General features: G+C 42.8%; 1 protein-coding gene across 1 annotated transcript; it reads left to right on the top strand.

Annotated features, from left to right (window-relative positions):
* The first annotated feature begins 732 nt into the window (after positions 1-732).
* LOC142437211 (flavin-containing monooxygenase 1) lies at positions 733-36042 on the top strand. The gene is made up of 8 exons (XM_075540475.1): positions 733-907; positions 14259-14447; positions 16904-17066; positions 21392-21534; positions 27365-27564; positions 28989-29344; positions 30531-30603; positions 35341-36042. Exons 1-8 carry the CDS (start codon positions 776-778, stop codon positions 35681-35683), a joined length of 1599 nt encoding a protein of 532 aa, XP_075396590.1. The 5' UTR covers positions 733-775; the 3' UTR covers positions 35684-36042.
* Positions 36043-51555: the final 15513 nt, after the last annotated feature.

The following is a 51555-nucleotide window of genomic DNA, read 5'->3' on the forward strand; positions in this document are numbered from 1 at the left end:
CGAGATCCAGAGCCCGACTGACTCACTCAGACGCTGCACTGCTTCTCAGCTTCTTACCAGACCCTCCTATGAACACAGACTGCCTGCCAACGGTGGCTATGCGAGGTGCCCTGGGATGAGGCAGTCTCCCCTTGTGAAAAGAGGGCTGGTTTTCCATGGGGGGGGGGGGGTTGAACAGACAGTGCAGCGGGACTGCCGGCAGGATGTTCGCCCTAGAAATCACCTGGGGCAGCTTGGCGAGAGCACCTGGGATGGCAATGAATGTCCCGCCTTCCACTCCGCCGGTGGCTGCCGCAGAGCCATGTGCTGTGCCACATGCGGTCACCGCCCCAAAATGACCTTCATTTCTGCACGTGTTTAGGGTAGCAGTTTTAGATCAGATGATCGCTCCTAGCCGCCTGCTCGAATCAATTTTAGTCCTAGCCAAGAGAGACTGGACACAGCAGCACCGTCCAGAGCGCAAGACTCTGTCCACCCCAGCCCCGGCTCTCATTTCAGGCCCTCTGCCAGAAGCTGCAGCCTCAGCAAGTGGACAAACACTTGGCAGCAGCTCTGAGTGAGGGGTGGGAACACACCGGGTGGGAGGGTTAAACCAGTGACCTGAAGGGCTCACAGCTGACATTCACATACCAGAGACCAGCTACAGAGGATTCAAATGGAGCAAATCCTTTAATCTTCCGAATTCTTTCTGCTGGTTTGCTAGAGGAGCCAAGGATGGGGTGGGGCTTTCGCTTGTGAATAAAAGGCATTGCTTCATCCCCCTGCAGCAGAGAACATGGCCAAGCGCGTCGCAGTCGTGGGAGCCGGGGCCAGTGGCCTGGCCTCCATCAAGTGCTGCTTGGATGAAGGACTGGAGCCCACCTGTTTTGAGAGGAGCGACTACCTTGGGGGGCTGTGGAGATTCACCGTAAGTGCACCTTCGAACTGCTTTATTGTTTGCTTTTGGAAAAGTGCATGGTGAAGGCAAAAGGCTGTGTGTGTTTGTTCCACAAGAGCCAGTTACCCTGGGGAAGGGCTAGACATGTTGCCTTGAGCTGGGTGCCTGGAAGGGCCATTGAAGTTGACTAACGGAAGAAGCAGGGCAGCTGAACTTCAGTGAGCGTAGCATCTACTGCCTTAAACCCTACCCAGAGCCAAGAGGGAGAAATGTGGCCGGGGTGGACACTGCAGTGCTTGAAGGGACAAGAGTGGGAGCACAGAGGAGCAGGTTCAGCCCCTGCGTGTGCAATGCTGAGCTGCTTTTACCTGCTTCTTTTTCCAGTCCTTCTGTAGCTGCGCTAAAAGGGCTGGGGACTGAGTAGAGAATGCGTCTCACCCATAGTCCCCTAGGCCAGGCAATTCCAGCCCATGCCAAGGATTCTCCCCCTGATTTGTGTTAAAGAATGTGGATGGAGAATCTATTGTTTCCCTCTGAACAAAAGAGCAGTCATGTAACACTCTTCTATCTCAGTCTGGCCCAAAAAGGGGGCTAGAAGGATTTAGGAAAGGGACTGTAAGCCCCACCCTCGACTGGAAAGGGACCCAGGAGCATCACAGGGGCCCTTGTCAGAGACCACGGAAACTTGGAGCAAGGAGAGGAAACTGTCTGGGTGAGCTAGAGAAGCAGTGCACCCGATATCCCCATAGCTCCTGTAATCTCTCCTTCCAGGCAGAACAAGCATCAGTACATAATTCTCGTGAGCTTTAAATGTGCTAAGGAGGCCTGGAAGCGATGTGGGCTACAGATTGGCCTGATAACTGGGATTGTCTGCTCCCTTAATGATTGACAGACCTGGAAACCCTAAGACTCAGCTCTGCTCTGCACTGTGAGTCAGAATGGACTCAATGGCAGTTGGGCTTGGTTTGGCGTTTTAAACGTGCTAAAGAGAACAGTGCCAGAAATAGCGCCCACACACAAAATAGCACAAAAAGAACTAGGCTGTGCGCGCGCACACACACAGGAAGGTGTCAGATATCCCAGCCTCAAGTCCCCTGAGGAGCTGAGCAAAAGACACAACATCTTTTCCATACGTAAGAAGGGGAGGGATTGGAACTGGAATAAAGTAATTAATTTCTAATTCAGTTATGGAAAAATGCAAGGCCACTAGTTTGACCGCTGCTCCTACTTTTGACCAGCTTGCCTCACATAAAGATAAAATTTGAAATGTGACCTGGCACCTCATCAATACATCCAGATGTTCCAAAAGGGACGAGGTGAAAGAGCACATCTGCTTTCAGGATGTCCCAACATAGCAGCAGAAACCCGATGCGCCTGCTCTGACCTGCCCTCCCATGCTGATTGAAGACTTTGCTAAGCAAGTCTAATCCTCCTCCTCGGGAACTTGTAGAATTCTTCTCAACCAGGCCTTTGAGCTGGGTCAGCCCAGCTCAGTCATGGCTGAAGAAGCGACACTAGAATGGGCGTGAATTTTTTTAATGTGAGTGAACCAGGACACCACTTGAAATGAGAAAATGTATGCGTCAAAAGCCTGGTAGGAACTTAACCTCCTTAGAAAACCGGGACAGCATTCATGTTGCACAGCACCCAAAATTCTTGATTGGCTGAATCAAAACCAAAGGTGCCAAGCTCAAAGATGGCGGTCGATCGTGCTGCTCTGATTGTGTGTCAAAATCCACAGACTTGCATTAATCCAAGGTCATGTTCCGACTCCTCCAAGAGCCCACCACCCCTCTTGGGAGTCTTTCACTTCAGGGCATCAAGAGTTAATTTCTCCCATTCTGGTTAGATTCCAGAACCAAGTATTTAAATATGGTGTCTGTTCCAACTTTGTTTCTGCAACCACGGTAGAACCAGTTTGAACTGGTTTGAAGCCCCATTTTCAACAGAGCTCTCTAGGCAAACACTGTGGGGCTTAGGGGAAGGAGATGTTCTGTAAAAACAGAGAGGCAAACTACAGAAATGCAATAAAACACATGTGGAGATGGTATGCATTGCCAAATAGGGAGAAAGTCCAAAGACAATAGAGATGATAAATTACTGCACTTAACTGAACATTAACCCAGGGCATGAAGGGTTTCTCCCAGCTACTGCAGCCTTAACCAAAGAGCCAATAGACAAAGTTTATAATTAAAACGGAATGGTAGAGTACATTTGGGGGAGGGCAGTCTTTAAAAATGCAAGGTCAATGGGAGCAAAGCAAAGCCGCAAAGCCCTAACGAGCCCCCAAAATAAACTTCAGGCTAGGAGGGCCAGCTCCCAGAATTCCCCCAGGACCAGTGGGGAGATAATCATAAAGGTCAGCAGACAGACCTGGAATTATATATGCTTTTTCTTTTCAGTCTTTGGTTTGGTCTCTGTTATTGTTGGTTTGCCTACTAATATAAGATAGGCATGGGAAACGAGCTTGGGGAGAAGGCAATGGACTGATGAAGCGAGCTTGGGGAGAAGGCAATGGGGAGACTTTGGGGAGGAGGCGGGGGAAGGGCACAGTGAGCAAACAAAGCCAAACAGGGGACCAACTAGGGAATTAAAATCAACAACAAAGAAGACATGGAGATCCTGTTGCTAATGGAGCAACAGCAATGTAGCTGAGAGGAATTTACTATGATGTGGAAGTAGGGCAAGCATGAAGGTGGGGCGGGAGAAAGGTAAAAGGAAACAGAAGAATGATCTAGGAAGCAAAACTAAAAATGGAGGTATAAGCATAGGTGTGTACATGTGTTAATACATTAATTCATAAAAACAGAAGTATTTGCCTCTGTCCATATATTTATATGGCAATACATTGAGGTGGGGGGTGGACTTTGGGCCTCTGCTCATACCCTCCCTCAATACAAGGACACTTTGTTCTAACCAATCGTCAGTCTGAGATGTTCATCCTCCCGACACAATCGCTGAAGACAAAATGGATGCAAAAGCAAATGTAGTGAAGAAAGTGGGTGGTGCCTGGCTATCAAAAGATATAGCATCTGGGGTCTTAAAGGCTTGAAGTTAAACAAGTGGCTATCTAGCAGAGAAGCAACAAGCTCACATGGAAAAAGCACACCAACCTGTGAGATCATGAGCTGTCATCAGCACCAGGTAACAGCCATGAGAAGACCCATAACAAACAAACAAACAAAAACATATTGAGAATGAGAGGGGTCAGAGCACAGACCCAAAACCCAACTGTATACAATGGGACTTCCCTTCACAGAGGGGTCACCGAGAAGGGATGAGTCAGCCAGGGCGCAGTAAAGCACCAATGAAACACACAATACACTTCTGGTTCCTTGAGCACTATCATGACCCCAGTCCTGCCTTTCGCTGTGGGTTAGACAAGAGCATGTGCACAGCTACAGACAAGAGATAAGAGCTCATGACACACAGAATCCAGGAGCAGAAATGGGAATAGTGATACCAGAAGGGTAGGGGGAAGATGGGAAGAGGAGGGGAGGAAGGGGGAACCAGTCACAATGATCAACAGATAACTACACACCCCTTCTTCAGGGGGATGAACAATAGGAACCATGGGGGGGGGGGGAAAGACAGCAATGTGTGCAAGATATGAAAATAATAATTTATAACTTATCAAGGGGTCACAAGGTGGGTGGGTGGGTGGGGAGGAAGGGGGAAAAGAGGAGTGGATATCATGGGCTCAATAGAAAGTAAATGTCTAGAAAAGAATGATGGCAACATATGTACAGCTATGCTTGATACAATTGATGTATGGATTGTTACAAGAGTTGTAAGAGCCCCCAACAAAATGATGTTTTAATTGTTAAAAAGTGCACCAGTTGGTGTGAGAGCAAGACGGACGTGTGGGCTGCCTGCTATAATGAACTCTCTCGGACTCTGGAGCGCGGAGGGGAGGCTGGGACAGTGGCACTGTGAGTTGGTTGTCACAACAATCAAGTAAGACACAGGCAGGAAGATTTGAAGAATCAGTAAAAGTTAACATTACTTTTAGAGAATTTTAGTACAGAAAGGGAACTTGAGAGGGAGCCACAGAACCAACCACTGGAATGATATCAAGGTCTTTTCCTCTGTACTTTCACGGATTTTTTTTTCATTCAACAAACATCTACAAAGCATCTTTTAAGTGCTTTACAAAAAGGTCTCTGGGTGGCTCCGATGGCTTGTGCTCATTTCCTGACCTACAGGTGGGTGGTTCCGATATAAAACCTGGTGACCTGCTTTCCATAAAGTGTACAGCCAAGACAACCATATGCAGCAGTTCTGCTCTGTCAGACACGGGTCACAATAGGAGCAGTTCTCTATGCTCGGTGACACACGGGGTCCCTGGAGTTAGAACCAACTCAACAGCAACTGGTCTAGTTACGTTTGTTCTGGTTTGTTCTGTTTGATTGCTTTAATTATGTAGCCTGTGGGGCCACACAATTTCAGACTCAACGAGGGCAACGAGGGCAATGATGAAGATAAAAGTACCTCACCTTCCTTTAGAACTCGACGGTGGCAGGGCTAGCACAGCGAGATGAATGGAGCTAAACTTGCGGACGTGTGCATTTTAAAGTGTCTAAAATGGTCAGCTTTTCAATTGTATACTTTGCCACAAGAACATAAAGTTGAAATACTCGCTTTACTTTATTGAATTGCTGAGGAATGTACTCACCAGCAATGTTTTCTTTAGGCTTTAGTGTGTCTGATTCCTGCGATTTTCCTTTAAAAAGCTTCATTTCTAAAATATTCATGATCTTAGTAGCTTTCCCTTTATTCACATATTCAACCAACACAGTGGACTTTATTTAGGAATCAAGCCAATGTCATGGCAGGGAGTTCAGTTTGGTTCTGGTTATCAATTTACACCCTGTTTTAAAAGTGAGAAAAGTTGAGCTCTCACTTCACAAGACTTTCCTCCTATGGACCCTTCTCCCGTCTAACAGACAGTCACACTCACTGCCCTGGGGTCCATTCGGACGCATGAGGACCCTGTAGGACAGGGCAGAACTGCCCCTGTGGGTTTCTGAACTGTAACTCTCTACGGGACAGAAGACATCATTGTTCTCCCACAGAGCGGCAGATGGTTTAGAACTACTGATCTCATCGTCAGCAGCCCAACATGTAACCCACTACACCACCGGGGCTCCAATGACAGGAAACATTTTTTGAGCATTTACCAAGCACTGTTCTAAATACATTATATCCATCATTTCAGTTCACCTATCCATTCAGATTATATGAACTATTACAATTCTTATTTTCTACATAAGGAAACAGACACAGAGAGCTTAAGAAAGTTCCCAAGTTCATCCAGCTGAAAACTGGTCCACTTGAGTATGAGCCCAGGCAGTCTGACTCCAGGATGTGTGCTGCCAACAATTACTCTCGCCATGCATTCCCCAGTCTGCTTCACAGCTCAAGAATCAAAGGATTGAAAAACGTGGACCAGACACCAAATGCTTCAGAAAACAGACAGGAGTTCCACTGACACTAGGGGAAACGAATAGATCATCCTGAAACAAACTTTAAACCTTGAAGAGATGATTCCATGAAGTTGCCTTTAAACGACAGCTTAGCTCAAGTATTAAAGAATGAACGGTGCAGTCTTTGGAAGAATACCTTTTGGAGATTGCACTGACAGCAGTATCTCTAAACCGCACAGGAGTACGTGAGGGGGCAGACAGAGCAAAGACCGTGGGGTAAGACAAATGTGAGTAGAGGCAGAGAGAAGAGTAACCCACTGTGAAGAATGAAGAATGGCACAGAACGGTACATTTGGACGCTAGTAATAGGTACATGCTTTGGTGTGTGTATTTTCACCAAAAGAAGAAGGCGGGGGTGGGGGGTGAGCTCAGGGCTGTAGCTCAGGGAATGCCACCAAGTGTCTGAGTGGGTGATGGTGACCTCTCAGTGTGCTACAGGACCAGTGTGGCCCAAGAAGCCAGCAACCCCTTGGTTCATGCTCTGATTGTTTCCCCACTCTCCACAACCAGCCCCAACTCTTTCTTCTCTCCGCCCACTCACTTTTCCCTTTGTGAGAACAAACATATTCCTTAACTGGCCCCCATCAATTCTCAGAGGGCGTGTTCTTCCACTCTGTCAGTCTGAACTGACAGGCCCACAGTCACAATGCGCAGAGTGTCTACAGCGAGGGCCCCCGAGTGAGTCAGGGCATCTCTGGGGCAGACCACTCACTGGAGCAGAGGGCTCAGGACCTGGCAGCACCACTTAGAATTCATGTCCATACTCTCAGTTCCTACACTAAACATTCCAGACTTCTTGCTTTTCCAGAAGACACAGTGGGAGGAAAGAAAGACAAAGAACAAAGAGGTGTTCTTGGATTCCATCCTAAACACAAAGCTTCTATGTTAAACTAGCTTCTCATCCACTAACATGTGTGACATATTATTTCTCAACAGGCTTCAGTGTTCCCTGGAAGCTTCTCTCTTCATCCTGTCTTTATCATTACTGTCACAAATTGCATAAACCAGAGTTGCTGGGCTTTGTCCTCCTGTTTTGGTCTGTTGTATTTGTTTCAAGTTCTCATAGATACATGACTCACTGGCTAATTCTAATGAGGTTCCATTATTCTTAGATGTGTACACATCATTACAAAATTCTTTAAGATATTAAGAATCATTTTTATGGAACTTTTTATAAAATAAGGTATTTATATCTCTGCCTTCTTAAATGGTGTAAAGCTCAGAACGAAACCACTGAGTCAATTCTGATTCATTCTGACCCTGTATAAGTCTTCCAAGGTTATAAATCTTTACAGGAGCACAGAACCTCATCTTTCCACAATGGAAGAGCTGGTGGGTTTGAACCACCAACCTTGTAGCACCACCAGGGCTCCTTCTTAATTGGTGTATGAACTAAGTCTGTTTATGGTAGTAGTGGTGCTCTTGTTGCATGCCATCAAGTCAATTCTGACTCATAACCAACCCAATTGTCGGAGTAAAACTGCCCCCACAGTGTTTTATAGGTTATAGTCTTCATGGAAGAAAATCACTAGGTTCTTTTCCCACAGAGCCACTGGGTAAATTCAAATCACCAACCCTCCAGTTAGCATTTGAGTGCATCATGACACCAGGCTTCTTAAGGAAAATTTATCCTTTTATTAATATTAACTAGAAACTGACAGCATTCACAAAGAATCTGCTACATGATGCAAAAAAACAGCAAGGGAACTTTGGCCCTACTGATTGAAGCTGGAATGCTTTCTATAATTGATGTTTTTCTGCCTGTACTGCAGCTTCTTCCCTTGCCAGACTTTCTCACTTCTCGGTATTATACCTTGCAGCCAATCCCAGTCTTCCTCCCCCACCCCACTACCCAGAAGATACCTGACTACTGATTAAATCAAACCAACTCGAATGCCTGCATGAAGGCTAAAGATGTCCTGACACGGCGCTATCCAATAAGGCAATTATTAACCATGCCTAACTGCGAAATATTTGAAATGTAGTTGGTACAATGAAGAACCTGAATTTTTATTTAGTTTCATTTCCGTTAAATTTTAATTTTAAAACTAATAAGCAATGTGCAGTTATTAAAGTTTTTAAGTATATTTGAAACAACTTGAGTGTGTAATTTGACTTTTCCCATGAGAAATTAGCATTTCAATTAAGATGAGTAAAATACACAGCAGATTTCAAAGATTTGCTTTGAAACAAAGAGAATGGACTACGTACTTCAATCATTTATTTGTTACCTGATTTAATCGTTGTATGTTGGATACATCGAGTTAAATGAATCATGCTATTGAAACTAACTTTATTCATTTCTTTATATTTTTAATGTAACATTAGAAAAAATAATGACATATGTGGCTTGTATCACACTCCTGTTGAAGCCTGGTCTAGCTTCTGGTCTAGACCAGCAGTATTTGCATGGGAGCTTGTTAGAAACATAGACTCCTTGCAAGCCCCACCCCAGGCCTACTTAGTCAAAATCTGGGCATTAACAAGATCTCTGGTGATTCTAGTGCACATTAAAGTTTAAAAAGGACTCATCTAAAGAGCTGTGTTTCTCCAACTATGGTTAAGAACCAGTTTTGTCATTTTCAAAAATCCTCACAATTGGACCAATAGGTAACATCATAATAAATGGAGAAAATATTGAAATTGTCGAGGATTTTTTTTTTGCTTACTTGGATCCATAATCAATGCTCATGAAAGGGACAGTCAAGGGGTCAAATGACCATTGCATTGGGTAAATCTGCTGCAAAGCCCTCTTTAAAGTGTTGAAAAGCAAGGAAAGCACTTTGAGGACAAAGGTGAGCCTATCCAAGCCATGATATTTTCATCACCTCATAAGCATGTGAAAGTTAGACATTGAGTAAGACCAAAGAAGAAAAGATACACTTGAATTACAGCACTGGCAAAGAACATTAAAAGAAGTATTGACGGCCAAAAACACAAGCAAATTTTCCTTGGAAGAAGTACAGCCAGGATGGTCCTTAGAAGCAAGGATGGTGAGACTTCCTCGTGTACTTTGGGCAGATTATCAGAAGAGACCAGTCCCTGGGAAGGGATTCCATGGTAGAGGGGCCGTGAAAAAGAGGAAGACCCTCGACAAGATGGATTGACACAGTGGCTGCAACAAAGGGCTCAAATCTGACAACAATTGTGAAGATGGTCCAGGATAGGGGACTGTTTCATTCTGTCATGCAAAGGGTCGCTATGAGTCAGAACTGAGTCGACAGCACCTAGCAACAAGGCTAAATTTGTGAAGGAGCCCTGGTGGTACAGTTAGTTAGACAATGGACTGCTGACCACAAGATCAAAGGCGAAGCCCACCTACTGCCCTGTGGGAAAAAGATGAGGCTGGCTCCTCCTGTATACAGTCTCACCAACCCTAGATGGGGTCCCTATGATTAGAATACGCTCAGTAGTAATATGCAGTTTGAGCGATGTATTTGTAGGATCCCTGGTGGAACAGTGGCTAACGCAGTGAGTTGCAAACCCAATAGTTAGCAGCTCGAAGCCATGAGCTCCTCCAAGGACAAATGAAGTGGCAGTCTGCCTCCACAGAGCCTGGGTGTGCCTGTCCAAGGCCATGTCTACTCTGTCCTATAGGGTTGCTATGAGGTGGGATCTATTTAATGGCAATGGGTTTGGGGTTTTTTTGTGTTTGTTAATGTGTTTATAAAACACAATAAAAATAAGACAAAATATAAAACCCAAAACTCACTGCTATTGAGTTGGTTTTGACTCACATTGACTCTACAGGACAAAATAGAGAACTGCTCCTTTGGTTTTCTGAGACTTTTAAGTCCTTATAGGCGTAGGAAGCCTCATCGTCCTCCCTCAGAGCAGCTGGTGAGTTTGAACCACTGACCTGTGGTAAGCACCTCAATGTGTAACCCACTACACCACCGGACCCCTAAAGCAAATATAAATTCCAAATGGTATAGAGTTGAAAAAAATAACTTCAATAAATGCCAGTGAAGCAAACATAGATATAAAATAAAACAATAGTAGAAAGTAGATGTATTGATGTTTGAAAGTTGACACATGGGCAAGTACTATGAGGAGCCTTCAAAATGTTTGTGGAGCCACCTCCCTGATACGATTGCTGAAGACAGACGTTTGCATAAGCAAATGTTGTGAAGAAAGCTGATAGTGCACGGCTATCAAAATATATAGCATCTGGGGTCTTAAAGGGTTGAAGGTAAACAAGCAGCCATCTAGCTCAGAAGCAACAAAGCCCACATGGAAGAAGCACACCAGTTTGTGGGATCATAAGGTGTCAAAGGGATCAGGTATCAGGCATCATCAGAACAAAAAAAAATCATATCATTGAGAATGAGGGGGAGTACGGAGAAGAGACCCAAAGGCCATCTGTAGGCAACTGGATATCCCCTTACGGAAGGGTCGTGGGGAAGAGATGAGCCAGTCAGGGTGCAGTGCAGCAACGATGAAACATACAACTTTCCTCTAGTTCCTAAATGCTTCCTCCTCTGCCACTATCTAGATCCCAATTCCACCTTACAAATCTGGCTAGACCAGAAGATGTACGCTGGTACAGATAGGAACTGGAAACACAGGGAATCCAGGACCTGTGATCCCTTCAGGACCAGTGGTGAGAGTGGTGATACCAGAAGGGTGAGGGAGGTGTGGGATGGAAAGGAGGAACCGATTACAGGAATCTACATATAACCTCCTCCCCAGGGGATGTACAACAGAAAAGTAGATGAAGGGAGACATCAGACAGTGTAAGATATGACAAAATAATAATTTATAAATTATCAAGGGTTCATGAGGGAGTGGGGAACAGGAAAGGTGGCAGGAAAATGAAGAGCTGATGTCAGGGGCTGAAGTGGAGAGCAAATGTTTTGAGAATGATTAAGGCAATGAATGTACAAATGTGCTTTACACAATTGATGTATGTATGTGATAAAAGTTGTATGAGCCCCCAATAAAATGATTTTTTTAATGTTTGTGGAGAAAATGAAATTCTGAAGTCCCTATAGAAAAAATCACTCTTGTAACTTTTTTAATCAAACAAAACACGAGGCATAAACTCCTCATTTGCACCCTTTGAATACATGTGTACATTATTATTCATTCTTAATGTGACTATGAAGTTTGCATTTTGCTTATCAATTTGTCTAAAATAGGTTGGATTAACAACAATGCTACTCACAAGGAACAATGCATATCCAAGTGGTTTTTCAGTTTTCCTTCAATCATAGAGATGTTGAGCTCACAGAGGGATGTCAAAGAGAATGGAAGAAACAGTGTTAAAGCACCTCCAGCAAACTCAGGATACTCATGTTCAAACTGCTTTCCAAAAGGAAGCAAGCAGTGCTGGACATTTTATCTTCACTCCTTTATTGATCTCCCTCAGTGTCACGGAGTCGGTGCCAACTCATGGAGATCCTGGGGGACAAGGCAGACCTGCTCCTTTACCAACAGCTAGTTCTGATCATGTATCCCATAAAATTGCAATTACATATAAATTATAAAAATAAGTTTTGTGCATTTGGGGGTACTAGTTAGCAAGCAAAATACCACACTGTGTGTATGCATAGTCATGGTCCCCTAGGTGGAGCAAGCAGTTTGTGCTTGACCCAAAAGTTGGCATTTTATTCTGCCCAGTGGTGCCACTGAGGGAAGTCCTGGTGATCTGCTTCTATAAAAATCAGAGCCAAGGAAACCCTATGGAACAGTTCTCTCTAGCTCATGGAAGTCACCATGCATTGGAATCAATTTAATTGCAATGAATTTGTTGCTTTGTTTTTGTGTTTTTGATTGTAGTGGAGTCCTGCTGCACAAGACCTCAAATCTTGGGCAACAAACCTTTCACAAGAATTACACAAGACTCTCCTCTCTTTCATGTTCAACACAAAGGAGCCCACAACCCTCAAAATATTGCTTGTAAACATTTCCAAATGCTTACTCTCGGTGTCTGTGGTTACAGTGTCACAGACTGGTGGCACACAGTTTTTAGCAGTACTGGTCTGCAGACTCCACACCTTCTAAATAGACTAGACAGTTACTAGTTGGCCTGCTAACTGCAATGTCAGCAGTTCGGAACCACCAACCCCTTGTCACATGGGGGAAAGATGAGACTTTCTACTCTCATTAAGATGCTCAGTCTTGGAAGGCCACGGGAGCAGTTCTACTCTGCTCTATAGTTCATGTCAGTTGGAGTCAACTCAATGGCAGTGAATTGAGGTGCTGCATGAAGTAGCGGGATGTAATCCTGTTTCTCAGAAGTCAAAGCTTGCCATTTGCCTGCTTTATTCTGGATGAGTGAGACTGTCAGATGTCAGGCCACAGATGACTGGGATGTTTTGTCAGAGTCGAGTTATTTGAGGAGATCAGCAGCTGTCATTCAAACCAAGTTTACCATTTTTATTTTGTATGATAGGTATAGATTTCATGTAGACTTAGTCTCAAGTTGATATTTGTTAATTAGTTACATCAAAACTAGTGCTGCGGAATTGTTTGGTGGTATGTCATACACAGTTGTTCAACCTTTAACCACTTTCATCTCCCACATCCCATAAATTCAATTGGTCTCACAAACTGAGAGATTCTTGGTTACTGCCATGTCAAAAGTCCACCACTGTCCCTCAAGTCCAGTTGCCATTGGCTCCACTCAGTTGTTCATTAGCATAGATTTGTGTTCTTGGCTCTTGCCTAACATCCTTTCTTCCTTTCCCATTTGATTGATCTTCTTTGGGACCAGTTACCTCCCAAAATCTAATATGAATCATTTCCCATGCTTCAAACATCTGGTGAGCTAGCATAATCTTCCTATAAAAATCAAGCATCAAGGAACAAAAGAATCATATCATTGAAAATGTGGGTGAATGCAGAGTGGAAACTCAAAGCCCAATGATAGTCAACTGGACACCCCTTACTAAAGGGTAGAGGGTGGAGATGAACCAGGCAGGGTGCAGGGTAGCAACAGTGAAACATAAAACTTTCCTCTAGTTCTTAAATACTTCCTTCCCCCCACTATCATGATCCCAATTCTACCTTACAAATCTGGCTAGACCAGAGGATGTACATAGGCACAGATAGCAACTGGAAACACAGGGAATCCAGGACAGATGACTCCTCCAGGACCATGATGAGAGTGGTGATGCCTGGAGGGTGGAGAGAATGTGGGGTGGAAAGGGGGAACTGATTACAAGAATCTACGTATAGCCTCCTCCCTGGGGGAGGGACAGCAGAGAAGAAGGCGGGGAGAGATGTCAGACAGTGTAATATATAACAAAATAAACATAATTTATGAATGATGAAGGGTTTATGAGGTAGGGGGAGTGGGGAGGGAGGGGGAAAATGAGCAGCAGATATTAAGGGCTCAAATAGAAGGCAAATGTTTTGAGAATGATGATGGTAACAAATGTACATATGTTCTTGTATGGATTGTGATAAGAATTGTATGAGTCCCCAATAAAGTGATTTTTAAAAGTCCTTGCCGTTGTTCATAATATCCTTTATAATCTGAGTCTATCCCTCCAAGATCCTCTCAACATCTCTATGAAACAAAAATATTTGTCCATCATCCAAATACTACTTCCTGGTTTTTTATATATTTTTATGTTCTGCTATATTTTGAAGTCAATGGCCCACTATCTGTTATGCAATTCTGGACAAGTGAGTTGGTCTTAGTTTAGCTTGTTAATATATTATGAATAAAACTGAAATTCTGATCATGAAACTCATATGGGATCCAATGTTCATCATTTCCCAAGTAAAGTATAGCAAACCTCACTGGAAACGTGGCTGGTAGCACATATTTGGGGGTCGCTTTCAGCTTAGTGTTTCAAATTTCTAAGAATTAGCATTCACTTTGTTCTCCATGTGTTTGCACACATGCATACATGCACATATATGTGTGTGCTTTATCTGTACAGGAACATGTTGAAGAAGGCAGAGCCAGCCTCTACAAGTCTGTGGTTTCCAACAGCTGCAAGGAAATGTCTTGCTACTCAGACTTTCCATTCCCTGAAGATTATCCAAACTATGTGCCAAATTCTCTGTTGCTGAACTATCTCACTATGTATGCAGACCGGTTTAACCTTCGAAAATGCATCCAGTTCAAGGTAAGACACTAGCTGTCAATCAGCAGCCAGCAAACATTTCCTAGCGATTTTCTACTATCTCCCCAGAGATGGCCCTGGCTTTTGTATAGAAGATAACCAAGTGGTGAGATTCACAACACCGAGCTGCATCCCTGTAACCCTTGTTCTCACTCCCCGCTCCCAAGTAAAGTTGGAGGGGAAGGAAATACTTTTTTATTTTCTGAAAATGTGTGCAAATTTAGTGTTAAATTTTTTATCAGTGTTTTTAGTTTGCGATACTTGCATTCAAGTATACTAGAGGAGGTAAATATTTCAAATTACATTTGCAGTTGAGGTTGAACCCTGAACTGAATACAAGCCCCTGGAGACTCCTTTGTGAACTCTCCCTTTATAGGAATGGGTTTGTGCAATGGCCCACACACAAGAGCACCTGGTTATTTGAGGGAAACCTGTTCTAGAAGTTCTTGGAAATATGCTGTTACTCTTCTCTTACATTCTACCTTCTTTCCTTCCCATTTCAGAGGATGGATACAAGAGAAGCAGAAGGACTGGGACATATGAATACATCCTCTCTCTTTCCTTTTTTTTTTTTGCCTCCCTCTCCAAGAAACATATGAAAAGTCACATGTTTCCCTTCTCCTATCTCCTTGTCCTGTCAGAGAGGGGGATGGTGAGGCATTCAAGGGAACTGACCCAAGCATATGAACCATTGTGAGAAAGGTACAGGACTAGGCAGTGCTGGTTGTACATACGGTTGCTATGAGTCAGAAAGGACTGAATGGATCACAACAACAATAAAAAAACACAAAGAAAGTAACAAGAATGAGGAGATTGAATGAGGCAGGTAACAAATGAGGTTTGTAGACCTAGCAGCAGTCCTGATCAACTTTCCAAGGAGTGCTTTATCCCCCGTTCTCATCTTGAACTGGACACAGGAAAATAAAGCACCACCATAGTGGATGGGTAGGGCCCACAAACCGCTTTGGAATAAAAGCCTCAGAGTTCCTGAATCCAGATCATTTCCTCCACAATAGGCAGATCACCCTTTTAAAAACTAGAAGGTGCTATTAAAGTTTTAAGAAAACACACAGCCGCTATCACTGAGAGATGGTCTGTAGTTGATTTTCATCTGAGTTTTTAGTTTCTGCTTCCTCTTTATTTTCCAAATTTTCAGTAATGAAAATTTAGTACTTTTAAAATTAAAAGTATACATTATTTTAATGGCTTAAATTAGCTGAAGATATATTTAAAAAACAGATTTATATTTTTAAAGACAGCATACGTGCATCTCCTAATACGAATGTAGACACATAAGTCCTTCACCTACACCTCAGTTGTCAAGCAACATTTTGACATTTCATATTTACAAAAATAGTAAAAAAAAAAAATTAAAAACCTATCTCGCTACCTTGTACTTTACCAGTATCCATCTAGGAGTAAGGATCACTAGGTGAAAGTAATGACTGCAGTGGGTCAGGTCATGTGACACCTGGGTGGGAACACGATTCTCAGTGATTTGGCAGATATGTAATGATGTAATTTGGCATAGATAGACAGACAGACAGACAGACAGACAGACAGACAGACAGACAGACAGACAGACAGACAGACAGATAGATAGATAGATAGATAGATAGATAGATAGATAGATAGATAGAGGTAGATATTAATCTTGCATTTTGTGATCTGGTGTGGCCATCCTTCATTTTTACATAACGCCAATGTTCGCATCAACGCCTGGCCTTGGAGCCTATCCATGGCAGTACGTGAGGAGCGGTGTGTAAACCAAGCTGCCACCCTAATGAAGAAGAACTTGAAAAGCCTGTCTTGGAAAATTCTGAAGAGGAAAGACAGCAAAGCTTTTTCATCGGTAGATTGTTTATTCTTTTAAATTTGGCTTCTCTTAAATCAGGTTCAGAACTTAGTGCTTCTGGACATGCAGGTGCTCAGTGGGAACCAAACAAAAATGACAACTTCAAACTGGGGTGACTCCCAGAAAATTCAACCTGTCACATTTCAGTAAGTCCTTAGATGACGGGAAACTTTCAGCAGGAGATTCTGTAAGCCATTTCATAACATCCCTGGGACCAGATTTCTGTTTATCATTATTTATTATCCATGCTTCTTTGTGATTTAATAGAAAGCTTGATGGGAAACTGTTACAAAAAGGAGCAATGATGAAAAAAGACATCAGAGGCCCCACGTTGTAATCTTAAGTCAATCACGTGCTGCGAGGTTTTGAGCAAATCATTAAAACTTTGTGACCATCACTACTTCTCTCCCATTCCCCTTCACAATTCCAGTCTTAGAACCCTCCCATGCAGAAAATCAGTAACACAGCCCGTGTCCTCGTTAAGATTTTAGGACTATGGTATGAATTGTGTTCACTCTGTGCTCTGATACATTTAAAATGCCAACTAGGAAACCCTGGCTGGAACCATACCAACTGCTGATCACGTCTCTGATTCCTTTTCCAGACTAAGGTCTGCAGTGTTACAAAGCGCCCTGATTTCATTGTCTCCGGCCAATGGGAGGTGGTCACTCTGTGCGAAGGAAAGCAAGAGTCAGCGATCTTTGACGCTGTCATGGTCTGCACTGGCTTTCTTACTATCCCACATCTACCCCTGGACTTCTTTCCAGGTACAGTATTTTCTGCAACAGACTTTAAATGGTCTTTTGGGTGTCACGCTGATATGTGATTGGTCTGAGCACAACCCCCTGAGGCTTGCTCGGTACGTAAGTTGTGAGGTCACAGGGTTTCTTTCTAAACAGCACTTTTCTGGCCAGTGTTTGGGTTTCATTTAGAATCTCTTTCCAAACGACATATGCGTACAGAAGGGTAGAGTGAATAGCTTAATAAGCAGTTTTGCGTCCATGAGATTCCTTGATATTCCTTAGATGAGGATTGGCACTCAGGAAATTGTCTAAGACTCAATCCTTAGGCAAGTTTCGAACCTCAGCGGCAATTGTAGAACCAGCGTGAAGTAGGGAGGTCACAAAGGTCAATCTGTGAATAAAGAAAACGTCCTTTTTGTCCAGTTCCTTTTTGATCCATGCCACAGCACCTAATTGGATTAGAGGCTTATGGCCCTACTTCAATGGTCAACAGGGAAATCAGTCTTGAAGGGGAAGTTAAGACATCTTGGGGTCTCAATATCTTCATCTGGATTACACAGCCATGGTTCATGTTCATCCAGGGCAAAATTTAATTGGGTCGCATCTCACAGGGCATGGAGAATGTAGTGGTTTGGTTTATTTCATCTGCAGTGAGGGAATTAAATCATTAAAAGTATGAAACTTTTCTTCTAAATATTGTTGCCCTGCTTTGGAGTCATCGTGCCTCTACGTAAGACCGATAGAACTGCCGCACAGGGTTTCTTAAATTGTAATCTTTATGGGGGCAGATTGCCAAGTCTTTTCTCCCACAGCCTAGCTGGTGGCTTCAAATTGCCAATCTTTTGGCTCGCAGCAAAGAGAGTATCCATTGTACCAGCAAGACTCCTTTCCTTAGCCAAACTGAACTTGTTGCCGAAGCATTGAATTGGAAAGCATTAAATCCAGACATCTTCCCAATGCAGGAAATACCTCTCCACCCTCTGGGTCAAAGACTCAACCAAAATCAAGCCGAAACCCACTGCCTTCAATCATTTCCAACTCAGAGCAACCCTACGGGGCAGAGTAGAACTGTCCCAAGATTGCTGAGACCATTCATCTTGATTTCTCCCACAGAGCACCTTCTGGGTTCGAACCACCAATCTCTGGGTTAACACTTTCAGTTAACATCTTTCAGATCAGCACTTAACCTACTGCACCACCGGGGCTCCTTAAAGACTCAACAGCCTCTATATACTCTACAATGGACGCCCACCATGCTGTGAACAACTCAACCCTTTATCAGCGCTTGTCTGCAGGACGAAGCCTTGAACAGCTAACCATTCTATTCTCCTGGGAAGGAACACCTGGAGCAGAAAGCCCCATAATTACCGGGATGAAACCAAAGTCATTGCCATCCCAGTATATGAGAATAGTGACCCTAAAGGGCTGTGGGACTGTCCTGGGAGATTCCAAAGCTTTGAATCTTTATGGGACAGATACAATGTCTTTCTCCAACAGAGCAGCCAAACCACTGACTTTAACCCTCTGCATCACCAGGGCGCCTTAATACTGGATTGCGCTTCATTTGTTCATCTCCTACAATAGATGGTACTAGCTGCTGGGCATCCAGAAGTGAGCACAACAACAAATGATCTGTTTTGGTAGACTTTTTGCTTTCCCCATGAATACTGGGGTTTGACTTCCTGCCAATCCACCTCATGGACAGTCACTACTCCCGTCATTGGTGGTTCGCCTACCGCTCTGATGCTGCATGGGTGTCAGTGGAACTTATGGATCACAAACAGGAGCGCAGGACAGGAAGACATTTTGTTCCTTTGTTCGTGGAGGTGCGGGGAGTCTGGGACCAATTTGATGGCAGCGAACAAGAGCCTATGTGAATGAAGAGAGTGCTATGGGAGTCTAGTGAAGGAATTAACTCACATAGCTCCTTAGTGTGCCCCCAAAGATCACCCAAGTCATATCAAATCCTATTAGGGTAGTAGATGAACAAAAACAAAGGAGACTGTGTGCTCAGCCTGAAGAGGATGATACTGAGACCTAGGAGATGGGGATTCTATGTCACACCACTAACTAGCAACGAAGGCTTGGGCCTGCCATTTAACCTCTCGAGCCCTCTGCTCCTTCCCCTTTAAACTGGAGACCTTGGACCACTTTAGTCAACAGTGTCATCAGTTCAAGCATGCCATGCTCTGACCTTCTCAGTGTTTTCCTCACCAGCACTAGTAACCCGTCATTCAAAGCCCCTGTCCAGGAACATGTTTAAGTTCCAAAGTTACGTGGACCTAGACTTGAACTAATACACTTCCAACCCCCAACTTCAATCTCCCTTCCCTACCTAACGGCACATACTCCTGAGGTGGTTGCTAACTGTCAAAAAATTCAAATTCACTGAAAAAAAATTTTTTTAATGTATCATGAACCCTGGAGCCAATTCCAAAGAAGGAATTCAAGAAAATCTCATCCAAAATAATGGGTGGTATAGTGGGAGCAAAAATCACAACTTCCAGGATGATCACTTTTATTCAGTCAGGCCTTATACATCCTGCTACGTTTATAAACATAATCACATTCAGCTAATAAAGGTTCTCACTGTGTCCTGTGAAATAGCAGTGGAAAGTGCCCCATCACAAACTCCACCACACTCTTGCTTTTGACCATTTGAGAACCCAAACTGTCTGCTTTTGAGAGAATCTAAGGTAATATATGTTCCGGAGGGAATTCGGTGATTCTCCAAAGGCTTGTCCAGCTCTCGCTCTCCGCAGTCCTCTGATCTATAGTTAGGTCCTTGTGCTGAGTTAGTATTTGAACTGGCTTGCATCCTTGCTAACAATTAAACGCTTTTCTGTTGTTGGATTTTAACTGGGATTCATGTGGGATTTCTAATGATTGGTGACAATGTAAGGAGCCATTAGACCTTGGTAAGGCCACCTCCTACAGGGTCCACACTTATCCTCTGAGAATCACATCACTGTTTTGAAAGAAAACAGATTGTTTACCCACTACATATTTCTGATTGTGTAAAACAGCCTTGAGGGTGTATTTCAAAACTCCCTCCTTTCCTAATTGATGTTTCTGTGAGCTTTGCTATCAGTGACCTAAGATAACCTATCTGGTAAAGCCAACAGATCTAATCCTGCTGTGACCAATGTAATCCTTTTTCCCCTCAGAGCCCAGTCTGGCTACTCCGCAAACTTGGTCTGTGTTATACACAATGATCAAAGTGAATTATCAGAGAACTGCTCCAATCCTCACGGATCTTTGAGAACAGGGACCGTTTATTTTTACCCTATTTCCCCCACATTGTCCAGCACAGGGCCAGACATGGCTGTCTAGAAGAGTTTGCTAACCAGAGTAGAAGTGCTGAGTCAGAGGGCCTTTTCCCTTCTTACTATTGCCTGTTATTTGTGAGCGACAAAAACAACCAGTTGTTGCTCAACTGATTCCAAATCAAGGCAACCCTGTGGGGGTCAGAGTAGAACTGCAATTCTAGAAGGTCCATGGCTCGAATTTTTCAGACAGGAGTCCGGGTAGCACAGTGTTTAAGTGCTCAGCTGCTGACTGAAATGTCAGCAGTTCAGACCCACCAATGGGAGACAGATGTGGCAGTCTGTTTCCATAAAGCCTAGAAAATCCTGTGGGGCAGTTCCATCCTTTCCCGTAGGGTTGCTGTGAGTTAAAACCAATTCGACAGCAACAAGTTTGGATAAGTTATCCTTCAGAAGAATAACGAGGCGCCTGTTTGCAGATTTGCACCACCCCCTTCTAATTAATCACCCAAATGCTTGCCCATGTGCGCTGCCCTGAGGTTCTTCAGACAGCAGTTGCCAACACACAGCAGTGACTCGGGTGGGCCAAAGCAGAATTGTATTCAATACGGTTTTTTAATAGCTCATTTCTCAGAAGTGCACTGTCAGGCCGCTCTTCCACGGTGCCCCTCAAAACTCTAATCTTTGGGTTAGTTATCCAAGCACTTAACTCTCCACAGTGCTCAGGGACTCCTTGTTTGTGAAGAGCTGTATATAAATCAAGTCTTAGTAAATAGAATCCTGCCATCCCATTGACTTCCATTAATCTGCAGAAGGTAATGGTTCTTGACAGTTTTGCCACCAGGGGTCCTAATAAGTATTATTAGTAGGATGAAGTAAAAACTTACCCTATTAAATAATCACCTGCTAGTTTTTGCATGTCCTTAATTATTCATACTTCAGATTTCCATACACATCAAAAAACTAAAATCTTCCTTCAAAAAAATCCCTCAAAAGGATGCTGCCAACCAAACAATACCCAAACCTACATTTCATTTGCTGATTCTGTATAGTCACTATGTTGCTTCTAAATTTTTTCTATAGGTATAAATAATTTTAAAGGCCAATACTTTCATAGCCGAGAATATAAACATCCGGATGTATTTAAGGATAAGAGAGTCCTTGTGATTGGAATGGGAAACTCTGGCACAGATATTGCTGTGGAGGCCAGCCACCTGGCAGAAAAGGTATTGTTCTTGATGTTACTTGCTGAAGAGCTTTATCTTAAGATGCTTGCCTCTAAAAAAAAAAAAAATGCATGCCTCAGGCAGACAACACTGTAATAAATGAGCAAAGGGCCTTAAAAGGTTGGAATATACTCACACATAAAAGCCAGCTTTTTTAATAAAATCACTTTATTGGGGGCTTATACAACTCTTGTCACAATCCATACATACACCCATTGTGTCAAGTACATTTGTACATTTCTTGCCATCATCATTCTGAAAACATTTTCTTTATACTTGAACCCTTGGTATCAGCTCCTCATTTTTCCCTCCCTCTCCCACCCTCCCTCCATCACGAAACTTTGATAATTTATAAATTATTATTATTTTTCCATGTCTTACACTGTCCCATGTCTCCCTTCACCCACTTTTCTGTTGTCCCCAGGGAGGCAGTTATATGTAGATCATTGTAATCGGCTCCCCCATTCTCCCCCACCTTCCTCCTTACCCTCCTGGTATCTCTACTCTCAATATTGGTCCTGAGGGGTTTATCTGTCCTGGATTCCCTGTGTTTCCAGCTCTGATCTGTACCAGTGTACATCCTCTGGTCTAGCTGGATTAAAAGCCAGCTCTTAAAATTATATGTTTTGAGGTTTTGATTCCTTGAATCTTCACCAGGATCACTGTAAATTCCAGTTGTCGTATTTCCTCCATTACCAACCTGTCCACCTTCATATGTTTGCTCTTCTTCCAGTCATCCAACAAGAGCCACAAGACAGAGATTTTCCTTACTCAGTTCCCATGGATCAGAAATTCCTGGCAAATCTTCTTTGCAAAATTCTCCCATTTGTCCATTACTTTTTTAGTTAGTTGTGACCACCCTCATTAGCTTCCCGTCACCTCACTGAGGCTTTTCCATTGTCCTCCCAGGAATGATTGTTGAAGAAGTTAATGTTTAGTGGAGCTTGCTTTGGGCCACTCTGCATGCAGAGCTTTGGTGAAACACCTCAACCAGTTACTGGAACGTGAGACATAAATAGGTGCCATTGCTGTTGCGACATCAGTTGGTTCCCACTCATAGAAACCCTACAGAACAGAGCATAACAGCCCCAGGGGGTCCCCAAGGCTGTGAACTTTCTGGGAGCAGATTGCTTGGTGCTTTCTTCCTCAGAGCACCTGATAGGCTTGAACTGATGACCTTCTAACTAGCAGGCAAGCATACAAACACTGCACTACCAGGGCTTCTTGGGTTCTGTTAGTCTCATTGATTACAAATGAGAAAACTGAGACTTACAGAGGTTAAGTAACCTGCCTCAACTCGTGCCACTAGTAGGTAGCCGAGTTAGTCAAGCCCTTGGCTTCAAAGTCTTTGGTTCCAAGTCCATGCCGCTGACTAGACCTGTACTATATCCCTGCACCCTACCTGAGTCCCTCCTCCCATGGACAACCACCATGCGCACCCAACCACCAACAAACCAATCCTCGGAAATGTCTGTACCCATGATGACATTCTCCTCCTGAAAGACATCTCATAATGTGCCCCACCTAAAACCATAAGCTGTAGTGACCACACATTACAGCTGTCTGCCATTTTAATGTTATCCCCTACAATTTTCCTGGAGGGTCATCAACTGTGGCCAGACGGTTCTACCCTGAGGACCCCCCAACTCCCTCGGCTATTTTCTGTTCCCGTGTCCCTCTTTTCATCCTTGCTCACACCATTCCCTCCCTCCTTCCCTCTCTCCTCTAGTGCCCTCGCCCTTCTCTCAGCCGCCCATCCAAACACACGGTGATCACTTCCTACTCAGAGTTTATGTGAGAACATAAGTGGCTTTCTTAGAGGACAGGTTTTAATTATCAGCATTTCTAACTACTTCAGTATAATGTGTGTTCTTTCCAAGCATGCAGAAGCAAATGTACATCACGTGTGAGGTTCCGTTGTTCTGACTGCTGTGCCAGGCCCCGGCGATATGTTAGAGAACGAAACGTGACAACAAACAAGACACCGACCATCACAGAGCATCAAGCCTTGCCAACGACATGACTATGGCTAAAAAAATGCCAATTAAATAAGTCTAATGGTTTAGACCATAGGTTCCCAAACTTATTTGGCCTATCTACCCATTTCAGGAGGGAAAAAAAATTCAGTGCCCCCTTGCAATTAAAATACTTGTTTACTATAGCCCATAATCCAGGATAGAGGGTAGGTATCTGGTTTTGCAGCCTCCTGTATCATTCCAGTTTCCCACAGTGGGCAGTATTGACCACCTTGCGAAACAGAGAGGAAATAGCTATAAAAAAAATAATTGGGAGTGTGCAACTTTGAAATTTCCTTCTGGGACTTAAAAAGTCTCCCACTGGCTGACGGCTTGATTAGTGGCTATGGAGATTCGGAATTTGGAGGAGCTTTCCTGAAGGGAAATAAAGGAGATCCTGAAATAAAATTAACACAGCCCCATCCACTGCGACCACCATATGTGAGCAACCTATTATTGTTTCTATATCTCTAATCATTTGCAAATTCTTTCATTAGAAACATGCTTTGTACACATATGGTCATTTCTATACCAATACAGAAACTCCTCTTGGTTTAGGAAATAATACATATCCATCAAAATGTCACATCTGATTCTGCATTATGATACAAGGTCGCAGGTTCAATGCAAACCACTGGTCCATCTGCCGCCACACTTCTGATGTTACATAAACTAGTTTATTACGTCATTAGGTCAAACAAAATATATACAAAATCACTGATGCTGTAACTGTGGTCACCAGGCCTCACTTTGGTGAGAGAAAAAGAATCTCTCAAGTCAGTTGCTTTGTGTCTGCAAGTACCAGACTGGTTGGCTAATTATTTTGCTTTTTATGTACCTGTACAGATAACTCCTTATTATGTAGGTACCAAAACTATTAGCTTGATGAATTCACTCTGATGGATAATTCATATAGACAGCTTGTGGGGGGAAATTAACCACACTAACTGCATGAGTAATACTGAGTCTTTGTCAATCTCACCAATGGTTTGTGTCGACAATGGTTTGTAGACAACTTCCTATTACTGTCTTGCCCTATTTTTATTGTCTAAAATTATTAGTATATTTTTATGTGATCTGATTTATTTTTATAGTTTATTGGCATTTAATTCACATAAGAGAAAATTCAATAGCTCAATCATATTAAAGAGTTGTCCAAGCAACACCACAATCAATTTAGAACATTTTCTTCTTTTTTATACTCATTGTTAGTAGTTTTCCCTTTCTACCCAACCTCTTCTACCATACCCAGAAGAAACCATTAATCTAGTTACTACTTCTATAGATTAGCCTATCCTGGATTTCAGCTACAGAAAGATAGACTTTTTTAAAAAGCACTAATAACAAAGTAAAATAGATAAAAAGCCTCAGTCAAAAAGAAAGGAGAAAATATTAAAAGCTAGAATAAATTTAAAACGGGTTGAAGGGAGATCAAATAATAAAGTATTACATTTAACCTAATTGCATCTGCAATAATCCACTCTCCAATGCACTTGACATGAGAGCAAAGCTAGTCCCATCTGTGGTGTATGGTCAAAGGGAATTCACCAGAGGCTTCATCCATGTGGATTTTTTTTTAACTAAAACAACTTTTTTTCAAATTGAAAATGTTTCTATGCTTTCATATGTACAAGTCATTTTATTGAGGCCTCTTACAACTCTTATAACTGGACAGTGTAAGATATGAAAATAATAATAATTTATAATTTATCAGGGGATTGCATGGGTGGGAGGGTAGGAAAGAGAGTGAAAACGGAGGAGATGTTTTGAAAATGATGATGGCAACTTATGTGCAAATGTGCTTGATACAATTAATGTATGGATTGTTGTAAGAACTGAAACAACTTTCAAACGGTTCAAAGGGGCAATCAAATGATATTACATTTTAACCTGACTGCATCTTCCGTAGTCAACTTTATAATGCTGTCTTTCTGATAAGTCTATTCACATCCCTCAACTACAGTCCAAAGAGATTCCCTGGAGACTCAATCCATGAGTGGATCTTGCAAATGGATTTTGGGTTTCCATTGTCATTGCAAACCAAGTAGTAACACTTTAAATTCTGATACCATTCCCTCCTTTGAATTTGGAATTTTTTATTTACAATCCTTGGATCACACAGGCTAGTGCGCTTCTTCCATGTGGACTTCCATTTGTTCGAGGACAAATCTTTAAGACCTCAGATGCTATTCTTTCTGATAGACAGTCACCATCTAGTTTCTTCCCCACACTTTGCTACAGCATCTATATCCTCCATGATCTTTTCTTGAGGGTGAGCATCTGTCATGAGGATTAATTGTTCTTAGATTAGGACTAGAATTAAGTGTGTGCCCAAAATCCATTCATAAGTCTATGGCTTATATATGTCTCTGATTCACTTTAGGGACATAAACATTATCAACCATCCTCCTGAGGCATAAGTTAATTCTCTTGATAGTATAATTCATTTAGCCAATGGTATAGACTTTAAAACACTGCTGGAAAAAGGAAATAATGCCAATTTAGGCTATCAATAAACCAAAATACAATATGTTGTTATGTTTTTGTTAGGTAATGCTGTGCTTACTGGTTAGGTAAGCCATTCTGTGCTGTGCTAGGTACTACTAAGTCAATTTTGACTCAAAATGACCTCATATGACATAGTAGAACTTCCCTGTAAAGTTTTCTAAACAGTAATCTTTACGGGAGCAAACCATCAGTTCTTTCTCCTGCAAAGTTACAGGATATGTTTAAGCCACTAACCCTTTGGTTAGAAACCAAGCGCTTAACCACTGTGCCACCAGGACTACAAAGTTGCGATCAACTATTCATTTCCTTCCCAAACGAGACTGTATTACCCTCCATACGACTTGCCACGGTGTCTCATTCACAATGGTGCTTAGCAGCAAAGCCTGCGAGCCAATGAAAAGCTAAAATCAAACTAGTTACTGTCAGGGTGATTCCAGCTCATGGTTACCCCTTGTGCGTTTTTCAGAGTCAAACTGTGCTCCAGAAGGTTTTCACTGACTGTGAGGTTTGGAAGTCAATAACCAGGATGCTCTTCTGGGGTGCCTCTGGGTGACTCCAAACAGCCAACCTTTTCTCTAGTAGCTGAACTTAGCCACGTGAACCACACAGGGACATCTTGGTACAGCCTGCACCCAGCAGGAATGCTGAGTCGTACAGAATTTCCATCCCAAATTGTTTGAGGTAGTGCTGTCCACAGTGGCTGCACACAATTACATTCCTGCCTGCAGTGTCTGAGGGTTTGGTACATGTGCACATGAGCTGGTACACATCGCTAAGAAATAATGATGAAATCACAAAACACTGCATGGCATCTATGTACTTGGAGAGCATTATGCTGAGTGAAATTAACCAATCACAAAGGGTACATATTGTATGAGACCACTGTTACAGGGACAAAAACAAGTTAAAGACCTTCATACCACAGAAAATAGACTTTGAAGTGTGCCAAGGATGGTGAGGTATGGGGGAACAAAGGAGGCATGATAAAGCAATGGACTAGACTTGCTTCATGGATGGGTGTTACTCTGGATGAGATGGAAGATAGCAGTCCACAAGTGGGAGAAGAGAGATCAGAGGGCAGATGAGTTGATGATATGAAATGTAAACCCCCCTAATTTACAACTTGAGAGAGAGAGAGAGAGAGAGAGAGAGAGAGAGAACAATTTTAAAATAGTATCTCATCAGAGAACTATTTTCAGAGTGTCAGTTTTTGGGATCTTTTCCATTTCTGGCACCATTTCTTACACCTTCAGTAAGGCCAAGTCTGTTCACATGTCAAACTGAAGGAACTCTGTTCTTTCTTCCAGGTAATCCTTAGCACGACTGGAGGAGCATGGGTAATAAGCCGAGTTTTTGACTCAGGGTACCCATGGGACATGGTGTTCATGACACGATTTCAGAACATGCTCAGAAATTCTCTCCCAACTCCGATTTTATCTTGGTTGCTGGAGAAGAAGATGAACAGCTGGTTTGATCATGAAAATTATGGCTTAGCTCCAGAAGACAGGTAATCATCGCATTGCTGCAGGGGACTGTTAGGAAGAGGGCGCCTCGGCCCTTCCAGTGAACCTTACAGACCAGACAGTAACATGACACCATGGCTGCATACAAAGGGAGTGTCTTACAAATTCATGTAATAACTCTCTTTGAATGTTCAAGAAGTGAAATTATGTCATTTGTCTTTGTCAACAGCTTTTAAGTATTACCATAACGTCCCTTTTATTGGTGGGTAACTCAGGCTTCATGAAGACCTGTCACTTCCCTAGCTCATTCAATGGTGTGTGCTATGACATTGAACAAATTACTAACCCCTCAGTGGCCACAATGAAACGAGAAGAATTTGTCTATAAATTTGTTGGTGTTGCCTTGTCTCCTCACTTGAGAAAAATTAAATCTTGTACTTATCCTTCGAAGATTCCTAGTGGCAGTCAGAACCCACCAGCCTCTCAGTAAAGATTTGCACTCTTGGAAACCCTGAGGCAGGTCTACGTCATATTGCAGGGTCACTACGAGTCAGAATTGACTCGATGGCAATAGAGTTTTGTTGTTGTTCTTGTTGTTATAGTTGTCCTTTGTTATCTAACAGCAGTGTCTGCTTGCCCTTGTCCAATGGTCTTGATTTCTGCCTGGACTTTCAGTTACAACCTATGACTCATCCCATTAATAAGAACCAAAGGTTGGACTTCCTCCCTGGTTCAATTTGCATGATGACATTCTATAACCAGAGCGACACTGCTTTGAGATCCTGTCTGACGTTCCTTCCAATTTCTCTCTGGACCAGATGGAATGAGCCAAATCCGAGGCGGTGCCGTGATGGCATACAACTCACCTCCTAACACAAGCCATTCTGCTTGCTTTTGCCTTTTCCGTCCTGCTCTGTGGCCCTTCTTCATACTTGCTCTCCTCTTCTCTCTGCCATCTCCACTGTCCTCTTGCGCTGTCTTCCCTGCCAGTTCCCACTTCCAGGTCCAGACCTCTTGGGAGCTTGAGCCCTTTCCATCAGAAAAGGCTGAGCCTCTTCCATCAGTTTTTTCCACCATTGCTTTATGTAACCTGGATTGTAGTGCATGACATTAAAATGAAATTTCTCTAATCCCATCAACCTCAGGAAATTTGGGAAGATCCTGAAAAATGATAAGCCTTTTCTTTATTCATGTATCCCTGTTCATTGGCATAGTATATATTCAAGAACTTTGGAGATAAGAAGTAATTAGCCAAATCAAAGGGAGGCTCGCCCTTCCCATATAAAGCAACAGGAGAGTTTGAACCACTGACCTTGCATTTAGCAGCCCAGTGCCTAACTCACTGTACCCCTAAGCTGTCTCCTTTCAACAGAGACAGCTTCTCCAAATGCTGGCAGTTCCTATCCAAGGAGGGAAGGCACCCTATTGTTCACTAACAGATCACTTCCTACTCTGGCATTTTGTTTAGGTTTCAATTGAGAGAGCCCGTGATAAATGATGAGCTCCCAGGCCGTATCATCATGGGGAAAGTGTTCATCAAGCCAAAAGTAAAAGAGGTGAAGGAGAACTCAGTCATCTTTAACAACACCTCAAAAGAAGAACCCATTGATATCATTGTCTTTGCCACTGGCTACACCTTTGCTTTTCCCTTCCTCGATGAATCTGTTTTGAAAGTTGAAGACGGCCAGGCATCGCTGTACAAGTATATCTTCCCCGCACATCTGCCAAAGTCGACCCTGGCTGTTATTGGTCTCATCAAACCCTTGGGCTCCATGATACCCACAGGGGAAATGCAAGCTCGGTGGGCTGTTCGAGTCCTGAAAGGTAAGGATAGGAGAAGGAGAAGGACATCTGCTTTCAGTTTGACACAGGACTTTGAATCCCAGAAAGGTTGGGGACATCTGTGGCTCCCTCCTGCCTAGGGCAGCAAAATCTGAAAGAACACTGTGGAAGGAGGTGGAAAGGGAGGTTTCTTGTCCACTGACCATCCCTAACAGGGCACTGGGTTTTTCTTTCTTTGTTTTCTCTTTTTTTTTTAATCATTTTATTAGGGGCTCATAAAACTCTTATCACAATCCATACATCTATCCATTGAGAAAAGCACATTTGTGCATTCATTGCCCTCATCATCCTCAAAACATTTGCTCTTCACTTAAGCTCCTGGCATCAGCTCCTCATTTTCCCCTCCCTCCCTGCTTCCCCCTCCCTCATGAACCCTTGATAATTGATAAATTATTATTTTGTCATGTCTTACACTGCCTGCCATCTCCCTTCACCCACTTTTCTGTTGTCTGTCCCCCAGGGAGGAGGTTAAATGTAGATCCCTGTAATCGGTTCCCCCCTTTCCACCTCACCCTCCCTCCACCCTCCCAGTATCGCAGGGTTTTTCTTTATTCGTGTGTAAAACATAGATGCTAAGGTCTAATTCATTGGTTAGAATGAAAGCATTTGAAATAATATGTATGTGAGGACTATGGAAATGAATGGTAAGGAAGTAACCAAATCTAAGCAAAAGCTTTAGAAAAAGGGTTTTTTTTCCTATTCTTCCTGTCATCTATTCCATTCTATCATTCACTGGATTACATGATCATAATGACTTCATGCCGTCATCAACATGAAGGTTAAATTAGAGGTCTGAAAACATCAACAGTGTCTACCGGTTGAGTTATTTGGACAGATATACTGCTTCCATTAAAATAAGATAGTTCAAGAAATAGACAGGCACAACTCAGTCATACCGACTGTGATTCCCATAATATTAAGTAACTAGTGAGATGCCACAATGTTCCTCTTTTCAGTTGGTGGCATTATTACCAGGGGACACCACCAAATAGCTCAGGAGGCTAATCTATTTTAATTTAGGAAAATGTTAAAGAAGAAAGATGAGTAACAGGATACTAGAGTCAACAACAACAAAAAAAAGTAGGGGTGAGAACTCTTTACCCATTAAGTGAACACTAAGAACTAAAGGTAAATTGCTTTTTTTTTTCCGGTCTATTTTGTCTTATAGGTGTGAATACATTACCACCACCCAGTGTCATGATAAAAGAGGTTAATGAAAGGAAAGAAAACAAGCACAGTGGGTAAGTTAACAGTTTGTACGTCCTATGTGAACCATCCTATTTGGAGCCTGGTAGCATAGTGGTTAAGCACTGGGCTGCTAACTGCAAGGTCAGAAGTTCAAAATTACCAGCCACTTCAAGGATGAAAGACCTTGCTTTCTATTCTATAAAGAGTTACAGTCTCAGAATAGCTCCAAGGGGGCAGTTCTACCCTGTCCTATAGGGTTGCTATGAGTTGGCATTTTTGGCAAGTGTTACAATCCCAGGAATCCACAGGGACAGTTCTACACTGCCCTCTATAGTTGCTATGAGTCAACACTGACTCAATGGCAGTGAGTTTTGAATTTCATTTTAATCAAAATTGAAATTGGCAAAACAATAGCAAAAGGAGTGGAGAGTTAGATTTGGAGAAAAGATGCATCTTAGAGGTAAAAACTAACAGCATGATTAAGGAGAGAAGGGAAAAGAAGAAAATTGTGAAGTTTTAATGTCCCAAGCAATCATCACTTCGGACCATGGTTATCTAGCACCACGTGGAGTTCTATGCACCACATCTACCCATCTATTATTTTTATGACAGTCCCAACTCTTATTATTCCAGTCACCAAAGAAACAATCCCATTCTGATCCTGGAAGTATCTGCTCACTCCTTCAGTAAGTCTCTATTCAGATCGACTGTGTTTATCAGATCCCTGGTCTAAGTCAAGGTTCTACAAACTGAAGCCTGTGGCTAGATCAGGCCGGCCACCTAGTTTAAGGTTTTCTATTTCTACATGTTGGTTTGTTTTTTGTTTGTTTGCTTTTCATCAAGGAGGAAGAATAGTTATAACATGCAATAATCATGTGAAGTGCAAATGTAGGTGGTCCAAAATGAAGTTTTGTTAGACACACACTCGTCCTTTATCTTTTGTTTTTGGCTGCTTTCACACTCCAGCAGCAGTTAGAGACAGAAACCATTAGCATAGCCAGCAAACAGGGCCTACATTATTTACCATCTGGCCTTTTGCAGCCTAAGTGTGCTGAAAATTCCTGAAAAGTAGAATTATAGGAGGGGGTGCCCCCAAAAAAACAGGGAAAAGCTCCACTAGGCAGAGCTTTCAAACTGAGTTTGTGTACCCAGTGGTGTCTCTTGGGAAGGTTCTCTCTGGACACAGTGAATTATTTCATAAAAGCATTTTCACGCAAACATCATTTTTTGTGATGGCCAATTTAAGAGAACAGCGTGTGGCTGTGCAATTGTGTTTCCTGCTCGGGAAAAATTGACACAGAAACTGTTGTGAGTTTGAACACAACTTACAAAGACAGTGCTATGGGAAAAACTCAAGTGCATGAGTGGTTTTCTTGTTTCAAAAATGGTAAAATACTGATTAATGACAAATCTCCTTCTGGATGTCTGTCAGCTTCCCAAATGGATGAAAATGTCAACAAATTCTGTGCACTTATGCTCGAAGAGCGATGGCGATGGACCATTGAAGAGATAGGGAGGTTGTCTGGACTATTCTGGAGCTCGGTGCAGTGAACTTTAACAGAAGATTTGGGAATGAGAAGGGTCGCTGCGAAATTTGTGCCTCAGGTTCTGACTGACCAGAAAAAACTGGTCATTGAAACTGAGCATCAAGTGGAAGGATGCTTTGCTTTGAAAGAACATCTCCAAAGCGACCCAGACTTTTTTTCCAAGGTCATTACGGGTGATGAGACATGGTGCTATTCTTACGACATGAGAGCAAACATCAATCAATCCAGTGGAAGATGACATCATCACCTCACAAAAAACAAAAAACTCATCAAGTGAAATCAAAAATCAAGACAACGTTAGGGTTTTTTGATGTGAGATGACTAGTCCATTTGGAGTTCTTTTCACCAGGTCAGACTGTTAATCAAGCTAGCTACTTAAGGGTTCTGAAAAGATTGTGTAACAGCGGGGGGACTGGTTTTGCCACCACCACAGTGCACCTGCTTACGCAGCCATCTCAGTGCACCAGTTTTTGGCAAAAAATCAGGAAGCCTCTCTTGGCCCGTGCACTTTAATCACATGACCTCCTCCATGCGCCTTCTCTTTGTTTCTGCAAATGAAGAGGGACATGAAAAGATAGCATAAAAGAAGTGAAGAAAAAAATAAGAGAGGTGCTGTCAGCCAACCAAGCAGATGAGTTTGGAAAATGTTTCCAAAAATGGAATCACGTATTTGACAAATATATTAAGTGTAATGGAAGGTGATAAGGTTGTTTTGTAAACAATTTAGATATATAGGTTTGAAAAAAGGTTTCCAGGGTTAGTTTTGAGGGGTAGGAGTACCCCCACATACAGTGTAAAATGCTTCTTGGTGCACATATCAGCCAACGATTTTATTACCATTACAACAGGAAATTATTGATTACTGTGGCTTTTTTATTGTGCAAACATATAAATCACTAGGGTTTAGAAATATTTGCAAATAGAAGTTATGTCAATTATGTTTTCCTTGAGTGGAGGGAAAGGAAGTGGTATTAAGAAGCCCGGGGAAAAGGAACAACAAGTGATCCAAATCAGTGGTGAGGAGGGTGTAGGAGGCCTGGTAGGGCATGATCAAGGGTAATGTAACCAAGAGAAGTTACTGAAACCCAAATGAAGGCTGAACATGATCATAGGACAAGAGGAAAGTAAAGGGAAATAGAGGAAATACCTAGGAGGCAAAGGGCACTTATAGAGGCCTAAATAAAGGCATGTACATATGTAAATATATTTATATATGAGAATGGGGAAATAGATCTATGTGCATATATTTATAGGTTTAGTATTAAGGTAGCAAATGAACATTTGGGCCTCCACTCAAGTACTCCCTCAATGCAAGAACACTTTGTTTTATTAAACTGGCTCACTTTCCTGACATGATTGCTGAAGACAAAGCGGGTGCGTAAGCAAATTGGTGAAGAAAGCTGATGGGGTCTGGCTATTGAAAGATATAGCATCTGGGGTCTTAAAGGCTTGAAGGTAAAAAAGCGGCCATCTAGCTGAGAAGCAACAAAGCCCACATGGAAGAACACACCAGCCTGTGTGATGACAAGGTGCTGAATGAACTAGTTCTCAGGCGTCAAGGAAAAAAAAATCATATCATTGTGTGCTCACCTTCCTTATACAATCACTGAAGACAAATGGGTGCATAAACAAATGTGGTGAAAAAAGCTGCTGGTGCCCGGCTATCAAAAGATATAGTGTCTGGGGTCTTAGAGGCTTGAAGGTAAACAAGCAGCCATCTAGCTCAGAAGCAACAAATCCCACATGGAAGAAGCACACCAGCCTGTGTGATCACGAGGTGTTGAAGGGATCAGGTATCACGCAAGAACAAAAAATCATATCATTATGAATGAGGAGGAATGGGGAGTGGGGACCCAAATCCCATCTGTAGGCAACTGGACATCCCCTTACAGAAGGGTCATGGGAGGAGAAGAGCCAGTCAGGGTGCAGAGTAGCAACAATGAAATATACAACTTCCCTCTAGTTCCTAAACGCTTCTTGCCCCCCCTCCCACCCAACCCCCACTATCATGATCCCAATTCTACCTTAAAAATCTGGCTAGACCAGACGATGTACACTGGTACAGATAGGAAATGGAAACACAGGGAATCCAGGATGGATGATCCCTTGAGGACCAGTGGTGTGAGTGGCGATAACGGGAGGATGGAGGAGGGGTGGGACGGAAAGGGGGAACCGATTACAGAGATCTACATATAACCTCCTCCCTGGGAGACAGAAAAGTGGGTGAAGGGAGATGTCAGAGAGTGTAAGATATGAAATAATAATAATTTATAAATTATTCAGGGTTCATGAGGGAGGGGGGAGCAGGGAGGGAGGGGGGAAAATGAGAAGCTAATGCCAGGGGCTTAAGTGGAGAGCAAATGTTTTGAGAACAATGAAGACAATGAATGTGCAAATGTGCTTTCATCAATGGATGTATGTATAGATTGTGATAAGAGTTGTATGAGCACCCAAAAATTATTTTTTTTAAAGTACGTTTTCCTTGAAAATCACTTATCATTGAACAAAATATTTAAAGTAACACAAGGTATGTTAGATCTCTCTGGAACTAGAGTTATACCTCAGTCCTTGGCCCCACGCAAGAAAGAATTCACACCAAAGCCTGGTTCGTGATCCAAGTGAGTTTTATGAGAATTAGAAGTTTCAGGTTTACACGGCACCCATAGGACTCCTCCCAACCATGCAGCCTGGCGGAAGCTGCTCAGCGTCACGCAGACAAACTTTGTTTTTCTCGACTCTGGGCTCCTGCCTTTTCAAGGATTCTACGGGAGACTTGGTGGTCGACCCCTGATCGACCCCATTGGCTGAACTGAATTCACCTGGCCTAGGTGGGCCAATCCAGGTGGCCTACATGGGCCAATCCAGGTTTAGCGCCCCCCCCATGCCTACCAGCAGGAAACCTGAACCTCTGAGCATGTGCAGTGCACCACTCCTTGTTCCCGTGCTTGGCTCTCTGGGCATGCGTTAATGGACATTCCCCATCCCTATGCTAGAACTACCTAGCAGATACATTGTGAGCATTTATTTATAGCACCTATTGAAAGTGCTAGGTATAAAGTGTGTCTTCCAGCAGCCTCTTTTGCATTTAAGAAATGAATGGAAACCATTAGGCAGTGATGGAATCAGGAAGAGAACACAGATCGTTTCCCGTTTGTTTCTGCAGTTGCATTTGTTTTCCTGTGCTGTGATGCTCCATAATTCAATCTTTTTATGTCCTTCTCCTCCAATCTCCTTTTGATAAAGGTTTGGCTTTTGCTACTGTAAGGCTTTACAATCGGATTATATCTCATACATGGATGAGCTCCTGACCTATATGAATGCCAAGCCCAACCTGTTCTCCATGCTCCTGACGGATCCACGCCTGGCTTTGACCATCTTCTTTGGCCCATGCTCACCATACCAGTTCCGCTTGACTGGCCCAGGGAAATGGGAAGGAGCCAGAAATGCCATCCTGCTCCAGTGGGATCGAACAGTCAAAGTCACCAAAACTCGAATTTTACAAGAATCTCCATCTGCTTTTGCAAAACTTCTTAAACTCTTTAGCTTTCTGGTTTTGCTTATAGCCGTTTTCTTGATTTTCCTGTAAGTAAAATAATTCTTAAGTGCTTTTTCACATGCACAGAATTGATTTACAATGCTCTGTTTCCTTCTTCGCAAGAAGCTCTTTCTACACCATATCCAGAGAGTGAAGGCCACCCCTGCCCTTCCGGGCTGGCCTCAGCGGTACCCTTGGCATTCCTGAACCTCTCCCAGCTTTGTCCATGCTAATCCTAGAGGGTAATAACAATGTTTTCTGTGAGTTTCAAGGCTTCTGGAAGGCTCCAAATTTACTGTACAAGAGAGGGCTTTTCTAGTTGTTCTAGCTCTTTCTTAAATAAGCTATTTTCATAGATCTCAACTAAAACACACCATTTTGCAAAATACTGGATTGTACTGATGTGGTGCTCTTGTGGTCTCAGCTGATTAAAAAGAAAGAAAATATCTAGAAACAGATAGTTTCAAGTGGTCTTTTGTTCTCTTTTTCAGAAGGGAAGAATAAGGTGACTTTTTATGAAACCAACCCACAATGGCATAGAGGATTACTGAGTTAGTAGAATAAGAGCACATGAGGTTATTTTAAAAATCACCTGCCTCCCTCACCTCCCAGGTCTCCCCGGGACTGTTGGAAGTAGCACACTGCTGGTGCGATCATGAGTCATAGGGACCAGGTACTAGGCATCAGAAGACACATAACAAATGAAAACATATTGTTGAGAATAAGGGGGGCTGGAGCAGAGATCCAAAGTTCGTCTGTAGACAATGGAACAATCTCCCCACAGAGAGGCCACAGAGAAGGCACAAGTTACCAGGATGCAGTAAAGCATCAATGAAACACACACTATTCCTCTGGTTCCTTGAGGCTTCCTCACCCCCCACTACCATGACCCCAGTGCTGTTTCCCAGTTCAGACTAGACTGGAACATGTACACAGGTATAGAAAGAGATGGGAGCTCACAACACACAGAATCCAGGGACAGGAGTGGGAATAGTGATACCAGAAGGGCAGGGGGAAGATGGGAAGAGGAGAGGGAGGAAGCTGGAACCAATCACAATGATCGACAGATAACAACACACCCCTCCTCCAGGAGGATGAACAACAAAAGCCATGTGGGGAAGGGAGACAGTGGTGGGTGTGAGCTATGAAAATAATAATAATTTATAATTTATCAAGGGGTCACAGGGTGGGGGTGAAGGGGGGAGAAAAATAAAGCTTGTACCGAGGCCTCAATAGAAAGTCCATGTCTAGAAGGGAATGAGGGCAACATATGCACAAACCTGCCTGATTCGATTGATGGATGGATCAATTATGCTAGGAGTTGTATGAGCACCCCCCCACACAAAATAATTTAAAAAGAAAAAAATTATAAACACTGTTAAAAAGCAAAACCACTGCCTCACGTTTTACTCAATCCTCTAGCGTGTACAACACAATGGGATGCTCAAGCTGACGTAAGAAAGACTTCCGACAAATCTAATCACACCCAAAGACAACAATGCCTGGCCTTCTTAGAGGGGCCTGCAATGCCCCAGGAATAGCCGCCTCCTTCTCAGATCCCCTACCACACTGCTCCAAAGAGTAAATGGGACTAGCCCTCCTAAGACACAATCAAATTCAATTGGGATTCAACTGGAAAAATGGCACAATTTAAAAGTCTCTTATAGATACACAGCAGAGTAAGAAAAAGGAGGGGGTGAAGAGAGAAGCAAAAGTAGCATCATTTCAAAAGTAACTTTTGACAAACTAGAGGCAACACCTTGCTTTCTCCCAAGTACATCTGCGTGATTTGGGGGACTCACAGTCAGAAACCGTTTCAGCTACACGTTATCTCATTGGTGGGCTCATATGCTAAACCCCAGATAGCAAATGGCACCTCACGGAGAGGTGGATGGATCAGGATTGCCCCGGGGAAGTGAGGGAGCGTGTTCAAAAGAGAGGTAAGGAAAGAGTGAGCTCTGTGTAGCATAGATGCAGGTAACTTCTTAACCTCAAGTCTTTCTTCCAGTCAATCATATCTCCTCGGCAAATATTCTTCCAATTCTTAACCTTTCCCCAAAGAGATTTCATTTCTTAACCCAAAAACTCATTTACAAAAAGAAAAGGAAAGTGCTCTAATGATTGCACTACAGGCACCCCTGGAAAAGCCCTGCTTCTTTTGAAGCAGAGCTAACATTTTAGCATTCCTCATGAAGTTCACTGGGAGGAGACGCAGACCCAAAGCAAGACACAGTAAAGTAAACCTGCCAGGCCACAGTACCAAAGCACAGGGGCAGAGGCTGGTTCCTGAACCTCCTCTCATCGACGATGCTGAGAAAGTGCCAGCCACTAGCCATGCCATCACGTCAACAGAGCTCTAGCCCACAACATGTGCAGTCCCAACCCGGGAAGTCAAACCTTTTTCCCGCAGCAATTGGCCCAGAACAGGTAGGGCTTGGTCAGTGAATGACAGCTTTCCTAATTTTTGTTCCACTTCCAACTCAAGACAACTCAGAGAAAGCCAAAGGAGCTCCCCCAAACCAATCAGATATGATGCCCCACTTCCAGTCACCCCACCTCCAGCTGCCCCTTGACAACAACCTCCAATCACAGTACATCTGGAGCCCTCCCTGTTATCAATAGAAAGTTTTCTCACTACCTGCTTTCCTTTGACTCTCAGCCAAATTCAAGTGATAGTGACTGAAATTCTTGCTATTTCTAGTGTATGGGGCGTCTACCTATCTCTTTATCAATTCATATACTTCCCATTGTGTTTGGGGTTTTGGATTTCATAGGTCTGAACCTCCATAAATCAAAATTTCCATTTTTTCCTGTTTACCCCTCCCTCTTCTCTGATTCTGACTACACTAGGCCTACTAGGTCACAGTATAAACAGACTCAATAGAAAGAATTCTCTTTCCTAAACTAGACGTTATTTCACAAATTATAGTGAGAAGCAGTATCATTTCTCTCCACTCAGGAAATAAAAACAACATTTCAGTTAGTTGGTTCCCAGTAGTGTAGCGCAAGGGGAAACCTGGAAACATATTTCAAACTTGAGGTTGCTGGCTCCACTTCTTGTACATTTTTTTATCAGAATGAATCCCTGGGGCATTTAATTTCTATGGGTAGCTTTTTATATTTTAATTATTTTCAATGTATTCAAAAACTACCCCTTGCTGAGCCAGTTTTCATTAAAAATGCCTGGAGCCCTGCTGGCCCTGTCAGTTCAAACTCACCAGCTGCTCCAAAGGGAAAAGATGAGGCTGTCTGCTGTCATGAATATTTACAACACTGTAAGTTGCAATCCACTCAATGGCAGTGAACTACCTGATGATATGAGGGCATTGATGGATCAGTACTACAGTTCTCACCTTTTATGCTGGAGAGTTGGGTTGGAATATCAGTCAATATACCTCATGGACAGTCAAGGGTCAATCCAGCCCCCAACAACAATTTCTCTTTACATATATTCTGAACCTTTCAACACTGTCCACTGTAATGAACTCTTAAGGTGTGACACTGGGGAATCTTAAGGAGTAGAGCTGAAGCTTAGAAGTACAGATTCTGACACTTATTAGCTATGTGGAAATTTCTTACTTTTCCTTAAGCAATTTTCTTAACAAATTTCTCACTTTTCCTAAGCCACAGTTTTCCCTTCTATGCATAATGACTATCATACATCCTATCTAATAAGTAAAATACTGGTGAAGATAACTGAGCAATGGTTGCAACAATACCATGGCAGGGCGCTGTCTGAAATCCAAGCCAGATTCAGAATGCGACATAACACAGGATTATCCTTCCTGAAGTCAAAGAGTCTTGGTTGACTGAAAGCAAAGAGTACCAGAACGATGTTTGTTTCTGTTTTCCGGACTATGAAAGGCATTCAACTGTGTGGATCATAACAACTATAGACAACATTGAAAGGGATGAGAATTCCAGAACATCTCATTGTGCTTACGCAGAACCTGTACATGGATCAAGAAGCAATCATAAGAACGGAACAAGGGATTTAAACTAAGAAAGATGTACATCAGTGTTATGTCCTTTCACCATATTTATTCGATCTATATGCTGAGCAACTAGTCCAAGACACTAGACTATATGAAGAAGCATGCGACATCAAAACTGGAAGTTTTCATTGCAATCTGCGATATACAAAGGACAACCTTGCTGGCTGAAAGTGAGGAGGACTTGAAGCACCTGCTGATGAAAATCAAAGGCTACAGCTTTTGATATGATTATTACTCAATGTAAAGGAATTCAAAATCCTCACCACTGGGCCAATAAACATCATGATTAATGGAGAAAAGACTCAAGATGCCAAAGACTTTATTTTTCTTGGACCCACAGTCAATGTTCGTTGAAGCGGAAGTCAAGAAACCAAATGACATATTGCATTGGTCAAATCTGCTGCCTCGAGACCTCTTTGAAGTGTTGAAGAGCAAGGATGTCACTTTGAGGACTACGGTGTGCCTGACCCAAATAAGGGTCTTTACAATTGCCTCATCTACATGTGAAAATTGAGCAAAGAATAAAACTGGAGATGAATTGATGCATTTGAAATATGATGTTGACAAAGAATATTTAAAGCACCATAGACCGGCAGAAGAACAAGCAAATATGCCTTAGAAGTGCAGCCAGAATATGCTTTAGAAACAAGCACAAGAAGGCTTCACCTCAGGTGCTTTGGACACATTATCAGGAAAGACCCTGGAAAGGGTAGAGTGGAGGGTCTGTGAAAAACAAGAGTGAAGATGGGGCCAGATGAGGACCCCATATCTCACTGGGGTCTCGTGTACTTTGCTCTCCTTGACTTCAATCTTTTAATTCTGTTAGAATTCATGATGAATATTAAAAACCTGTTCCCCTTTAGAAGTTAAAAATTAAGCCACCTCCCTTTGAAGGATAGAGCTTGCTAACAATATCTGTAGCTGAAATGTGGACAAGCCCCTCCAAACCCAGTGAACCAGATGGCCCGTCTCAGGCTCAACACATAAAGTTGTTCACTGCTCCAGAAGAACCCTCTCTGCTGAGGTTACTTGATTTTTCATTAATTTTTTTCCTCCCTGAAACCACCCTTTTCCTTGCCAGTAAAAACAGTCCTTAATCTGTTGTGCAATGAGGCAGGACGGCATGGTGATTCACACCCCTGGCCAGAGGCTCGATCCATGAAGAGACTCTGAAAATGAATTTTGAGCTTTCTCTGTCATCCATATAATCACATATCATACCATTCAATGGTTTGTGTTAAATAGAATTAAAATTTAAACTCTAAGACCCTTTCCTCCTCCAGTCTTGGATTTTATTATTTTCAACCCTTGTGCTTGTTGTGCTTGTTCCATGTTACCTGACCCCTCACTTACATGGCTATTTGTTTTAAGACAAGCTTTTAAGACCCCAGGTGCTAGTCTTCCTAATAGCTAGACACCATTTGATTTCTTCACCATACTTTTCTAGAACATCTGCATCCCCAATGCTCTCTTCATGAGGGTGAGTATCCAGTAGGTCCACATCATAAGAACTACTTATTATTAAATTGATGCTATAATTAAGTGTGAACTCAAAAGGCATTCATGTACCTATTATTTATATATGTCCCAGGTCCACTTTAGAGAAATCATTATCATTTTATTGTGAAACACCCCCATGGGGTATATGATAATTCTACTACTAACTAACTAATTCTCTGCCAGCAAGTTGCTGCTGACTCATACCAACCCTATTGGAGATGGTAGAACTGGCCCTGTCAGTTTCTGAGACTGTAACTGTTTATAGAAATAGAAAGCCCCATCCTTCTTCCCTGGAATAGCTGATAGCTTTGAACTGTTGGCTTTGCAGTTAGCTGCCCAGTGCATAACCACTCCACCACCATAGCTCCTAATTCTATTGATATCATCATTAAGCTAGCCAATGCTATATAATTTAAAATATTGTTGAGAAAAGGAAAGTATACAAGTTTAGGACAGCTTTTCAGAGTAAAATACATGGATTATGCTCTGTAAAAATTAAGAACTTAAGTAACTAGACATTGTTTACTATTGATACAAGCAATAAAGAATGGAGGTAGGGCAAAACTTTCAGTATTGCTCATTCACAAAGACATAAGTATGCCTGCTGGGCTAAGATATGTCATAAAAAACAAAGAATATGAAGATAGCAAGTATATGGCAGTGTGGAGTTGCCATTTTGGGGGTGCTCTCAAAGCAAGAGATTGGAACCAAAGCCCAATGATTTCCAAATCCATAACCTTGGCATAGTAGTCATCTGCTTCTTCTCACATGGGACATTTTAGCCTTAAGTCCAAGGGAGTACTTCAGTTCTTTTAATCTGCTACAGATGTGTTTAATGTCATTTCCAGTTCACATAGTAGAGTTTCCAAATCAGAGCTTTCAGATGTGGCCTTTGAAGGATGATGTGCACTTTCAAAGGACAGGGTCTAAAGTCTCAGTTAGCTGTAGCATGCAGCCTGAGTTACTAAAGGCTGAATAGAAACTCAGCCAAATAACTACTCTTTATACCCCTGTTGTCCCTGCCTCATCAATTGTTTTGGGAGAATAAGGACGGTTCAGAACCAGACAGTTATTTTGCTCTGTGTTACATAGATGGGGTCACGATGAGTCAGAATGAGCTCGACAGCACTTAGCAACAATAAAAGTGTTAAAAATATTAAACTGCATTATCCACAGAGGTTTTGCACCTTTATTTAACTGTTCAATAAATGATCATTATAATTACAACCATTACCAAAGCAGTGTGTATGGTTTACAATATTGCCTGCTTTCTTATGAATTGAAGGTTTATTAACGTAGCTATTCATTGGACATTTCCACTAGAATATGTCATGGGTCTCTCAAACATATGTGTCCAGAATTAATCTCACTATCTTCCCCTCATCCCTACCTTCTAATATCCTCCTCCTTCCCTGTCCAGGGAAAAACTTGTATCCTGATAAATAAGAATTGTCTAGAAAACATCCTTCAGGATTACCTGATTTTGATTCTGTGGATACTGTTTTATTGTAAATTATAGAACTAAAAATTAAGGACTTCTGGAAAGATGGTGGATCAGGGGGCCCGCATACTCTGAGAGTTCTTTTGAAAAAGGCGGGTTTGGCGTCCAGGTAGCGGAGTGGAAGGAGTCTGGAGAGTGAAATGTCCCCCTGGGACAGCACCCCACCCCCACCCCACGCATTTGTCCTGGGCTGGGACCTCGGTGATCCAGGCCCAATTCTTGGGACATCTGCCGTGACTAGCTACAGCCCCACTCCATCCCCAGGCCAGGATCCCATGCCCAGAGTCGCTTGCCTGCTCTGCCGAGACATGCACAGGGGTGGCAGGACGCCCTACATCAGCTGCCCACTCCTGGGACCCCACTAGGAGAGAAGCTACCCTTTCCCACATGGCAGCGATCTGCCCATGGGCCTGTCCGTCCCTCCATTCATCCAAGGTCTGGGTAACTGAAGTGCAATCTACTGGGGGCTGCTTGGGTGACCTCCACTGGGGACCATCCCCCCCTATTGCTGCCTGCGACCTCTCTTGTCTGGCCACCGAGCCCCGTCAACATAGCTCCCGCTCAACTCCCAGCCCAGGAACCTGCACTGCACTGTGGGAAGTACAGGCATGAGCCTGCAGCCAGAGCCCATCCCGTTTCTATCTCCGACGTTGCATTTCCACCGGAGCCACTTCAGGCTGGCCTGTGGCACCACAGGAGACCTGTGCCCGCAGCCCACAGTGCTAAACCTACCTACCGTGGGGCACTCCTTCCAGCGCTGAGAGCACCGGGCATAACAGTGGGCTCTCCTGCCTATTGGGAGCATGAGCAGCAGGGTTTTGCACCCACTCCGGAGCGGCTTTGCCCTCCCAGGTGCGCTGCGGGGTTTCCAGCAACCAGCGACTCTGAGCTCTGAGCCACTACACGTTCCTCCCAGAGTGGAGGGCAGGCACCATTGCCTGCTGTTTCCTGCTAGAGCTACGGCTGTCCAATCAGGCTTGGACCACTTTACTAAGGAACCTGCACTGCTCACAGGCCGGCGGCTCAAGGGATAAGCACCCTGCCTGGAGAGCCTAGGACATGGCTCCCCACCGGAGCCGTCTGTATGCTCCAGCCAGCTCTCAATACTGCGGTGCCCTACGGAGTCCCTAGCGCCAGCTTCTAAATCTGCCCCAGCCATTTCCAGCTGGCATAGGAGGCGGGTGCTGCAGCCTGGGCCTCTCTCAGCACTCCTTGTGGCCCAAGCCTTTTCCAACCGGTGCTGTAGGCTCACCCCTGTGGAGCTTCCCCTGCCCACAGGCTCAACTCTACAGGCCTGCAGGGACCTGGGAGTGCATCCTGATCTGAAAGAGCATTTTCCCCTCACATAGCCCGGCTCCAGAGCCCAGATCAGCACCACATCGGCAGCAAGGCTGCGCCCACCACCACCTTCTATTAGGCAACGCTAAAACTTGGAGGGAAATGAAGAAGGAAATTTTTTAATATATACATATCTTTTATCTCGTGCTGGTTTTTCTCTTTTTTTCTTTTACTTTCTGTGCTTCTTTTCTCTCTTCTTTCTTCCTCCTTTTTAATTATTACCATTACTTCTCTTCTGCCCCTTTTCTATCCGTTTTCTTTGTATCTCTTTTTTTCTCTTTCCACTTTCACTACAATCACTCCTTTTCCCTCCTATTTTTTGTAAACAATTTATTAGGGGCTCATACAACTCTTATCACAGTCCATACATATACATACATCAATTGTATAAAGCACATCTGTACATTCTTTGCCCTAATCATTTTCTTTTTTTCTCTCCTGTTTTCTTTTTTTACATTTTATTAGGGACTCATATAACTCTTATCACAATCCATACATATACATACATCAATTGTATAAAGCACATCCATACATTCCCTGCCCCAATCATTCTCAAAGCATTTGCTCTCCACTTAAGCCCTTTCCATCAGGTCCTCTTTTTTTTTCCCCTCCCTCCCTGCTCCCCCCTCCCTCATGTGCCCTTGGTAATTTATACATCATTGTTTTGTCATATCTTGCCCTATCCGGAGTCTCCCTTCCCCCCCCCCCTACTCTGCCATCCCTCTCCCAGGGAGGAGGTCACATGTGGATCCTTGTAATCAGTTCCCCCTTTCCAACCCACTCACCCTCCACTCTCCCAGCATCGCCCCTCTCACCCTTGGTTTCCCTCCTATTTTATAGCTTCTCGTTCTCTCTCTCTCTCCATTTTTTCTTTTTCCTCCCAAATTTGTTTAAATTACTTTTTAATTTTTAACTTAAATTTTTTTATTAAACAAAAAAAAAAGGACTGCAAAGGATGCCCTGACAGACCAGGTAAAAGCAGCCTTGGGGCACTCACTAAGGCTCCAGCCCCCACTCCAGTTGCTGAAACATCTCACCACTGCAGGTCACTAAGCCTTCGGGGAACTCTGCCTACACAGCAATCTGACCCATCCTTATAGTAGGTCATAGGCAGTCGCCTGAAAGAATCCTTAACAGTAACACAGACAAGGTTCCCCTGGCCTCCCAGAAACATGGGGCCTATGAAAGGATCAAGGGAAAATCAACAGACCACATCACTCCCAACAAAAGTAACAGAGAGGCAAAATATAGTAGCATAGCTAAGTCTCTCATAAAAGAACCAGATACAGATCTGCCACAGAAGGAAATCTTCAGAAGTCTGCTCGCAGTGATACAGGAGCAGAGGCAAGCAACCCAGAATAAGGATGCAATGATAGAGGAGATGAAGTCCACAATAGAGGGAATGAAGTCCACTCGCCAAAGGGAACTGCAGGAGCTAACAGAGGAGGTAGCAGCAGGACACTCAAACAGACCTAAGCGAGCGAGAAAGACAGTCAGATAGGAAGATTAAAGAAGCAGAAGATAACCTGGAATCAATGACAGATACTATGAAGAGGAATAATATTTGAATTATCGGTCTACCAGAGCACAACACAACACACAAATTGACAGCCAAGATAGCAAAGGAATTTCTGGAAGAAACCTTTCCCACTCTAACAAGGGAGAACCAGGCACTCATACAGGAAGCAGAAAGGATACCAGCTAGACTAAACCCCAAGAAGAACATGCCAAAAATATAATAATAAAAATATCCAACTTAGAGGAAAAAGAGAAAATTTTAAGAGCAGCAAGAGAAAGGAAGACAGTCACATACAAAGGAATGCAGGTAAGAGTGTGCTCAGACCTATCAGTAGATACCATGAAGAGGAGGAGAGAAGGGAGCAACATCTTCTAAAAGCTGAAAGAAAATAACGCCTCCCCCAGAATCCTGTACCCTGTCAAGTTATCTATTAAGACGGATGGTGAGATAAGGGTCTTCCAGGACAAGGAAAGACTCAAAGAATATGCTGCAAGACACCTGACCCTGTTGAAGATACTAGCTGACTCACTATTGCCAGAGTATCAACCTCCACCAAGAACAAACAGGAGACCACCATATAGTCCATCTCCATCAAGAAGTCAACATGCCAGCAACAATTACAAGGACAACAGGGTTTCAGATCTAAAAGACAAGATAGAAACTCACCACTCAAACACAGCACACTAATATGAAGGGAGATAGGTAAATACCCAAAAGACAAAACATGGTTTGGCAACTATGAATACACAGATAGCGATAATAACTATGAATGACAAAGGACTCAATCCATGCATTAAAAGAAAAAGGCTTGAGGATGGGCTCAAAAAACATAATCCATCACTCTGTTGCTGCAAGAAACACATCCCAAGTGCACAGACAAGAATATGCTAAGAATAAAAGGCTGGCAGAAAGTTTACCAATCAAATGGTAACTAAAATAAGGCAAGTGTGGCTATCTTAATCTCTGACAAAATGACCTCAAGATCCAAACCATAAGAAGAGACAAAGAGTGATACTACATAAGGCTCAATGGTTCAGTAAACCAAGAAGGGGTTAGCATATTGAATATTTACGCTCCTAATAATGGTGTGGCAAATTTCATCAAACAAAGTATTAAAAAGATGAACAAAGAAATCACGGAATCAACAATCATAGTAGGTGACTTAAACACTCCGCAGTCAGAGAAAGAAAGATCACTGTGAAAGAAGCTCAGAAAAGCAATACAGCTAAACAATGTAATTAGGCAACAGGGTCTGATAGACATTTTTAGAGCTTTCCATTCAAATGCAAAGGAATTCACATTCTTCTCAAGTCCACAAGGATCTTTTTCAAGACTAAACCACATTCTGGGACACAAGTCCAGCCTGAGTAAATTCAAACACATTGATATCATCCAGACATCTTTCTCAGATTACTATTACATAAAGCTGGAGATTAATAAAAGGATGTCCAGAAGGCAAGGGCAACCAATTGGAGGATGAACAGCGATCTCCTGCAACATGAATGAGTACAGGCCCAGATTAGAGAGGATATTAGGAAGTTTCTCCAAACTAACAAGAATAAGAATGTAATATATCAAAATTTATGGGACACTACGAAGGCAGTTATCAGAGGTAGCTTGATATCATTAAACGCATATATGAAAAAAGAACAGAGGCGTATGACAGATACATTAACACAAAACCTTCAACAACTAGAACAGAGTCAGCAGAACAACCACTCCAATAGCAAGAGAAAAGAAATAATAAAAATCAGAGCAAAGTTAAACCAATGGGAAGACAAGAGAACAATGCAAAAGATAAATGCAGCCAAAAGCTGGTTCTAAGAAAGAATTAACAAAATTGACAGTCCTCTGGCAAAGCTTACCAAGGAGAAAACATCAATAGTCAGGATGAGGGATGAAACAAGGGCAATAACAACAGACCCCAATGAGATTAAAAGGATAATCACAAAGTACTATGAAGCTCTGTATTCTAATGATTTCTGAAACGGGGGAGGCATAGATATGTATTTGGAAAAACAGGGTCTCCCTAGATTATCACAGACAGAGATCAAGTCCCTCAACAAACCCGTAGTGAAAGAAGAAATAGAGAGGGTCATCAAGAACCTACCAACAGAAAAAGCCCCAGGGCCAGATGGCTTCACAGGAGAATTCTACCAAGCATTCAGGGAAGAGTTGACACCGACCCTCCACAAAGTATTCCATAACACAGAAGAGGATAGCAAACTCCCCAAATCATTCTACGAAGCCAGCATTACAGTGATACCCAAACAGGGCAAAGACCCCACAGCTATAGAGAATTACAGACAAATATCTCTAATGAACATAGATGCAAAAATCTTTAACAAAATATTGGCCAATAGAATACAAAAAGTATATAAAACATATCATCCACCATGATCGGGTAGGATTCATCCCAGGGATGAAGAGCTGGTTTAACATCCAAAAATCCTTCAAAATTATACTCCACATCGAGAAGAAAAAGGATTAAACCCATATGATAATATCCATAGATGCAGAAAAAGCATTTGACAACATACAACACCCATTCCTAATTAAGACACTCATGAAGATAGGATTGAAAGGTAAATCCCTCAAGCTGATACAAGCTATCTATAAAAGGCCAACAGCCAATATCATAGTTAATGGAGAAAAGACAAAAACAATCACACTGAAAAAGGGTACAAGACAAGGATGCCCCTTTCCCAACTTCTATTCAATATCGTTCTGGAGGTTCTGGCTAACAACATAAGATAGCAGAAGGACATCAAAGGGATCCAAATGGGAGATGAGGAGGTGAAACTATAGCTATTTGCAGACGACATGATCCTGAACAATGAAAACCCCCAAAGCTCCACAACTGAAATACTAACAGCGATAGAGAAATACGGAAGAGTGGCAGGATAAAAGATCAATAAACAGAAGTCGGTAAGTTTTCTATACACATCAGACATGTCCATAGAAGAGGGTTGATTAAGAAGGAAATACCCTTCACAGTAGCTAAGAACAAACTAAAATACCTAGGAATATATTTAACAAAAAACCTAAAGACCTATGCAAGGAAAACTATAAGACCCTACGACAGGAAACGAAAAAGCGACATCCACAAATGGAAGAACAACCCGTTCGTGGATTGGAAGGCTTACCATAGTAAAAATGACAATCTTACCTAAAGCACTTTACAAATTCAATGCTATACCAATTCAAATACCATCAACCTTTTTCAAAGAATTGGAAAAACTGACCACCAATTTCATATGGAGAGGGAAGAAACCCAGAATTAGCAGAGAACTCCTCAAGAAGGACACAGTTGGAGGACTCGCCTTATCAGATTTTAATGCCTATTACACAGTTACAGTGGTCAAAACCGTGTGGTACTGGCACAACAACACTCAGACCAGTGGAAAAGAATAGAAAGCCCAAGAATAAAACCATCAGCATATATACAACTGAACTTTGACAAGGGTCCCCAAAACTATCAAGTGAGAAGCGGATGCCCTTTTTAACAAGTGGTGCTGGAAACAATGGATATCCACATGTAGAAAGATGAAACAAGATGTTTACATCACCCAATGCACAAGAATAAACTTAAGGTAGATCACAGACATAGAAGTTAAACCACCAAACCATCAGGACTCTGCCTTTTTTATTTCCTCATCTGGAAGAAATCCACAGGTCACGTTATCCAAATAAAGTTTGTTCATTGATATTTGCTTTCCGTTCCAGTCTATAATTTCTATCAGTGTATAGATATACAAATTATGTCCAAAGAAATATAATTGGTTTTGCTTCCCCACTCTGGACAATGCTAGTTATGTCCCAATTTGCACCCTTTGTTCCCATATTTTCCATATTTCTGATCTAGAAATGTGTGTCCTTAACCTCCTGACCTAATTGTAACACATTACCAATTCCCTCTTAAATAACAAGTTACTGGTAAATAAAAACTTTAATATATATTGATTATATATTTGTACAAGAACCATGATTCCATCTCCTTTAAAAGTTATCTTGTAACAATTCTACTGAGGATTAACAATATCCAACCATCAAGAAACAATGCATAGAGTTCCATTGAAATACAAAGAATTCACCCTGACTCCTCTGAGCCTCACACTTCGCCTCTAATAATAACCAAGTACCTATCAAGTCCTAATGCAACACACAACCTACAGCCATCAAATCAAATAGGACTCCTATCAGCTCCATAGGGCAGAGTGGAACCGTCCCATAGTAAATCTTTAAGGGAGCAACAACCTCATTTTCTCTCCCTCCCACCTCCACCCCCACCAAGAAAAGGTGTGCATGACTATTGGTGGGCTTATAAATACATACAGCTACTATGGAAAATATGGAGATAGCAACTGGGAATTGAAAGCCCATAGGATCCCATAGATCAATAATAGGCATCTAGCCTAAAGAAATGAGACACACCACCAGTAGAGGTATGCTCTCCCATTTTCATAGCAGCACAGTTCACAATAGCAAGAAACTGGAAGCAGCCCAAAAGCCCAACAGTAGAAGGATGGATAAAGAAACTATGGTACATCCACACAATGGAATACTATGCACCGCTAAAAAACAGTAATGAAACACCACATGACATGGAAGGATCTGGAAGCCATTTTTGCTAAGTGAAGTATGTCAATCGCAAAGGACAAGCATTGTATGATTCCACTACTAGGAGAAGAAACACTAATTAAACAAATCTTAGGAACCAGTGCCTGAACAAAACGGGAGAAGGCTACCTACCAGCCATGAACCACAAACCACCTGCCTTATGAGCACTCCACAAGAGCCAGCTTGAAGGAGAAGACCTCACATTGTCTGGGGTCACTCCCTCAAGAGGCGGGAAATGGGAGATGACCATCCACTTGAGGCTACACGACACTGAAAGGAAGCTAGGGCAAATCAAGGGACCCCTTAGGATGGAAAGGAAATCCTTGCCAGAAAACAAGCTAAGAGCAGGCGAGGAGAACATTCACATTTGGGGGGAGATGCTGTTACACATGAACTCACTCACTTTATTTGGTGCAAAGAATTCAACATTCCCCAAAGTAATGACTCTGATCTTGGCCCTTGTTACCTAAGATAACTCCAAAACTCTAGACTTTCCTAAGTAGTTACTCACTGCCATCAAGCTGATGTCAATTCATAGCACCCCTATAGGGCACGGTAGAACTGCCTGTGTGAGTTTTCAAGACTATAACCCTTTACAGGAGTAGAAAGCTCTGTCTTTCTCCTGAGGAGTAGCTGGTGATTTCAAACCACAGACCTTTGAGATCTCAGCCAAAGCTTCACCACTTACATTCCCAAGGCTCCTTTCCAAAGTAGTTAAGGGGCCTTTGTGGGAAACAGAAAGATTTCTCCCAAGTTGTCTCCCCCAAATATGTGTTAGACTTAGGACACTGCTTGCAGCTAATGGTAAATGATTGTCAAGTTATCTCTCTGAAGACTTTTGCCATCCAGAGCAAGAGGACACCATTGTTCCTCCCACAGTAGGCAGGGCTCTCTCCCTGCTGTTAGGGACAGTGGATTGCTTCCCCAGAAAGCTTAGGCTCAATAAAGTCTCTAGCTCTCAGGCAATCAAGGTTAGGCCACCTTCATGAATCTAGGGTCCGCCCATCTTGTCACATGTGTACCCTTATTTCCTTCTCTTCCTTTAGCATATGTTCCCCTAGATCACCCCCTCCCATTACTGTATTACCTATAGTGCAACCCTTTCCTGTGACGTAGGTCTTCACCTGTAATTAGGGGGTTTGCATGTCCCCAGAGAATATATAAGCCTTGGTTAACAATAAAGCTTTCTCTCCATGTGGACCACCAAGCGAGGCTGAGGTGAGCATGCTACCATAAAATGTGTCTGACTCCATTATTTCTATCTCTCTTCTATCTCTCATGCTCTCTAGGACTTTCCTGTAATCTTTACTTATTATCACTGTACAATTAGACCTACCGGACCTGTGATGGTGTGTTAGGGGCTCTCTCCCTTGACAGGCCTTTATTATTTAAAGCCTCCTTACCACATGAGAGGATTTGTACAATTGAATGAGGGCTGGCCAGGCCACAG

The sequence above is a fragment of the Tenrec ecaudatus genome, chromosome 1, assembly GCF_050624435.1.
Source record: "Tenrec ecaudatus isolate mTenEca1 chromosome 1, mTenEca1.hap1, whole genome shotgun sequence".
NCBI classification, from domain to species: Eukaryota; Metazoa; Chordata; class Mammalia; order Afrosoricida; family Tenrecidae; genus Tenrec; species Tenrec ecaudatus.

Coding starts and splice junctions, on each gene's coding strand:
- LOC142437211 (XM_075540475.1), top strand. CDS start 776: ATGGCCAAGCGCGTCGCAGTCGTGGGAGCCGGGGCCAGTGGCCTGGCC. Junction 21,535..27,364: donor CCAGCCACCTGGCAGAAAAG/GTATTGTTCTTG, acceptor TCTTTCTTCCAG/GTAATCCTTAGCACGACTGG. Junction 30,604..35,340: donor AAAGAAAACAAGCACAGTGG/GTAAGTTAACAG, acceptor CTTTTGATAAAG/GTTTGGCTTTTGCTACTGTA.